Source organism: Phragmites australis, chromosome 12 (genome assembly GCF_958298935.1).
Source record: "Phragmites australis chromosome 12, lpPhrAust1.1, whole genome shotgun sequence".
Classification (NCBI taxonomy): Eukaryota; Viridiplantae; Streptophyta; class Magnoliopsida; order Poales; family Poaceae; genus Phragmites; species Phragmites australis.
In genome coordinates, this window is record NC_084932.1 from 1,104,554 (window position 1) to 1,174,078 (window position 69,525).

Sequence of the window (69,525 nt, forward strand, 5' to 3'; positions counted from 1 at the left end):
AATCAAATTCAAATTTACATAATAAAGTCAAACGCCTCTGCAAACCCTTTTCTATTGTAAACCCTTTCAAGCCAAGGCACAAATATTAGGGAGGTGCAAGCTTTCAACGCTTCCTTCCTAACAGACCGCCGATCTCTCCACATAATCAACAACGCCTATATGTCCTTGTTGCCTAAAAAAACTGAAGTCTCAACACCATCTGATTTCAGGCAAGTCAGTTTGATTTACAGTGCTAGCAAATTGTTTTTGAAGTTTCTTGATCGCCGTTTGGCTCCAGAATTAAAGAATTTGGTAGGCCTCAACCAAAGTGCTTTTGTTAAAGGCCGATACATCCATGATAATTTCAAATTGGTACAAGCCAAAGCCAAGTTGTTCACCCGTTTGTGCAATCCTAAGCTGCTCATGAAACTAGATATAGCAAAGGCCTTTGATATAGTGTCATGGCCTTTCCTTATGCAGCTGCTTCGCCATAGGGGCTTCGATACCAAGTGGTGCGATTGGATTACGGCAATCCTAACCACATCCTCTACAAAGATTATGCTAAATGGGCATCTCGGACAACCCATTTACCATGCTCGCGGCTTAAGGCAAGGTGATCCTCTGTCTCCGATGTTGTTCATCCTTGTGATGGACGTCCTTGATCGGTTAATCCTCAAAGATGGGGAGCAGGGTGTTTTGCTTCCTTTGGGTAACCTGAAAGTTAAACATCGTTGCTCCCTGTATGCTGATGACGCAGTGATGTTTATCTCTCCTATCGTGCAAGACATTCATGCTTCTTTAGCATCCTGGAACTTTTTGGATCCGCAACTGGGCTCAAAACTAACCTTACCAAATGCACTGTTGTCCCAATTGGGTGCTCTGAGGATATCTTGAACTCTACCAGTCAGCTTCTCCCTTGCCAGATCGAGGATTTCCTCATCCCCCATTTGGGACTACCTTTGACAATTGCAAACTTGAGAAATCTCAGCTTTAGCCGCTTGTTGAAAAAGTGGTTAACCGCCTTCCATCCTGGAGTGCTACGCTGCTTACCAAGCCCGGGAGGCTGACCCTCATGAAGGCAGTATGTCAGCTATGCCGATCGATACCCTCATCTCGATTGAAGCCCCTAAGGCTATCTTAAAGGCTATTGATTAGATGAATTTCTTCTAGGCGGGTAAACAAACCTCCGTAGAAGGCAAATGTATGGTGTCCTGGGACATGGTCTGCAAACCGTTTGAATTCGGTGGCTTGGGAGTCATCAACCTCCAGATTGCAGGCTTTGCATTGCGCATGAGATGGTTGTGGTTGAAGCAATCCGGTGTCGAGACGGTGTGGATAGACTTGCCAATTGTGTCAGATTCAAAAGCAGTTGCGATGTTTGACATCTCAGTCTACACTGTGGTTGGGGATGGTCAACAAACTCTTTTCTTGAGTGATTGCTGGTTGGATGGCTCTGCTATAGATCAAAACCTGAACGGTTCAGGATGCCCTCATAGACAATAGGTGGATCGGGGATATTGCTAGCCCTCTGTCAGTGCAAGTATTCTACCAATATCTATTATTGTGGACAAAAATTCAAAGTTTTGGCCTGCAAGAGGGGGTGCCTGATCAGATGGTATGGCGATGGTCTTCCAGAGGTGTCTACTGGGCTAAAACTGCTTACCAGCAGTTCTTCCATGGCCTTACTGCTGAAGTGTGGAAGTCCTGGGCGCTGACTAAAATGAAATTCTTCATGTGGCTCGCTCTCCACCAGCCACTTGGACAACCAACCAACGCTATAGGTGTGACCTCCAGCAAGACAACGCCTGCAGTCTTTGCTACCAAGAGCCAGAAATAGTAGATCATTTGCTTATGAGTTGCTCGGTCACCAAGCAGGTATGGTGGGTGGTTCTAAGCTGGATTCATTTCCCATTTGCCATGCATCAAGCATCATGCTAGCTTGTAGATTGGTGGATTAACAATGGATCTCAGCTATCAATGGGCCATCGCAAGGGATTCAATACTCTGGTCCTTTTGGTATCCTAGATTATTTGGAAGTACCGTAATGCTAAGGTCTTTAACGATTCTATGTTCACGATGCCGGACATCATCATAAATATCAAGTCGGAGATCTCCATTTGGCTGGCGACAGGCACAAAACAGTTGTCCTCGATAGCGAGAAATTTAGCCTTCATTTCCTTTTAAGCTTGCCGTTGTCGGGACACAATGTAACCGATCTGTTGCCGTTAGCTCCACTATAAACGCGGGTGTCACATTCTTCTCTTTGATGTGTTGTAATTTGCCTCTTTTACCCCTTTCTTAATGCAATACACTACTACAAAACCTATTTTCGGAGCAGCGTCGGGTCCACACATTTCGATAGCCAGAGATATCATGTGGATGAAATCACAGAGGCTACCCCTTGCATTCTTCATGTTCCGGTCGGCAAGGGAGACTTCACTGTCGAGGCTGCCACTAGCCAGGCCATTCCAGACCGTGTGTTTCACAGTCAAGATATTCCGGCCGGTTACGCCAAGGTACAAGTGGACTTGATGTAGCCTGTTTTCATGAAATACAAGCTTGAAATCAGCACACCTTAGGGTATTGAGATTCTCGATGAGACTGTTGGAAACTTCATTCTGTGGCCCAAACGGGATATCATATTCAGCTGTCAGAAGTCACAATCGCCAGCGTCACGCCTGTCCTAGCGCCCAGCATCTCTGCCTCAGGCACCTCTGCCCCAGAGCCAACCCACTATGACTCCGGCACCTCTGCCTCAGAGCCAACCCACTCCGCCTCAGGCACCTCAGCCCCAGAGCCAACTCACTCTGACCTCAGGCACCTCAGCCCCCGCGCCAACCCTCTCCGTCTCAGGCACCGTCGCCCCCGCGCCCAGTATCTCCGTCGCAGGCAACTTCGCATCATGCTTCACCGGCTACAACTCAGGCACCTCTGCCTCCAGCGTCTCCGACTCCGACATCTCCGCCTCTAGCACATCCATCACCTGAGCATCGGAGAGTTCCTACAATGATTACCCCATATGAGAAGATTGATCTACCGGATCCGATGAAGAGGTGGCTTCTGTCCTCGTCAAAACCAAAGGCATCATCCGCTCAGGAATCTCCAGCGAAGGGCGATCTCACGAAATAGACCGTCAAAGCATTAAGTACCTCACAGATAGATTTTATGCCTACACTGGATGTTCCCGAGAAATATGAGCATGACAAGCTATTTCTGCCATCGTTTCAACTCCAAGAAGGTTCGTGGAAGATGAGGAAATTCCACGAATGGTACATGAGGGCATGTCGCGCGGGGCTCTCCATAATCACTGCTTCACTCCATAATCCAACACGATACGGACAAACCGGATGTGATGACGGTCCGTACACACTTTCCGGTAATAACACAACTTCTAATTCTTGTATCCCACTATTAATGACGAAGAGTTTTATTGAACTAACGAATACGTTGCGTTTTTATTTGTAGTGCCACAAGCAAGGTTTCAATACTGTTCTTTGTGGATACTATGTTTGTCAATTTCTTAGGATAAACGGGAGGTACACAACGAACCCTGAGGACGTAAGTCATCATTGCGCCTGCACATTCTTATTTGGTTATGTTTCCGTTGTCAGTAGTGTTTTAACTCTTTTAGTTGTGTTTTCAAACCAGGCAAGGATAATCCAGTGTGCCAACCAAGCTCTCACCGACAAAAAAATCTAAAACGTCCAACGTGACATGTGCCGGTTTATTATGCACGAAGTCATCCACAAGAATGGTAGATTCTTTGATCGCGGAGGCGAATTAGCTAGCCATCCGAGACTTTGTGTGTGGGAGAGTGACTCTTAGCTATATAGGCTTGTGATGTTGTAAATATTATTGTACTTGTGTTAAATATTGAAATATGTGATGCCATTCATCTTATTATTGAAACTGTGTGAAATCTGGATGGAATAAAATATATTCTAATTATTATTTTTTGAAATAAATACATACCATAGGCGGTTCTCATACGGAACCGTCTGTGGAAATCTTTATATCTAAGGCGACAACTAATGTGGACCACCTGTGGAAATCGATTTCCACAGGCGGTTCTTTATGTGGACCGCCTGTGGAAATCAATTTTCATAGACGGTCACTTTTGCGCCCGTTGATTTCCACAGGTCTTCGGTCGCAGGCGGGTGCGCTAAACGCCTGTGAAAAGACATTTCCACCCATATATACAGTTTCGTGTACTAGTGATATACGCACCCCTTCCGTGTGTACAAGAAAAGATAAAGAAAAAAAAATTAAGCGTAGCCACGAGCTATCAAGCTATCACATATCATTGGCGCGCTGGATGCATGTCGTCGTCACCATCGTCTTCATTTTCATCTTAGCAAACCATTCATTCTTTTGCTTTCACTACCCCTTGCAAACGGGTGCCTTACGTGGAGCCACGCCGATAACTACGCGCCAAAATTAGGGCAAATTAGTCATTATGCGAGTCCGAAGAATCCATATCCATTAACTTGCTGTAAATACAGTAGTTGATATTGATTAATTTAGGTGTGAAAAGGTTCAGGCCCCGTACCAAGCTGAGTTCTTGAACCTTGACAAATGGTAATCGTCTCTTGTGCCCTTGTACGTCCACCCACTGCTCTGGCTACAAGACGAGGCATTTCATCTATAAATCCATGGCTCAGTCCCTCCATCTCAAAAATTTCAAAACTCATATCTCTCTGCCTAGATATCTCCTTCTTCCTTCCACCTGTACAAGTAGACTCACCATTTCTATCACCATGACGATCAGCAGCAGTAGTCGCATGCCTGCTCTTCCAGCTGGTTTCCGTTTCCACCCAACTGACGAGGAGCTCATCGTTCACTACCTGATGAACCAGGCTGCCTCCATACCTTGCTCTGTGCCTATCATCGCCGAGGTCAACATCTACCAGTGCAACCCATGGGATCTTCCTGGTAATCACCTTATAATAACAGCATCAATATAATTTAGTTTTCAGACGATTTTCTTTACCAAATTCAGACAATTTTCCCCCATGTTCTTTTAGCCAAAGCCATGTTTGGCGAGAACGAGTGGTACTTCTTCAGCCCAAGGGACCGCAAGTACCCGAACGGCGCTCGGCCGAACCGCGCCGCCGGATCGGGCTACTGGAAGGCCACCGGCACCGACAAGGCCATCCTGTCGACTCCGACGAGCGAGAGCATCGGAGTGAAGAAGGTCCTTGTGTTCTACGGGGGAAAGCCTCCCAAGGGTGTCAAGACAGATTGGATCATGCATGAGTACCGCCTCACAGGAGCTAACAAGAGCACAAAGCGAAGAGGATCCTCCATGAGGGTGAGATTAATTATTTCCAGCTGACCTCTGATGTTTGCTGATGGAATTCTTAATTAATTTACCGTGTTAATTTGTTTTCAGTTGGATGACTGGGTGCTGTGCAGAATCCACAAGAAGAGCAACAATTTTCAGTTGTTCTCTGATCAGGAACAGGAGGGCTCAACTGTGGAGGAAGACTCCCTCGTCAGCAACATGAATACTACCGGTGCACCCTCGCCGAAGTCTGAAGCTCGTGGTGAAGATGATGAGTCGTTCCGGCCGACGAGCATGAGCAAGTCGTGCTCGCTGACCGATCTCCTCGACACCATCGACTACTCGGCGCTCTCGCAGCTGCTTCTCGACGGCTCATCATCTGATGCCCCAGTTGATGAGCCACAGCAAAGCCCACTAATCTACCCAACACCTGCATGCCATGCACTTAACTATAACGTGAACAGCAGCAACATCAGTATGCCACCACAAGTAGACGCGTATTCAGATTATATTGCTAATTGCAATGGCGTGAAGAGGAAGAGAATGATGACCATGGATGGTGCTAACTCCTTCGCCTTCGATGATGGCATCAGCTTCACAAAAAAACTGCAGCTGCCAAGTGATTCAAGGAGCGGCCATTTTGGCAGCACAAGCAGCTACTGCAACCAGCAGCTTGTGGAAACAAGTGGTTTTCAGTACAACAGCCTGCTGAGCAATCCATTCCTGGAGATGCAGTAGTGTGCGAACATTAGTGCACCGATATAGAGTGAATTCATACAAGTTAAAACTGAAAGTCTCAAACTATATGGACAAGCTAGCAGAAATGACAGATAATTCAGAATTCCACATATGAGATTTATTAGCTTTTCCTTCTCATTTTCATGTAAATTAGGGGTGTACTGCAAGTCAGGTGGAGATCAATGAATGATGACCACGTTTCTTGTACTATGTTGGTATATTTATTCAGCATGCATGTGCTGTTTGTATCCTTATCCAGTTGGAGAGTGTTGGATGAATATAATCGACTTGGCTCTCTTGGAATATATCCTAGCTGTGCCTGACGTGTAGTAGTCATAGGGCTTGCTTAGTTGAGCCAATGTTTTTTCAAAAACCGCTTTTAAAAGTTGTTTATAGAAAAGCTATTTTTAAATCAACTTTTTATACAAATAAAATATATTATATATATAATACTTCTCGGAACATCATCTCTCAGAAGCTACAAAAGCTCATCTAGATCCGCTTCTGTCTTCTAGTAATAATAACAGTTTTTATTATTTTTCTTTCTCAGAAATCATTTCTAGAAATAAACTGTTTAGTTCAATTTTCTACTTCTGAGTGGCAAAAGCCAGCGAAACAAACTAACCAATCTTTTGCTACTCCATGTGTGTTGTAGTATCTTCAGTTATTCTACATCAAAAGATTCTTGCTCATCTTTGTCACTGCAAACCAAGGTCCAAAAGACAAATAATCGAGAACAAATTAACCAATCTTTATATCTACTAATTAATTGGAAGCTTCTCCAGTAACTCCACGGTGATCCTTGGATTAGACATGCTAAGAAGAAACAGAAATACTAGAAAATCCACACAAAAAAGAACATCTGGCCGTTGATTTTGATGGATCCTTAGTATCCAAATATACTTTAGATTGGCTTAATATTATAAATGACTAAGTCCATTAGCTAACAACTAACTTAAGAAAGGGTTGAAAGAGATACAGACAGCCGAATCAGGCCCATCTACAAGAATCAACTTAAGAAAGGGCACACGCACTATAGATACTCTATTATAACCTATTTACCAAAGGAAAAAAAATTAAATTTGGGCTAACTTACTATTATAGATAACTAAGCCCATTAGCCAACACCAGTAACTTAAGAAAGGGCCAATATGGATACAGACAGCCGAATTAGGCCATCTACAATAATCAACTTAAGAAAGAGCCCAACCATTGCAGATACCTTACTAGAACCTATTTACCAGAGGAAAAAACAAATTCTTGAATCACTAAAATCATAAGTTACATAAAAAGGAACAACTTATATTTAATTGGCAGTGCTATATTATAATTAACTATGTATTGTGTTTGCATAATTGTATGATAGTTATAGTAGCATTTTTAACCATATGAATTAGAACTATATAACTAAACGATCATCTAACCAACCGTTTTAGAAGCGCAATTTTGCGTGGGCTAATTGGCTAGTAATATTTAATCTGTTGCGAGCCCAACCCAGTGACACCGTAATTAACCGGTCGGTTTGATCCATAATTATTCAACGTTTGAAGCATGCATGTTTGGCCATACATATCCTGATATCCATGCATGTTTGCGTCGGTGGACCAATGCAATGGCAAAACGTCATCACCGGAACTACTGATATTCTAATGGCCAGCCGCAAGATTACACCGGAATGACGACGACGGCGCCGGCGCACGTTCCTCAAATACTATACTACCTACCTGATTAATTATATGACATGGTCAGTTAGATAGAGGCCTTAGTTGATCCTCCTCCCCATTTGGTTGAGAAAGCTAGCTACTCTCCTCATTGGAGACAACGATTTGTTTATACTTAATTCTGGTGCTTTCAAACACTCAAATTATAACCATCGTACCATGCCAAGAAGACAATGCATACAATATAACTTTGTTTGAAGCAATCACGCCAATTAATTAAACTAGCCGCAGCATGATGTCACATCACATGTTAAAGAGCCTAACTATGTACGATTGGTGCTAGTCTAAGTGCCGGAGAGGTTATAATCTCTGATTGCAAGCTTAAGTCATGCATGCCCTAAACATATCATAGATTATCTCTCTAGTAAGCATGCTTACGGAAAGCTAATTGGAAGTTTTTGGGGCTTACTAGGATCTTTGTATTGCACCTACTTTAATTTGTCAATAGGTTCAGGGCTAGCTTATCCATGACATACACAAGGTAATTAATTGATTCCTTTTATAGAAGGAGCCCGTGACACTAGCTAGCCATTAACTAATAATTGGTTGCTTACGGAAACATGAACTACCTTGGTCTGATCCTGAATCAGCTTGGCGTAATCATGATGAGTTCCTGATGTTTGGTACCAGTACTGGTGCTTGCCTTGACAATTCACAAGATAAAATGGTGCTTTGCGGAGAAACCTGGGCCAAAACTCATACGGGCCGAAAAGCCCAGCGGCACAGAACTGATCTTCTAGATTTCCAGGCCACAAAATCTTCTTATCTCTTGTCTGTAATCTTTGGAGAGAATTGATGGAATGTAATGTTATTATATTTTTGGTGGGAAATGTTTTTTGGTTTTACCATTACAATATATAAATACAACGAACTTAATGGGCTGTTTGCTGTAAAATCCACGGGATGTTTGAATATATAAATACAACTAACTTAATGAGCTGTTTGCTGTAAAATCCACGGGATGTTTGAATATATAAATACAACTCATGAGCTGTTTGCTGACAGATACTCGAGTTTTGCACTGGCTTTGTTTTATAAGGGACCAGACAAATAGATTCATGTGTATCAGCTATATATTTAAAGAGAACATACATCTGATTATTACTATGTGCAGTACACAGCTAGCTAAGAACTTTTCTTGCCTCTATCTGACGCCATGCTACTGATTAGGTCTTAGATCTCGGATGAGCCAGCTGTTAAGTTTACAGAAAATGTCAAATATTTCAATTAGATAGTCCGAACTAACCGTTTCTTATATGTGCAGTTCAAAGCAGATCAGTAGCTACCAACTATAGCTAGTAGTAACAGAGAGTGCTGCTGCTTGCATGATGTATGAACCGAAATATCACAGAAATCATGTGGAACCCATAGTTTGTAATTTCTCTCAAGCTAGCTTTGCATTTGATTTGATGGCCTGGCAAGGGCAGTAGGGTCTCCAAACTCGTATGTTCTTGGATTTTGCTTAGTTTTCATGCATGTTTTATACATACTCCAGTTCTAGTAGGTCGTCTATTTCTTCTGGACTATTGGCCAAAAAGAAATGGTCTTCTCCTTTTGTCTCCTCATTTCCTTTGGGCACTTGAAGTCAGCAAAAACACTATTGGAGAAGCCGTACGGTTGGCTGAGCTGTTCACTTTGCCTTTTGCCTAGCTAGCTCGCTTGGTCAAGATCGAATTTGAACTCCGGCCGGATGGTCGCCACCGGCAGGCCGGCCGTGGCCAGCCAGATCATATAAGATGGACCGTCCATTGTTCTCTGAAGTTAACATGCTTGAGACGACGTACGTACCTGACCAATCTCGATTGTTCCATCCATGCATTGCATTGTGTGAACAGCCGTCATTCATTCAGAGCTAGCTCTGACCATTCTAGAGATTCAGTCATATGTTTCAGCGGCCAACTAGTTTCTATAATTGTACTGTAAACTACTCAACTTAAATTATATAGGTGTTGTGTCATGTGTGGTCTACTAAACGCAGACTAATTAATAAAACCAGGACGGGGGGCTGAAATCTAGATATATATTTGAAGTCCAGAGAGAAGGGCCGCGGCAAACTCAGCAGTGAAAAAAAGGAATAAAAATGCTATTCATGTTGACAATTGTAAGGGAAATAAACGGGAAAACAAATTTTAGAAGGTGTTGTAAATTGACATGATAGAAAATATATATCCTTTCAGGCGAGGGAAATGATCTGTAAAACAAAGCAAACCAATTAAGCTTGCTAATCAAAGCCAAAATAAATAATCATATGCCTCTAATGACACCTTAATTGTTTTTCGATGGCATTAGCCATAGCCCACGGTCACGTAGGAGAGATAATTAATTAGTAAAACTGAATTGATTTTTTTTTCTCATCAAATAAAATCAAACCGAGTGAAGACCGAGGACTTCCTTGCAAGCTAAGCTTGGCTGGGCTCTTCCTCTTCCAAAGGAAGATCGATCAGGTCCCATAGACCTATAAAACTTGGCTTCCTCCTCTCTGTCCCCTTTCTATTGATTCCCCCATCGATCTCATCTCCCCTTTCTTGTGCTCACAAGCTTCCCCTTGATAGCTTAGCTTAGCTTCTCTCTCTACCTTTCCTTTGAGCTAGCTCCTTGTTTCTCTCCTGTTCATAGAACTCAAGCTCTTCGATCTGCAGTGCAGTCCATAGTGTTTGTACGTAAGAGAGAGAGAGAGAGAGAGAGAGAGAGAGAGAGAGAGAGAGAGAGAGAGAGAGAGAGAGAGAGAGATAGATCATGGTGGATCATGGTGTGAAATCAGCTGAGCAAGGCGACTTGTTCCTGCCTCCCGGGTTCAGGTTCCATCCCACAGATGAGGAGGTCATCACAAGCTACCTCCTGCACAAGTTCTTGAACCCTAGCTTCGCCCCGCGGGCCGTCGGGGAGGTGGACCTCAACAAGTGCGAGCCATGGGATCTCCCAAGTAAGCTAGTCACATGCATGCATATCCCTTTTAATTTGTTCTTGAGTTGCACCACATAATATATATGTAGTATTTTTGCAGAAAGCTAGCTTCCTTTCAATTAAATTGACTTGCACGGCTTAATTAAGCTTGATCTCTTCTCCTTGTGAAATGAATGAACAATTCAACAGGCAAGGCGAAGATGGGGGAGAAGGAGTGGTACTTCTTCTGCCACAAGGACATGAAATACCCGACGGGCATGCGCGCCAACCGCGCCACCAAGGAGGGCTATTGGAAGGCCACCGGCAAGGACAGGGAGATATTCAAGCCTGCAGCCTCATCTTCTGCTCGCGAGCTGGTAGGGATGAAGAAGACGCTCGTGTTCTACACGGGAAGGGCTCCTAGGGGCGCCAAGACCAACTGGGTCATGCACGAGTACCGCCTCGACGGCAAATCCAGACACGACAAAGCAATCGTACGCTTCAATCCCAAGGTATATATATCTGCACACAACTTGATCAACAGTAAATCCCAAGGTTGTGTTGATAATTAATCTGCATCAATTCAAATTTCAAAGTGTGACCGACTTGGATTTTTTGGAATTGTTCTGGATGCATGTTAGGATGAATGGGTCGTGTGCAAGGTGTTCCACAAGAAAGGGGAGGCCAAGAACGCCGCCGCCGTGGAGTACTCTGCCGGAACGCCCAACGTCAGCTCGGTGTCGGTGGACGGCGGCGAGGGCGACGACTTTCTTGACTCCCTGATCGATCCCAGCTTGTACTTCAACTCCGCCGCCGGCAGTTTGACCAGCACGACGACCATCAACGCCGCGGCGCCGTACAACGCGGACTACCCCATTTCCGCCGCCGCGGGAACTACGACCACGAGTAGCTTCGTCGACCTGCCTAACTACAGCTTCAAGGACACAATAACAAGTAGCAACCTGCACCAGGTGCCCGTTCCCAATTCATCAACAGCTCCAAGAAGCAGCAGTAGCAGTTACAGCTCCTCGTGGAACATGCTTCACGCAGAGCACGCAATGGGAATCTACAACCTGCATCATCAGCAGGCAATGATGGTGAAAGCTCTAGGAGGGGCCATTGCTCCAAATTCTGCTGGTCTGTCCAAGTGTTTACAGAGCTCGTCGGCGACTGGAGTTTTGCAGCAGAATAGCTCTAGGGAGCTATGATCATCCTCATGACAGTTATATTAGTGCTACTACTAGTGCTGCTGGTACTGCAACTACTGGACCAGCTGCTAATAATTTGGGTGGTCGGCTACTGATCATGCATGGATACTTGGTTTTTGGTGACTGTTAGTTGCTTTGGTTCATTAGTTCATTGTTTGAGTATCATAATTGTTTTTTTTCAGGTGTTATAGAAAAAACAATGTTTGTTTGTGAGAATTTGTTGCTTGCTGGTGCTGATTTTGTCGAGGCACACAGTTTTGGAACTTGCTATATATAATTCCAAATCTATTTGTTGAGTTGCGTATGTACGTAGTTCTCTTTATATAGTTTGCATAGGAAAAATAGTTCTCTTTATTTAACCAAATACTTGGCCTTCATCTTTATATATGTGTACTGTTCAAAATTTGAATGTTAATTAGGTGCATATATATTATATGAAAGAGACCTGAATTTGTCAATAGCAATTGAAGATGGAAAGACCAAATAGACAGGAAATATAGTCTCAAACCAGATAACGCTCTGGCCAGATCGATAACGACGTTGTAATCTTGGCGCACAAGTCAGGATATATATCGGAATGACCTTGATGTTGATGTACAGCTTGGTGCTGTCAGAGATGGGCACCGGCCGGTTCATCAGAAAATCACGTGTAGCCAGGTCGGTATAGCATCTTGGACGGCGCATGCAGATGCAGTCCACATGCATGCTGAGGGTCACGCTCCATCGATCAACTGCTTAATTAGTTAATTAGCTTTACAGAAATGGAGTAACCGCCACAGAAAGCGCGTAGCTAGCTAGGTGGCGGATACATGCCAGCGTACGTTCAGCATGGATTGATTCATCGTAACTACTCTACTCTGAAGACTGAGGTAGATCTGAACTATTATATTCATGTGAGTTCAGCTGATTATTTGTCAGTTCTCGTCTTCTGGCTACCCTTGACTGCCTGTCTGTGCTGAAATTAACTTAATTTGCTCATTTCCAATCATTTTCTTTGGTAGAGATAGTGTGCATATATAAATGTGTTTCCACGGAAGCAAATCGTGAGAGATCGACAAACTGAAAAACCATGAGGAATCATGTGAAAATTAATTGCACAATATCATTCATCTTATATATCAGACCAGAACTCCTTTGCCTCAGAAACCAGCAATTCCCAGATAAGAAATCTTATTTCCAGCTCCTCTAGTTAGTACTAATCACGCCTGAATAAAGACACCTAATATAAAATATCAGCCCAGAAGTACTGATACCGCTTGAATAAAGAGACCTAATAAAATTTTGAGAGCTGTTGTTACCTGTGATGGCCAGTAAAGCAGTAACTGAAAGTTTTCAAACATGGCGTCCAGCTTTGCATATATATGCTTGTTTGAAAAATGCAAGCTGGTGAAAGATCAACAGGAACCTCCTAGCTTTTGCCTGCACTTGGGCATCTTTCCTGCATCAAAAACCGGTGAATTTGTTTTCACGTGACAGTATGCCACGTAAGGACCACGCACGCAAGCTTTATTGCATCCCCGGCCCTCATCTTGTATCGTAAGAAACTAAGAACAGAATCCTTAATCATCTTATTCTAGGGAAAACACATTCGAGAAGCCCGTTTCCAAAAGAAGAAGAAGAAAACATTCAAGAAGAATTGCAGCCAGTATAAGCTTAGCGCAATTAAGGCCCCCTTCTAGATAGCTTGGACTTATACATAAGCTTAAATTCATCAGTACGTACGTAGTGCATGACCTTTAATGTTTAGCATCACATCTGAGATCGCCAATGGATTTTCTTTACTCCCAAGTGATGGCTATGCAATGCGTACCTTCAATTTTCAGAAGAATTATATGTGTCTGTCCATTATTTTCTTCCGTGATCTTTCTTACAAGTCATGTTTTGCAGGCTACACTTGTGGCATGGTTCCTCAGAACCTAACATGCACTTGTCTGGCGACCTACGTATGGCCAACATGTCGTCGTCACCACCGACAATAGGGAAAATCTAGTGCATGCAAGTTGCCTTGAACAAATTAAATTTGGTTTCATCTATGTCGTCATTTTCAAACCAGTATATATATATATATATATATATATATATATATATATATATATATATATATATATATATATATATATATGGCGTGTGCTAGCTGAGTATTTGTACTCTCTTACGTATTGATTATTGAACAAGCTGGTAAACAAAAGAGCAAGAAAAAGTCGGTGCACAAAAAGAAGCAAAAGTGGTAACAAAAAGAGCAAGGAAAGAAAGGTGGACTTTTTCGTGCTTCGTTTCAGTGCTCCATGTGGTACAGCTGATGTATGCTAAATCATTGGCAGAGTATGCCTGTGAGGCTGTGATCGTCTCATCCTTACCTCGACATCTTTTGCAATGGTAAGATTTCATTTACGCTCGAATTTTCTAGCTCATGAGCATGACTGCACCTCTAGTTAAGTAATTTCCCTACTTTCTAATCAATCATAACTGCAAATGGTTATATATGATCCTTCAGTTTTCTACAGGATACAATTAAGAAAACATAGTAGTAAAATTTGTTGCATTTTCCTTCATTAACGAGGTACAAGACATGAGCATTTTATATACGCAGGGGCCACAAATTTCCAGGTACTTGGGTTCTAACTTCCAAGCCAAGACAGACCAGCATAAAGGACAAATTGACCCAAGAGAAAGACTGGAGTCGAGTCGATTACCTATTTTTAGAAGCAGACTGTCCCGCTCCAATATCAGTCAAGTGATTACTTGCACAATAAGGTTACCCTGACAATAACCTCACACAGTAAAAGCAAGAAAATGACGAATGCTTCCAAAGTGGCTTTGTGTTCCAATCGGCCAAGTTACTGACTGAAATGATATACTACCTGTTGATTCATTAACAAGGAAATGACATTCAGGTGGGGACCGCACACAATCCTGAACAGTGAAGAGCCAGAAGACATCTTGACCTGACATAAGGCAATCTCTAGCTGATACTCTAAAAATTCGTCCTCTATAATACTATTACAGCATTATCTAAACACTATTACAATACTCTCTACTTTTTTCCATCTCCAGTAACTACTCTATTTCTTATCTTCCATTACTCTTCCTTTTCTTCAAGATCCACAGTCATCTTCTGCGAACAGTGATAGAGATAGGTAAGAAAAGCGACAAATATGCGAACGACATCCAGAATCTACAACACTGTTTGGACACTGTAGCACGTGAAAAAGACTCCGCTGGAGCTGTTTGTAGGCACAGGAGTCCGCATCGGACACTATAACGCTGGGAAAAAGGCTCCGCTAAAGACGGCCTAAGGCCAGCTCCAGCAGATACTCTAAAAATTCATCAACTATAATACTATTACAGCATCTCCTAACACTATTACAGTATCCCTTATTTTTTCATCTTCAACAGCTACCTTATTTCCTAACTTACATTACTCTTCTCTTCTCTCTAGACCCATAGTCATACACTGTGAACATGCTCTATTCGATTGGCAAATTTGCCGTTCTTCTGACGCTACAGTGACTCACCCTCATCACTGTAGCACCAGAAACGGCTGCTGCTGTAGAGACGATGCGGCCTCTCGATCGGCAAATCCAACGCTCACAGTGGTTTACCAGTTGGATAGAAGAGCCGCTAGAGTTGGCCTAAGGACCAAAGAGATTATCAGCCTGTGCATTTCACATACAGAGAAACAATGCATTGCAATCCCAGACCATAGATGTTGACAACAGATACTGTACTCCAACATTTTACAGTTTCAGTTGAGGCACAAAATGTAACTAGATGTGACACTTGTTTATTGAAGTAACATCTGATGAAGCAAATACAAGATTTCATTTTATTCCATGAACAGTGACTTCTCTTTGGCTACCTGAGTTCCAGGTTATTCACAGAAAAAGAAAAAAAAAACTGGAAGCAATGCTAGGTCTGGTACAACACAAGCCTTGCACATGTACGCGTTTGCAAAAGCTCAGCTGGAGCTCCGTAGGAAAGAGAAGTAATATTACACCAAAAATTGATCACATTGTAAATACTAGCTGGCCCAGTAAAATACACTTTTGAATAGGAAACTAACTATATCCACAGTGCAGACAAGCAAACATCGACCGTTCATACTCATGCCGCATCAAGCTCCCATATCTGATTTGCGTTAAAGTAAGATCAAGATTCCTGGGGAGCTTCAAACCTCGAGGGAGTATCAATTCCCATCATACACATGAGCCCTGATATCAAGATGATAAGAAGCACTATTCCCTGCATATAGTAGACAAGAGTGAGAAAATAATGCAAGGATACAAGGTACATTGATATACAAACAATCATTTTACAGGTGAGCCCACATTTCAGAATAGAGCTAACTGATAGTGAAACAGAGTACAAGTAACAACTTACAACAAAAGTTCCTTCCAGAAGAGTTGACTTGACTAGGCACTCTCCATCACATTTGCCCAGGCCAGGTTTAGTAGTATTGGTGCCCAGGCCAGGTTTAGTAGTATTGGTCTTCTCTGCAAGATACCTGCCTAAGGGAAGGCTGGAAAGGTTCTCCAGTAAACCAGATGGTTGAGAAGCATAAAGAATGGTAAATTTAGCCCCAGAATTCTTCAGCATGGCAACAAGATCGGAAAGCAACTCTCCTGCAGTAACATAGTAGAAAATTAGCTTTTAGCTGTATAGTTGAAAGTGAAAGAACAATGCTAGTGTGCTTAACCTAACCTTCTGATTTCGCAGGGCCTAAATCCTCAAAACCACCACCACAGAAGACAATTAGATCAGTCTGTCCACTTGGGTTGTTTCCCATCCGTGACATCACCAAGTCCTGCAACATATAAACTGTCAACATATGGAACAAATACAAAATAGAAGTAGAACTAAAAGAATATACTTACATGGATAGAATCCATGCTGCGATGTTTCTTCAGATCTCGATCACTTACAGTACACGTGTCTGTGTAGGTGATATGCTTTCCTTCAAAACCACTGTTACAATTCTCAGCAAATCCGGAGAGCAATGAGTTCTCCAATTTCTCATCATCTGACGTGGCAACATAAGGGAATGCCATGGAAAACTCTGAACTTGTGAAGGAGAGCTGGTAGAAACATAGCAATTATAAGCAATTGAAAACTAAATGCTTCAGTTACACAATAACTGAAAGTTAAAAAAATGAGCACTTGTGACTACCTTCAATGTGTCTGCTAAAGCTTGATCGACTTGCTTATCTTTAGATATGTCTGACGATTGTAGCTAAAGGAAAGAATATAAATCATCGGTCAGTGACAGCTGAAGCAATGAGAAAAGAGATAGTATCTTCAACATTAAATACTATCTTAGTAATAACTTCACAAAATATATAAGGTGGTGGAAAATTTGCTAGTTTCATGCCTTCTTGGAATTGATCAGTACTATTTTATCAGAAATATGAAGAAAAAGGACTTTTAACTTCTGTGAAAGGACTGCTCCAATAAAAAATGCATTTGATTCAAACAATAAATACCCAAACAGATAATTTTGTACCAGCGAAAAAAAGGTGAGTACAAAAAAAGTACCTTCGAGCCAAGAAAAACAACAGCAACATCAACATTCTTATGAGCATCCTCCCTTGAACACTAACAATAAAATCACAACAATAGAAATTGATTAAACTCGTGTCAATGGAACAATTGGTATTTAAATAAAGTTGCATGAGACCTTAAGTTTCACTTTCACCAATGGGAATATGGGATGGGAACTCACCACAAAGTTTGACCAGCCACCTTCCTGAAGAACAGATTTAGCTAAACTCTTTGGAGAGATTGTCTGATAGTGGACTAATTCCTTGGCCTCATCGGAACGGAATCTGGAGGATAAAGGTATATGAAATGTAGTCCAAATTCTAAACCAGTGAAGAGTATTGGACAAGTATTGCATCCATCATCTACATCAGAAACCAGGTCCAACATGTAACCTAGGCAGCGAGTGTTGGGGGGTGCTTTAAGATGCATTACTGCACGGATGTAAAATTCTCTGATTAAAAATTCTGTATTGCTTAGGGACCAGTCATTGTTTTGTTCAATTGAACTCATGGCTTCAAGTTCCATCGCAATTAGAGGCCATATGTGGTCCATAAAATGTAAGAGCCAAAAGCAACCCCAGTTTCATAGTTCAGCTACCAAAATAAGGGCGTTAAATATTCTCGGGCACAAACTATGATATCCCACAATGTCCACTATGCAACATCAAATGCTCATTTAGAGGGAGGGGACATGCATACAGGTGATACAGGCCGTTGAACTGTAGTTCTTCAATACATAAGCGAACTGATGACAACAACACAGTCTCAGCCCTGTTGCTCCATCCTAACTAGCAGGTTTATAACGATATATCACTCTATGTGGACAAAAAGTGCTGGGAGCTAAATTGCATGGGTTTCATCCAGAACTGTCATCAACCCTCCAGTCTTAGCCAAAGCATGCTGAAGTTACATCCAACAAACCTACTCCACCCTTTGCTATCTGAATCCTAATTTGACAAACTAAATAATACATTTTGCAACTTGTGATGAAATGATGTTTTGGCATGTAAGTCCTCAATCAGGTGATCAGCATACGTAGTAACTAACAGCCCACAAAAGATGGAACACCCCAACCAGGTCATGCAGGTTTTGAGATCCCTAAATGAGGCAATTTGCCAATATCCGTATGGTAATATGGACCTAGTAGACTGGATTTGTTGCAGCTATCAAGGCTATGTGCTTAAATTGGTCCAGTATTGAAAAGGATCAAAACCATGAAAGGTATATGAACTTTCAATTTTTCACAAGCACAATCGAACTTATGTAGTTATGTTTGCCCTAGGTCTAAAATCTTAACTTTGGTTTTTCAACAGTATACTGGATGAACATGCATTTAAAAAAAAAATGTGACTGGTCTGATATAACGTGACGATGCACAAATCAATCTTCACTAATCCATTAGTTCTCCCAATAGGATGTGCTCTGCCTCGTCTATAACATAGAAGCTGACAGCAAAAGTCAGCCCTTCAATACACGAGCTAATTTACCCATTGCTTGAACCATCGTCTACCTATTTCACAATGCAGCAACGAAAACAAACTACTTGCAAACTATTTATTTTAGGAAAAAGGAAAAGGGAACGGAAAATACTTGGGCCTCATGAGCCATGAGATTACTTGGTACACTAATTTACAATGGTTTATACTCTCTCAGTGGAGCAGCACTTCCAAAATCTCTCAACATTAACAGAACGCATCATATCTAGGACGAGATCTCAAGCCAGAAACAACAACGAGAAGCGCAAGTTACCAACCCGTAGTTCTTGGGCGCCCAGAGGAAGGCTGGCGCCATCACCGGCGCCGCCGACGCCAACCTCGCTGCGACCAACATCACCGCCAGCGCCGCCCATGCCGCCGCCATCTGATCGAACCGAACCGAATCCGGTCAATCGCCAAAAAACATCCCAAAAAATCGAGGAAAACTGACGACAAAAATCGATCTGGGCTCTAGAGCACGGAGATCTCGGAAAAATCTTACCTTTTCGGCGGAGCAGGGATTCCCGATTGGGGATTTTTGCTGCGTGGCTCGCTCCTCTGGCTCGGTTTCTCTTGGTCGCCGAGGCCGTGATCTGAACCGGTACCGCTACGCTAATTCTGGAGGCCAAGGGGCCCAACATGTCGTTAGTTGCTACCACGCTTACTCCAGAGAAACTGACGTGTGGGCCCGACCTACATCAGAAGCTATCTTATGTGTCCGAGTACGTGTTACCGCATAGAACACAACTCAATCTCGAGAGGTTGTAAATGTACATAAACACGTGTTTTGTATCTGTTATGGAAATCCCCTGCCATGGTAGGTTAGGGTGCATTTGAGAGCAAGAAACTTTCGGTTTCTGATTAGAATTGGTAAATTTCTTGCTAAACGGTGTTTTTTTTTTCCACGTGATTCGAATCCGAAACGGAAGAAATGTTTTCTCCTTTTCACCCTGCGAAAGAGAAACAGATAAAAAAGTGGTTATTCCCGTTTTTGAATCACTCACTTCTCAATTATAACTATCATTCTCTCTCGGAAATCATAATTCATCCTACTAGTCAAATAATTACACAAATTAATTCTGATTTACCATAAAAACATTTCTAACAAGAAACTAGAATCAAAACGTTTTTGAGAAAATTCAAAACCCTAACAAACATAAACTTACTGTCTGGCTATTTGTCGTGCTAGGGTCATGGATCACCAAGCCATTGATCCAAGTGCAAGTAGTCAAGTAGGACATAAAATAGCCAATAATAATGGCCCGCAATGCAGAAATATGGTGATCTATGAGTCAGGTATCGAAAGTAAACATTGAGTGAGTATGGCGTGGTCGACGGTATCGAAAGTAAATATTGAGTGAGTATGGCGTGGTCGACGACAACAGGTGACAATGTACGACGGTGGGGGTCTTGAAGGGTGGTAAAATTGTCCATGGCGACAATAGAAACAGCAAGAAGAGAGGGACCAGAGAGCTGATATGGGGGTTGGGCCGAGTTGGAGGCAACGTTGGGGCAGATGACAGACGGGAATGATTATTTTTATATTTTTTTGAGTTTAAATTTAAATAAATAGATTCCCGGCGAAAAGATTTGCAAAAGTAGACGCCCACCGCCCTCTCAGAGGGCTGCAGCCCTCTGAGAGGGCGGGTACGAGTGCTAACCGCCCCTTGAGAGGGCAGTAGGCCTTCCCGCCTGGGCCCCACATCTTACCGCCCCCTGAGGGGGCGGGTAGAGGTCCTTACCGCCCTCTCAGGGGGCGGTAAGGGCTCCTCTCGCCCACCGCCTCGCGCTGGCCCCCTGCGCCCTGGAGTCTATAAAAACCCCGAAAAATGGAGAAAAAACCATAAAATTCGGAAAAAAAGAAAAGTTGAGAAGAGAGAGGAGAAGAGAGGAGAGGAAAGGGGAGGAAGAGAGATCGGCGAAGCCCTGCTGCATTTGGGCTGCGGATTTGGAAAAAAATTTCAGGTCAATCTTTTTATCCTTTTTATTGTTGTTAATTAGTGCAGTAGTAGTATATGACATAGATTTTAGATATTTAGATCTAGGGTTTAGAAAATTATAAAATTTAGTTAGAAAATTGCACGATAATAGTTGAATATAGAATATTATTTTTAGTATATTATTTTCAATTTGTTACCAGTAGTATATTATTTTTAGTATATTATTTTCAGTATGTTGTTTGTAGTATATAGTTTGTAGTATATTACTTGTACATGCGGACGTATGAGTCAACAGTAGATGATAATTTGCGAACCTAGGGTAGCATTTAAAAACTATTTTATCCGATAATCAGAAATATAGTTTGTTGTCTTAACATGTGTTATGTTTGCGGGTGTTTTCAGGAATGACAGATAAATTAATTTTTCAGATATATTATGGTGATGGTGAAATTATGTACGGTCCTAACGGTGTAGATCTCTCTGGATTTCGCCATGTTATGAAGGGGCTTAGTAAGGCTAATGAGAGGACTATTGTGGGGTGTGCAAATGGCTCATGCGGTTTTTCCAACTGGATCCGCAGCAATATGAGCAGAAGTTGAAAGGTGTTCTGAGTCGTGCTAGTCATGGATACTTTGGTGAGCTTGTTCCCATCGAAGCCACATCAACTTAGAGGCAATATGTAGATATATGCTGTGAACGTGGCATGCCGCTTGTTTTATTAGCTGCGGCGTACCTGAAAGATTAAAATGAAGTGAACTCTGCAGAAGCAGTAGCAGGACCAAGTGAGGCAATGGAAGATGAGTCAGAGGCGGCTAATGTAGGGTCCAGAGAGGAGGTTGGTGATGTTTCAGACCTGCAGCCGATGGGTGTAGCTGATGAAGGGGAGCACATCCCTAGCATCATTGAAGATATGGATTTGGAGGATGAAGAGTTGGAGGAAGGCCTTGTCGATGGGGATTCTTCTGATGAGGAGGGTAATGCTGCAGTTCCTGCAGAGTGGCGGGATCAAAAATTTTCGAAGTTGGTGGTTAGCGAGGCTGACCAGACACCGTGGCCATACCATGAGAATGAGGTGTCACAGGGTGCTATGTACCCTACAAAAGAGGCAGTTATTGATGCTGTGAAATTCTAGTCGCTGTCTCTTCGTAGGCAATTCAAGGTTGTTAAATCAAGTAAAAGAGAGTACGATATGAAGTGCTTGGTTCCTTAGTGCCCTTGGCGGGTGCACGCATTTAGAGGGAAATGGGCAGACTACTGGCAATGCTCAATAGTTAAGGAACATAATTGTCATATTGAGGAAATAGAGTTCGCCCACCGGAACCTGTCTTCTGCTTTCATTGCAAATGTTATGTACGGAGAGATTGTGGACAACCTAAGGTATGAGCCACGATCAATAATCCGTGCTATTGAGCAAAGGTTCCAGTACACAATAAATTATGCGAAGGCATGGAGGGCGAAACAAAAGGCTATTGAGATTAGGTTCGGTACATATGAAGATTCGTATCGCAATCTACCTCGTCAAAGCCACAATTTGTGCAAGAAATCCAGGCAGCTACTATGATATCAAGCATTACCCCTCTACTGATGTGGAGTACAGCGGAAAAAGAGTGTTGCAGCGTGCTTTCTTTGCATTCAGTGCAACTATCAAAGCATTTAGATATTGCCGACCCATCATATGCCTAGATGGAACATTCCTAACTGAGAAGTACAAAGGGCAGATATTGTCTGCAATAGGGGTCGACGGTAACAACCAAGTCCTGCCACTAGGGTTTGCGTTCGTGGAGAGTGAGAATGGGGACAGCTGGTATTGGTTCCTAGAGCGGGTGAAGCACGCAATTGTTCTTGACCGACCAGATATGTGTCTCATTCATGATAGACATGCAGGATTGTTGCAGGCTTTGCTGGATATGCAACACGGTAGCGTGCGATGGGGTGTACCAGTACAGTGGCCAGATCTCAAAAGCAGGTGGTGCATGCGCCATATGGGTGCGAACTTCTACAAACAGTTTAAAAACAAAAAGTTAATGAAGCTCTTCAAGAAGTTGTGCAGTCAGAACCAGCAACGTAAGTTCAATGTATTATGGGCAAGACTTGATGAACTGACTCTTAAACAAACTGCGGAGGGCGCACCTAACCGTGAGGAACCAATAGCTCTCGGTCGGCTCCCAACCGATACTCCGCAGATTGTAAGGAGATCGGGCTCATCTATTAGGAGCTTTTCACAGTGGATACGCAATGAACCGAATGAAAAATGGGCTCTGTTGTACGACAGTGGTGATGCCAGGTATGGAGTAATGACTACAAACCTTGCAGAGGTTTATAACTGGGTCATGCGAGGAATGAGGTCCCTACCACTAGTTGGAATTGTAGAAGGCATTTTGCATGGCACCTGCAAGTACTTCATTGATCGGTTTGCAGCTGCTAAGGTTGTAATGGAGGACAATCGTATGCTTTATGGCCGGATGCTATGTGAGTACATGGAGAAGGTAAATAGGAAGGCCCACATGCATCGCGCAAATCAAGAGGGCACAGCAGAGCACATGTTCAATGTCCTGTGTCGGGATAAGGGTCGGAGGGGGGGTAGACGTGAGCGGCATGTTCAAGAGTGTGTGCTAAGGAGTGGGACATGCATATGCAGTTGTCAGAAGCCACAATTACTCCACAAACCTTGTACACACGTCATAGCTGCGTGCGCGGAGCACCATATGCTTCCAAGGCAATATGTGTCACAATATTTAATGAAAGATCAAGTACTGAACACCTAGAACCAGGAGCTGTATGGTTACGGCATTGTTGACACTTTTACAAGTAACCCAGGGCCTTCAAGAATATATGTGCCTGATTTAGGAAAGATGAAGAACGCACCGGGCCGAAGACAATCTCGGCGGATTCGTAACGACATGGATGAATCCGAGGCTAGCCCTAGGATTAAGCGATGCAGTCAGTGCAATGAAGTAGGTCACACTTACAAATATTGTCCCAAAAGTGCAGGCGGTGATGCACCTGTTGTCTAGGTCAGCTAGTTTTGTACCATTTTAATATGTGTTAATTTTGCATATGGTTAATTTGCATTCGAAGTATGTTGTTCTTGTATTTATTTCTCAATGTATTAATGTACATGTCTTTCAAATGCAGAGATGGCTCAGCCTTCGACCCCGGAGCTTTTGGACCCTGCCGTGGACAAGAAGCTTCGTGATGTGCTCATATGTATTAAGACACGTTCACTTTGTATGGTCGACTTAGCATTTCGTAAATGCATTTCATATTCAGACATGTTCAATGAACAAGTGACCACAGCACTAAACTTTAACCATGACTTGACAATACATGCCTCCTGCCGCAGGCTTTAAACAAGATGTGACAACACTACCCAGCTTTTTCAAATCAGTAAATGACAACACGGGTACCAATAAACGTGGAATCTCTGACCATGGGCAACGACAAAACTGTCACATTCTTCAAGATGAAATCCGATGCTCCTCCCGCCAGCTACGCCCATACCCTAATTCCTTTCTTTAAGAGCGAATCCAATGCTCCTGCCTCCCCCAACTATAAATAGTCAAACCTCCTTACGGAGAAGCATCGCTCATTTTTCTCATATCTCTCAAGTGCAATATCTTCCTCAGCTCCATCGAGCCCACCAAATAAACATTGGGGGACTACCGTACCTGAAGGTCTCGAACCACCAATGTGCTTCTGTGGTGACCTTTGTAAGCTCCGCGAGTCGCAGGACATCTCATACACCTATGGACTACGCTTCTTCATGTGTGCCAACTACGAGTATGACAAGCCTCGCAATGCAACAACTGGTTATCGATCGGTACGGTAACAGATGTCCGCCTCATCTCTTTCGATTACGCACCCTCTTTTACTAACCGCTCATCTTGTTCCATTTGTTCAGTCCCCTCCACCGCTCTGTGATTTTATTCAGTGGCTCGACAATGAGCAAAATGACTCACAGAAGCTGTGGGTCGACATGAACATGACGTGGAGAAGGGAAGCGTACGCACGTCGGGAGTACGAGCAACAGCAAGAGGAACTTCGTCTCAAGCGGGAGGAAGAAGAGCGCATGAGGAAGGCGGCTCACGACCGTTCCGTGGCTCAGGCTCGAGAGGCTGAGAGGGAAAGGAAGCGGGAGAGAGCCTGCCGTGCTAAGGCGGCAGGTCCCGATGCCATCCGAAAGAGAAAGTATCCTAGATGCACGCAATAGAGAGTACCTAATGTAACCCGACATACTTTCCTTCCCTAAGGCATGTTATGATTAGGATCGGCGCACTAATAAGGTCTTAGTGCGAACCGTACATGCCACATTTGTTTCCTCATCGTGTCGTCGCGGTTACAGTGTATTGTAATGTTTTCACAATGTGTTCAATACTATGTTTGTCCTCGTTCGCACTCTATACCCACGTAAAATGCTGCAACTACTAATTACTAATTTTTTCCTCCCGTTATTACATACCCTACTCCAAATTTAATTTCTTAATTTCCTTACACCTCTTTTTTTTCTTCAATTACAAAAATAATACATTTTTATAGGATAAAATAAAAAAAATTAATTTTACATGAAAAAAGCCCTCTAACCGCCCCCTCAGAAGGCGGCAAGAGGGCTAACCGCCCTTGCCGCCCTCTGAGGGGGCGGTTAGGCCTACCGCCCTCTGAGGGGGCGATTAGCACCCGTACCCGCCCTCCCAGAGCGCTGCAGCCTTCTAAGAGGGCGTTGGACGCCTACTTTTGCAAATCTTTTCGCCAAGAATCTATTTATTTAAATTTAAACTAAAAAAATATAAAAATAAAAAAACTCAACGATTGGCTACGAGCTCCGGACCAGGATTGTGCACAGCACAAACAAACAAGGCTAGCTACAGCAACCTCAACTCTATCTCCAACTAATGATATGATCCACAAGAGAAATCGAAAGCAACATGGAAGGAACGGAAGGCCTCTCGAGCCCTTCTTCTCCATTTCCTCCATTGCCCAGCTCCTGACCTGATCTGATGGAAGCAGCAGCGGCCACTACCTCCTCCCTGCTACTCTTCTCCAGCCCCAGGAGGTCCCGGAGCTTTCCTTCCCCCTCGTTGCTTGGGCCTCCTCCTCCTTGCAAGAGCTGCTCCATCTCCATCTCCTCAGCGAAGCAGCAGCACCTGATTTGCCTCGCCGTAGCAAGGCTAGACGGAACCAAGAGTGGCAGAAGCAGCATCCTGAGGTGCTCTTCTAGTGTCACTGACGGCCCATCAACCGCTGTTTCTTCAGAAAGATGGCTTCTTGAGCCTGCAGGTTTGCTACAGCCTACTCCAACTTTATTTTCCCGAAAGCTCTGGAACTATGTGGCGCTTAACTGAGTTCATGCCAGCTGCAATTTATCGCTAGCTACAATTCGTAGATATTCTTCTCGTATCCATTGTTAAAAAATCCTTCCATCAGATTATTGTTCAACAGCATTGTTTGTAGCACTGCAGTTTGCATCCCCATTGTGGTAAGTACTCAGCTAGAATTCTAGTTGGAAAAAATGTGCCTTGTTGCAAAACAGAACTCAGCAGCATTCTGGTTCTTGGATTATCAATTTTCAGGTGACGGCGATTGGCGTCATATCGGCTACAAAGTTACACGCCCCGGCGCGTTTGAGATAGCCTCCGTATGTACTGTCAATATCATCATCATCATCCTCTTTGTGCAGTGTGAACAGCTAACATTAGCAGCTTAGCAGCCACAACAAATGCACACTTCAACCGCAAAATGTTACACTGCTCGACTTGACAAAAAAGAATTGTGGTGTCCACACTGTCCAGGATTCGGTGACCGTTGGCCGGGTTGCAGACAAGGCTGACATCGTCCTCCCTGTTGCAACAGGTCACTCTTGCAAATCCAATCACTTGTGTTACGAAACTGATGATAATCTTATCAGGCATTTCGTGGGCGCATAATCTGATGCAGTTTCTGGCGCGCATGCTCGGCTGGAGAAGAAGGACGGGAGTCTGGTGGTGACGGACCTCGACAGCACCAACGGCACCTACATCAACGAGCGGCGGCTTGTCCCTGGCTTCGCCGTGCCCGTCGACCCCGGCAGCCTACTCATCTTTGGTGACATCCACTTGGCCATGTTTCGTGTCAGGAAGACGATAGTTGAGGTGCCCAGCGAGGAGGCCGAGGGAGACGAACAAGAAAACAAGGAGCTAGTGTCTACTGCAGTTGAAGATACTACAAGTTAGTTAGCAAAAGCTCTGTTGCTATGCGTCGTCTCTCAGGATCCAGGTGTGCGACAGAGTGCAAGCCATCTGTATTCTGTAACCAGGAGAAAAGCCGCAAATTAAAGCAACAGCTACGGATGTAATAAAAATGTATACGGTGGTTATCAGTTTCACCTGGAAATGCAGCACCAACTACAAGTTGCGAAGGCATCACAGCATCAATAAGCACACTGCATTATAGAGTGAAAAAAACCCACAGAAGGTAACAACGATGTATCATAAATGATGAAATAAGAATGTGGGATCATATATATGAAAAACGCCGTTTGTTCTGTAAGAAATGTGTTGAATCTGACAGCACAGGGCTGAGTACTTGAGAGTTGAGATACAACCAAATGGTCCACGGAACATAACAGGGCAATTCAACAAATTCCATCATGGTAAGAAACAGCCAAGAAAATATACAACAACTTGCTTGAGTAAAAGCAAGATGAAAGTAGTAAGTAGTAATGCAACTTCATGCAAATGTCGATGCTGGGAGTCACCTTTTGACTTGCATTCTCACAGCGTATACATCAATAGCAAGGATATTTCTCAACATAGTTGCTACTGCGTAATAAAGAACAGAACCCATAATATCTTATAGCACTCGTCAGTCATCAATCTGAATCAGGTCCAACATACTACTTTCCTCCTTTTTAATCGGTCCGCCTTTCTTCTGGTAGTGGAACGACTGAATGAGCCCAACTGTACTACAGATATTCGTGGCAATTCATGTATATGATTTGACCAAGCAATGTAGTTCGCAAAATAGCACCAAGTAGATGATCCATCTTGCTGTGCACCTCCCCAAGTAAAAATTAATCAAGACAAATCCGCCTGATCTACCTGAAATACAGGTTCAATTCAGACTACATATACATGGATTCTTCATAATTAAGTAGTACAAAATACAATGATGTAACAATGCAATTGATGTAATCAGGAAAACAAAAGCAGAAAGTTGAAACTGGGAAATCACCTTAAAGATGTTTTTTTGCCGCCCACCAGTTGACGCTGCCGTTATGCGTGCTTGACACCAATGGCGCCGGAGGCACGAGCAGGGCATGTACCTTGATGAATATTTATCACGTCACATCCTCAGCACTAATCAATCCCACCGCATACCTATAAGGAGTGAACTTGAATTGATTTCAGGTATGTACATGCCAAGTTGCCACCAGCCAGAGCACGGGGAAGCAAAAGAAGAAGGTCGTGTGTGTATTCACATGCCTAGAGCACAACTGAAGAGTGAACATACATACACAAACCACGAATTAGGGCCAAATAGTTTCCATTCTATGTATGTTCATTCTGTGAAATGTACAGATCAATTTCAACTGAGCATTTTGTCATGACAATCTATTTCACAACCACAATTTCATAATATCAAGCACCTAGAAAAAGATTCAGAAGACCACATGTTGGTGAACTGAAATATAAGATAGTGAAATACAAACAAGCTAGGAGTTGCCATATATGGTTCCATTGTCATTATATCTAATAACAGAACAGTTTATGATTTACTATACGGGGAAAATTCTCGACACACTGTAAGTCAATTTCATCTGGTGAGCTTTGCAAAATCACAAACTAATTGTCATCACAGTATCAGACACTTGTTCAGGTAATTGATCTGCGAAGCTGAGGAAGAGTAACATCACAATATGACTCATATAACCGGTGCCAAAAAATAACCTCGGCGCACAACAAACTTGGTTGTCGGTGTGCATGAAGGAAGGCTTGCCCTCTCCGGCAGCAAGTGGAGGTCCACGCCATGGCAGGAGTGCGGTGGGGATGGGATGGGGCGCAGCAGTGCGGTGGGGAGGATGTGATGAGGCGCGGCGGTGCGGGATTGTAGATGGAGCGCCACCAGGTCAGGCCCCTCCCTCATCCTCATTTATCGAATCCAAAGTTGAGGGATGTGGGAGATGAGGTGCCAGTCCTCCCCCATTCCTCTCTCGCAGCGTCTCTTCAGATCAGGGCAGCCATAGATGCTCAAGAATTGCAGAGCGGTGAGGCCTTTTATCGACTCCGGCAAGGATTTGATGCCAGGGCAGTGAAAGATGTGAAGCTTTCCAAGGCAGGTGAGGCGGCACATGGACTGGGGAAGGCAAGTCACGCCCGGCAAACGGCCAATCCTGAATACGCGTAGAGAGCGGAGCTCACCCAGCCATTCTGGCAACTGATCAAGTGCTTCGCAGTTGCTTATTTCGAGCTCCTGCAGTGACGTGAGGTGACACATTGACTGGGGAAGGCTGCTCAGGCTACGGCAGTCCCCAATGCTCACCTCTCGCAAAGACCGGAGTTGGCCCATTGACTGGGGAAGGCTGCTCAGGCTTTGGCAGACATAGATAATTATCTTTTGCAGAGACGGGAGTTCCCCTAGCCACTCGGGCAGCATGTAAAGATTAGAGCATCCATTAATCCACAGAGTTCGGAGGCACGTGAGGCTCCGCATGCTCTCTGGCAACTCTGTTAGGCCATCTTCGCAGTCAATCTCCAACGACTCAAGTGCCGTCATGTGTCGCAGCAGCTCCCACCCATGCTCAGATCCTAATCCAGGCGATGCTGATGATAGCTTAAGCTTCTTCAGGTGGCTAAAACTTATATAGGTTGGAAAAGTGGAGGAAGAAGAGGACCCTTGGCCTTGGTCTAGCGACTCCATCAGCTGCTCATTGCTCCTCTTCAACGACAAGCGCTCCAGCGAAGACGGGAAGCACGGCTTCACCATCAATTTGGAACATCCCTCAATACTGAGATCAGATAAGTAAGTACCAATTTGCAATTGTCCCTCCTCGTCGTCACCCAAGGTCCTCACTGTTACCATCCACACCTCTCTCAAATTAGGCAAATCCCACATAACTAACTTCACCAGCGAAGTAAATAGACCCCCGCTTATCCTTTCAAGAGCATGCATGGAACGAAGTTCAAACTCCTCCAAACAAAGCAACTCCACAAGACCCTCCAAATGCTTCAAGTTTGGGAAACCTGATAGCCTCATCGTGGTTAAACATGTGAATTGAGGAACTCGCTGCACTCCACCACCAACTTGCTTTAGCATCCACTGTGCGTATCGTCCACCTGCATACCCACCAATGTGTAGCTCTTTAATCGCTGATGGTGGTTCCAGACCATCAAGTATAGTCTGCTCCATTTCAGTATTCACCTCCTCCCAGTCATTTCTCCACCAATTTAACTCCAGCCTCTGAATGTATGTCTTTAGTTTCAGGTGTGCCTTGTGTGCATCATCCGAGTCCATCATGTGTGCAATACATGTGATAGTTAGTTCCTCGCCGATCCCAGCTACATTTGCAAGCTCTGAGATTTGTGCAAATTTTTCGCCCTTGCCAACAACAAATAATCCCAACTTTTGTAGTCGACTGAGTTGACGGATGCCTACCGGCATGCCTCTCAAATTTTTGCATCCTTTTAGGTTCAAAACTTGAAGCTTCTCCAAGTTGCCGATGCCTTCAGGCAACTCTACCAGCTCACGACATTCATGAAGGTCCAGACACTCCAGGTTTCTCACTGCTGTGATACTTGATGGTAGCCTCTCAATTTTGGTCCGACCTAGTCTTAACAGTCTTAGCTCTTCATTTTTGCCGACAGAGTTTGGCAACACTGTAAGCTTCACGCAATTCGAAAGAACAATGTTTGAAATCATTTGACAATCACCAATAGAATCTGGTAAACACTTCAGCTCGCAACAAAATGATAGGTTCAGAACTCTTAACTTCTGCAGCTTACCAATGGATTTAGGCAACTCGAGAAGATCAGAAAATGTTACGTGAAGAGCTTGCAGGCTCCAAATATCTGAAATGGCTTCAGGGAGTGCTTCACATCTCAGTTCTGAAATCTTAAGATATTTCAGATATTTTACCTGAAATAAGGCAGGGGGAACTTCTGCTTCAAAGAAAGATTCGATGGTGATACTGCGCAAATGTCTTGCATCCTTCAATGAGTTGCCAAATATTCTACCACCACCCTTACCAAAATATATAGCACGTGCTTTTTTAAAAGGATTTTTGGTTGGAAGATTTCTTGCCTGTTCAGTTAAAGAAAAGTATCTGTAGCTCTTTGCGGAACTGGTTTCCTCCGCTGGCACAAAAATGTCCGTGATTGACTGAGCGAGATCATGAACCAAATCATGCATCCTGCATATCACTCTCCCATCATATTCATTCACATCTTGTAAAAAAAACACCTGCACAAGAGAATTAAAGTACTTGTGGCCAGTATACTCCAAGTAATCAACACCAACCACCGGAGTGATCATATCATGAGCAATCCATTGGTCAATCAATTGTTCTTTATCAATCCTGTGACCTTTAGGAAACAGTGAACATATTGTTAAGCACTGCTTCAGATGAGGTGGCAAATAGAGATAGCTCAACCTCAAGCATGCAAATACTTTACGTTCTTCATCCATAACATCTAACAAATTGTTGTCTCTCATGGCCTGCCACTCTTCTATCCGTTCCTTACTACGGAGAGCAGCTGCAAGAACTTTAATTGCTAGCGGCACCCCACCACATTTTTTCACAATATCTTTTCCAACCTCTAGGAATTCAGAGTCCAAACCTTTTGCAGCCATTCCAAAGCTTTGCTCAAACACTTGCCAGCTATCAATCTCAGATAAGAATTGCAAGTTGTGTAGATCAGCAGATTCCACTGCCTCTGCAACTCTTCTACTGCGAGTAGTGATTAAAATTCTGCTTCCAGATGTACCGCTCTTCAGATGTACCATGATTTGTTCCCACTGAATTCGGTCCTCCGTCCATACATCATCCAGTACAAGTAGATATCTTTTCCCGATCAACTTATCTAATATTGTTTTGCTCATATGCTGCAAGGGACGACGTTCAGACTTTTCACCAGCTATAGCTTCAAACATTTTTTCGACAAGCTTGGCATCGTCGAGTTCTTGGGACACATGAACCCATAGTCTAACTTCAAAATGCTTCTCTATAATGTTACCATCATTGAAAATCAGTTTAGCCAAGGTAGTTTTTCCAGAGCCACCAAGCCCGATGACGGAAACGATCTTGATTGTTTGTTGGTCATTAGTCTCTACCAGTTTAGATATTATTTGGCGTTTTTCTTGTTCTCTACCGAGTACTGATGCCACATCCACTATGGGCAATGATGGCATGTTCGCAGTAGTCTCGTTCATATCACTAAAAGGATGACCAACTGGTAAGCTATTTGCTATTGCACTGAAGTCAGTTCTTTGCTTCACAATTACAGCAAATCTCCTTTTGATTGCCTCGATCTTTTTGGCCGCATTGCATTGAAATATTAATGATTTTGGTTTTGTGCACAAGTATTTGGACACAATACTACCATCACCACAAGCATCATGTTTCTCAGTCTTCAGCTGGAACTCATCGACAACATCATCAACATCATAAGAAACATCTTTCAACTGCTTAAGCCAATTCAACGACGGTCCACTCCCCATAGCTTTATCTCCTATTGTTTCCAGCCAATAGTTGATCTCCTCAACTAGATCCTGGAGCTCCTGGAGATCTTTTTTCACACCCACCATCGAGCTGTACTTTTTTATTATTAGTGGAGCTAACTTGTTGCCCACAATCTTCAATATTCCAGATACTACAGCAACGTCTACACCAGCCATCTTTTTTTAAAGTGTCTCTTGAGCCAAAATTCCTGCAAAAATAATTTGCAGTGAGCTGCTAATCCCTAAACAAAAAATAGCAAAAATAAGCTGTACTAAAATATGGGCTCTAAAAGTTGCAACTAATTCAACCCTACAGTGCTTTCATGCATGATTATTTCTTTCTTCTTTGGCTGCCTTAATGTATGACTAGTGCCAACAATAATCTGACAGAAGTGCAGGAAACAGTAGCTTGATATCTCACCTGGTTAAACAGGTGCACTGCTAGCTGCAGCCCTTTAGCCTTTTGGTTTTCGAGTTGCTGGAGTGCTTCTTTTGGTCTTTGAGTTTCTGGATTGCTTCTTGCCATAAGATGCGACATATATGTCAGGAAATCAGAGAGCAGGCCATATGAGACAAGTACATGATAGCGAACTAGTTAATGATGTGAAGATTAACATACCACAGCTTCACGGCTTCAAGCACTGAGTGAAGAATAAATAGCGATCTTGTACTGTGATTATGATTTGTGGCTTACGAGTGTTCCCTTCTTCAGTAGCTGATAATATACAGAAAAAAGGCCAACTTTTTGCTGAAAATTTGCGGCGAAAGCAGAAAGTGTACATGTCAGAGAAGAAACAAAATAAATAGGATGCTAAATTATTGCTTACAAATAGCCAAGTGAATACGTACCTGGAGCTGAGATGTACTGCTTTGCCTTATGACAATCTATGCAAAGCAGAGCTTCCGGGGTCTCCCTGGGTTGCACAATGCAGAGCTTGAGCCTGGATCTGGATATGGGAGAAAAGAGCACAAGACACGGATGGTTCACAGACTCTGGGTCTTGGTCAGGACTAAGTAATATAAAAAAATGAAAAGATTGCTGTCAGCTGTCACTTCCCCAACCACTCCTCCATCCACGCCACTAAAGGTGCTCTGTGAGAGCGAAGCTAAAGTGGATGGAATCTTTCTCAAGTTAGGGGTTGTCGGCTCACGACAACAGGATTTTGCCTTTGCCATGATGGTATTCTACTCATTTTGGGTATCACGAATTCCCAATTATCTAATCTGAGACTCCGTTTGGAACATAGAAATTTCACAAGAATTTTACATGATTCATTTCAATTCCCGTAGAAATAGGGAGGAAATACTCCATTCCAAACGAGGCCTGAATCTTTTGTTTGATTTTGGTTTGTGTGCACTGTTTATTATTGGCAATATACACCCGTTTAATATAATCTGTACGATGGTTTAAATCTATAATGTTTAGTATTACCAAAATTTTGAAGTATAAACAAAAGAAAGTAGTATTAAAGATGAATCTGGCTAGTTATTATAACAAGTGAAGTGGCAAGCTAAAGAACAATGGCTACATCTTGCTTTCATGATGCTTTGCCTTAACTTTTTCCCCTCGATGACAAAGCGGGGCAAAGGAAAGCACATCATGAGACCTAGCTGTCTTGCACTCTTGCCTAATGTTTGAACTTTAGTCAGGGATTTTTTGTTTGAGTTTTTTTTTTGGTTATCTGAAAATTTGTGTTTTTGTTTGTCTGAAAAGTTGTTTTTAGAAATAACCTGTTGACTTTTAGCTTCTACCAGTAGCAAAAATAGAATTAAAAGTAGAAAACAAACAGTGCCTCAGTTTGCTTTGCATGCTCACTCGATGGGTACTCATGGTGATGATGATTGATGAGACCACTATTTCTAGCATGTGCCACTACACGATCTCGATTATTTTTTAATCGAATTATGGAAGGCCATAGTTGAGGTCCTAGAGCTTTCTACTTTTGTGGTCTTGTTTTGCAAAATGGAAGGTTTGCGATGAATTCGGTCCCTCTGTAAAAGCTCGTGCCTCTTGAATTTGTGCTTATCGCATCCCGCTTTTGGATAGTGCCTTGTCTGTTCTACTCGTGAGCGAATGATGTTGCCAGATTCTTGCACGAACGTGGTGATTATTGGTGTTCATATCAACTGCAACCCACCCAATCTCCTGTTCTTTTTTTTGCAGCATACAACAATTCTGTAGAGTTTGTTCTGCAGGCGTCATGTTTTGCAGAAGCTTCAACTGATGTAGTAATTTTGAGGCGAACTTTGATATGAGGCTGTTGTGAGGATGCTAGTTCCTAGTTTTTTATTACAGCAAAAGCATGGCATTGTATGGAGACGTACCTAAGGTAGCACCAGCTAAGTATCCCCAGGAAGATAATGCTGGTTTCTACTGCTTCTCTTTGGCCATACAAATTTTAGCTGAAGCTTGCCACTAGCCAGGCTACTGTCAAGCATGTCAACGTGATACTCCGTAACGGCGCCATACACACACAAACAGGGATTTCAATTTCATTTTACAATTTCTTTTTACGGGCAAAAAACCAAAATTTGCAAAATTTTACTAAAATTTCAGTCATTTTTCGTCCTCTACTCCGTGAGTCCTATATATCAACATGATACTCCGTAATCATGCCATACACACAAACAGGGATTTCAATTTCGTTTTACAATTTTTTTTTCACTGGCAAAAAGACCAAAATTATGCCAGGAGCTCAGATGTACTGCTTTGCTTTATGCCATCTCCAAACGGAGGCCTCTCCTCCTAGGCAATCTATGCAAACCAGAGCTTCCTATTTACTACTTCATTTTCAAATAATTGACACCATTAATTTTACGTATTAATGTTTGACCATCAATTTTTTACAAATACACACAAAAATCATTCTAAGTATACAATATACTTAAACTACTTTTGATGGCAAATCTAACGATACTATTTTCATTTTACTTGCTTAAATATTTTAAAAATTATTATTGGTCAAAGTTAAAGTTACAACAGTACCAGTGTCAGTTATTTGAAAACGGAGGTAGTATTTCTCCAAAATGAAATACTGCTCACTTAGCTTGAGCTAGATCTGGATCTCGGAGAAAAGAGCAGAAGACGCGGCTGGTTGACCGACTCTGAGCAGAAACCTGGACAAGAGAAAGAGGCTGCTGTCACGGTTGGTTGGCGAAGCAAATGGGAGGGGGAAAAAAATCTGTAAACTGAGCCAAATTCCCGGAAACTTCCCCCAACCACCCGTAGTCTTTTCGGAAAGAGACTGCTGTTTGTGAATAAATGCAAGAGCTGGATAAGAGAAAGAGACTGTTGTTTGTGAATAAACTTCTCAGAAACACGTCAAGCGAATGTAGGAGAAGCGGAAAATTCAAGAGAAACAAATTAACCTACAAACAACAGGACTTAGCCTTTGCTCATCTTGGGAACAACATGACTTTGTACCCTTTCCTTTCCTTTCCTTTGGTTGTGAATTGTGATAGGTGACAAGAGTCTATATATCTATGTATGTGTTGTGGATTTGCTTTCTACTATTCTGCATCATATCACATCTTTTAACGTGTTGGGTGTCAGAGATGGCAGTAGACGAACAAGAAACCAAGACGGCTTACAGTTATGGCCAAGAACATAGTTATGGCAGCGTCTGACGTGTTCGCTATTAGCGTGACCATCCGGCAGACATTTTACCGATGAAGCGGCGGGAGACGGTTGTAGATCCTATAGCCGAAAGAGGCAGAAGAAAATATGTGCTCACAGCCATCGAGTGTATTTGGCAAAACTTCACTAGCCCAATATATAAACATTCTCAACAATGAGAGGTTACTAAGAATGACAGCTTACTAACAAGCGCCTCAAAAACCGACACGGACACTGAAATTCCACATGCTTACTGAGAAACGGGCATTTGATACAATATTGACAATAGAAACACTGAATTCCACATGCTAAACCTGATAAGAAAGGGCCACAGATATACCAAATCGAGCACTGGCAACAGCATCACCTAAGCAGTCATAATATTGATCCAACGAAGCATAAGCAAACAAAAGATAAATAAAGTGAGCAATTATAGAACAAATAGAGAGAGAACAGTTTATAGCAAAGACCATGACATAAGTAACAAGCAAAACCATTAGCCTGAGAATAATACTACTGAGAATACTTCCTAAACTCTACTATATAAAATAGGAGTTGGTTCGTGTATCACCCCTCGCACCTCCCTTCCCCACTCCACCTAATAAAAACCGTCCTCCCGCCTCCCCTTCCCCCTACCACGCAAAAAACAAAAAAAACCATGCATACTAAAAATCGAGAAAACTGGACCGTCTTAATCGTTGATCCTCCTTCCCCAACCACCCACCCCGACCTCCTCGCCCCCATCTGCGCCTCCACTTTCGTGCACGCATCCCCATCATCCTCCCCTCCCATCGCCCCGGTCTCACTTGACCCGCGGCCGTTGCCCATCCGCAATCAGAACATGAGCCCCTATTTGCCTTGACCACACCATTCTCCGTCACCACTACACCGCCCCTACGACAGCCCCACCCTTTGCCATACATAGCGGACCACCCCTCCTCGACTGAACCTCGTTCTTCTTTGTCACCATCATGCCGCCTCTGTGACACCGCTGACCTTCGCTGTGCAGATCGCACCGCCCCTGCTCGACGTGACCACATGGATGCCGCCCCTCCAACACTATCGGCCTTCACCATCCAGAGCGCATCGCCCCTGCTCGACTCGATCACGTGGCCACCACCCTTCTATTTGTTTATATAGCTTTTGATGAGTAATGTTGGCCTGATCTTCCGATAGGTAGTGATAAGTCGGTGGGTGGAGAACTCGACGTTGATGATCCAAAGGCTTCGACTCGAACAGATCGTCTCCCTTGCAATCACTACACCACAGCTCCGATGTTTATCAACCGTGTCGCGCGGTTGACCTCGCCAAGAAGGCTCAATCCCTGCAAGCGTACCGAGAACACAAGCAAGAACGTAGAAGATGCAATCTGAAATATTACGAATTGAATTCAAGCACTCAAAGTCGGGGTTCCACAAACACTTGCGGCGGCCTAGTCGGTCCGGAACAAGAGCGAAAATCTCACAACTGTGTGTAGATCAATGTCTAAGCAAAATCCAACTCTAATTAGGGTGGCGGCTACTGTATATAAATGATTAGGGTCGGCCAAGAACCCCTGGACGCGTCCCTAATGGACTCCAACACGATACACGGGCCAACGGCCCAAAAGATGGTGGCGCAGCACCCTGACAGATTCTGGACGTCCACTTATTTCGACGATTTCCATTGACTCAGAAAGAATTTGGACATGGGACTAGTCCCGTTGGAAAGCTTATATCCTTAGCTTTCCAACCATGTGTAGAACGTCGGAAACGGAGTCCGTATGCGTCCTGAGCGACGATTTTAGTGCGGACTGGTCCTGGACTCCGAAACGGACTCGAACTGGATTGGACCTCCACCTTGGCTTGGGCGCCCTTGCTGTTCTTCTCCCGTGTTCCTAAGTAGCAATATATCACAATTATTCAGTAGCATCCCATCCTCATCAAAATATAAAGGAACACTAAGGAACGAGCTCACCTCATGATTTAGTTGACGTGCACGAGCTCGTGTCAATGGACCTATTGTTGGGGGAATACTCAGTGTGTGTGTATCCGAAAGAGTGATGTCCTCATCAGCTTTTTATGTTTGCAACGTGATCATAATTTGCACTCTTTCATAGCTTTTATATTTGTTTATATAGCCTTTATGTTTTATTTTGTCTTGAAGGCTGTAATAGAGATTTCAATGCTCTTTCTAGATGGGTTTTGGAGCTCCATATTAGTACTCAAAGGTTTACCAAGGACGGCAATGAATAATTGGATTTGTTGTTCTGCAAGAAGAGATGTACGACTCAAAAGGGACAAGAACTGCTTCTGGTAATCTTCCACTAAGCCTGTATGACACAGTTGAGCCAATTCACTCAAGGAATTTGTACGTATGGGCGGCCCAAATCGCATGTTGACGAAATCAACAAACTTGCACCAAGACAACATACCTTCTTCTCGTTCCAACTGCATATACCATAGCTGGGCATCACCAGTGAGATGATAAGAGGCCAGCCAAACTTGTTCCTCATCCATAGTGCGTTGGCCCTGGAAAAATTGCTCACATCGATTGAGCCAAGGTAGCGGGCCATCTTCTCTGTCATAGGTTGGAAAAGAGAGCTTATGGTAGCGAGGTACCCCTCTTCGATCATCGTCGACATCTATAGCAGACAGGACAACCTTCCCCTTATAGGAACCATCCTTGGAGAAATCAGCGGTGCGCTTGGACCCGTCAATGGTGTCCTGATGAGTTTTGATGGTGGTCATATCGCACTTGAGCTCAATAACATCAGAGGTGAGAGCGGTGAGCTTTTGCAGGATCTCCTCAAGGAGTTTTGAGGTCTCCATGGGCTGGGAAGCAGCAGCGGTGAAGGCTTGCAGGTGGCGGCTGAAGGCAGCGGCTGGAGATGGCTTGGAGCAGAGGGCTGGTGGAGCGATGGCTGTGGTGCTTGCGGCGGCAGGTAGAAGTTTGCAGGTCAGCGGGTTGAAGGTTGCAGGTGGAAGGCGACGGCTTACAGGCAAGGTGGTAGGAGGAAGGCGGCGGTGGCTTTGGGTGCGTGCACGCGGTGGTGGGCAAGGAATAGGAGGCAGGAACAGGGCATGTCTTTGATACCAAATAATACGGTAGATACAAGGCAGATCGCCCCAGGTTGATCAGGACTCTTCCCTGTTCGACTTGGGCTCTGATCACACCAAGGATTTGGTGGAGAAACTCCCTTTTCTTTATTGATTCTTGCTTGCTTCTACAACTCAATCCGACTGCTTTTATATAGGCTCTTACATTATTTATGGAAAGGGAAACTAAGGAAGTTATTAATCTAATTATAGAAGTAATAACTAAAGAAACTATTTATTTCTAAACTTATCTCATGTGGCTGCATCAGCAGAAGATTTCCTTGCCCTGTGCTTATATACAATACCAAATCGCCCTTCCATATCAGTGTCAATTCCTGTAATTTACAAAGACGGGAGAGATTCTCAATCAGTATTACGATGATCTGTGAATTAAAATCTGATTACATGTTTGCCCTTTTGCTCATATTTTTTTTAGATGACAATAGTCATCACTTCAGGTGGTCTCTCTCTAAACTCCAAGGAGATTTTTCTGTCATGTTTTTTGTTTCAGGTGGTATGCAGACGATGGTCATCACTTCAGGTAGCGGCCCTTTGAGCATGCTTTTTCAAGCTATATGCTTAGTCGAAGATATCGAAGCTCGATGATGGTGTTTTTTTTCCATTTAGGTATGTGACATGGCATAGACAAGAATATGCTTGTGTGAAGTGGCAACAACAGTTTATAGTTCCTGTACCTGTACCTACTCTGTGAGTAGAGTTGGGAACTAAAGATGGTAGGGTTGAAGGTAAGGTTCATAACATTGGCTTATTTGGACAGTAGAGGAGCTTAGTTTATTTGATGGCAATTTTGTGGGGTTATTGATAGTTATTTTGTATATGTACCAAATTATAGTTTCTATAATTAGATTAATAACGTTAGGTCTGCAGTCTGTATGCAAACGTAGGTTATATATTACATCTAGATTTTTGCTAAATGCAAGATTGTATCTTTCAACTCGAGCTGAAATGCAAGATGTAATTTCTCTATAATAAAAAAGGTTTTGTTTGCTCTACAAAAGTTGCAGCTGGAATCAATTAGGGAATAGAGACCATTTCAGGTATGCCATTTTACAATTTTTATCATGAAAGATTTTATATACCTAGTACTTTATTTCTTCTTCCTTTCTTGATCGTAGACAAAGGAAATGGATTGTAGATTTGTAGTAGTCGTGAGTAAGCATATTAAATATGACGTCCGCTCCATTTACAGGATCTTCATTGAAGCTACTTGATTAAGTTGGAGGAACATGGTTTTGAAGGTAATTAAGCTTCTTCCAGTTCCACGTAGACAAATGGATTCTTCCTTGTAAATCCCCAATGTCTAAACTAAATGGATTCCTGAATTAACTCTATTCAGTAAAGAGCTATGGCTTGTGGTCTTGCTATGTTTGTCAAGTCTCCTTTGGCTGCCCTGATTTTCCCGGTGTTCAGTTTTGGTCCTCTGAATAGTTTTACATTTCATTCTTCAGAAGTAGCTAATGGTAAAGAACTACATCTGGATTTAAGACATGAAAAGCATTCCAATTTGCCCCTAGGTGAGATTTTAGAGGAAACTGAGCTCTCATGACCTTGACTTTTCGACAGAGACTTATTTCTGCATTGTATCCAAAAGCATGTCATTAGCTAATCACCAGTACTTTTACCCAGTTCTCATTGGTAACCTGAGTAACTCAGCAGTACTGAGAAATTGCCATATGCTATAAAGCAGTTGGTGCAGTCAGATTGATGGCCAATTAGCCATGCATATCCAAAGAAGCAACGCGTTGGAAATAATAAACACTTTATGTTGCACCTACTCCTCACTCCAACTGCTCTACTCCTAGGCAGTATGAGGTTGCACAAGTCATTTGTCAGTTTTTCCGGCTTTTTTGGTTCATTTTTTATTTTTTTGGCAAAGTTTTTTCTTGGGTTTTGAGTATAGTGTCAAATATCTGGCAAAAAATGTTATACGCTATCTTTGTATTCTTCACACGTTTACTCACTTTTCATAAAATAAATGCTTTATGTTTCTATACATTTTATGATGTGTATGTGACATATGTATCTTAGCGGTTGACGATGGATAATTGGGGCTAAGCGGGTGCTTGATGCCGGACGATTGTCAAGATACATCTGTCACATAAACATCATGAGATAAGCAAATATGTATCTCCAACAACATGTGAACACCACTTGCAGTTAGCCCATATTAAAATCCCTGCAGAAATAGTAAGTCGTAATAAAAATATGAACACCAGATGGTTCGAAACTCACACCAGTATAAACATCGGACCATCTAGTGTGTACTCTCCCTCTGGCTCTAGAGTCCCTTAAAAAATGCTCCGGCGATGCTCCAGTGTTCAGTCATACCCATCACTAAACCTTCCAGTGAGTACATCTTCATCAAACCTCCTTTTGTAACATTTATGTTAAATGGTCTGGTGAAGCCTCCGGTGCTTACACAGCTCATCATCGGACTGTCCGGTACGTACAACACCAGTCAAGCTATTTTACAACATCTCTGTTAAATGCTTCGATGTTCAAAGCTTTCGAACACTGGACCTTCCGATGATCACACAATTTTTGACTCTGAGTTGAAAATGCTCCGATACTCATCCTTTTTTAACACCGGACCTTCCGACATGTGTAAAAACTCACACACCAAACCATACGGTGAAGCAAATTTTCCAAAGACAGCAACCTCCAACTCTATTTTTGAGTTAGTCGCAAACATAAACATACTTATACAATCTAAAAATCATCGAGCCAAATCAACACTTTATCAATCATTCATCACAAATAAATCAAACCACATCTCACCTTAGTTTAAAAAAAAACATAACCCAGAATATATTACAGCACTCACAGTCGGCAATCTGAATCAGGTCCGACATACAACTTTCCTCCTTTTCTTCTGGTAGGTGAACGACTGAATGAGTCCCAACTGTACTACAGATGCTCCTGACAATTCATGTATATGATTTGACCAAGCAATGTAGTTCGCAAAATAGCACCGAGTAGATGATCCATCTTGCTGTGCACCTCTCCAAGTAAAAATTAATCAAGGCAAATCTTCCTGATCTATCTGAAATACAGGTTCAATTCAGACTATGTATACCTGAATTATTCATAATTAAGTAGTACAAAATACAATCATGCAATGATGCAATTGATTTAATCAAGAAAACAAAAGAAGAAAGTTTAAACTGGGAAATCACCTTGATTTTTTTTCCTGCCCACCCGTTGACGCTGCCGTTATGCGTGCTTTGACACCAATGGCGCCAGCGGCATGAGCAGGACATGTCACTTGATGAATATTTAGCACGTCACATCCTCAGCACTAATCAATCCCACTGCATACCTATAAGGAGTGAACTTGAATTGATTTCAGGTATGTACATGCCAAGTTGCCAACAGCCAGAGCACGGGGAAGCAAAAAGAAGAAGGTCGTGTGTGTATTCACATGCCTAGAGCAGAACTGAAGAGTGAACATACATATACAAACCACGAATTTGGGCCAAATAGTTTCCATTCTATGTATGTTCATTCTGTGAAATGTACAGATCAATTTCAACTGAGCATTTTGTCATGACAATCTATTTCACAACTACAATTTCATAATATCAAGCACCTAGAAAAAGATTCAGAAGACCACATATTGGTGAACTGAAATATAAGATAGTGAAATACAAGCAAGCTAGGAGTTGCCATATATGGTTCCATTGTCATTATATCTAATAACAGAACAGTTTATGATTTACTATACCGGAAAAATTCTCGACACACTGTAAGTCAATTTCATCTGGTGAACTTTGCAAAATCACAAACTAATTGTCATCACAGTATCAGACACTTGTTCAGGTAATAAATCTGCGAAGCTGAGGAAGAGTAACATCATAATAGGGTAGCTGCTCCTAGACAGCGGCGCCATGGCAGGAGTGTGGTGGGGATGGGATGGGGCGCAGCAGTGTGGTGGGGAGGATGTGATGAGGCGCGGCGGTGCGGGATTGGAGATGAAGCGCCACCAGGTCAAGCCCCTCCCTCATCCTCATTTACCACATCAATAGTTGAGGGATGTGGGAGACGAGGTGCCAGTCCTCCCCCTTTCCTCTCTCGCAACGCCTCAACAGATCAGGGCAGCCACAGATGAGCAAAGCGGTGAGGCCTTTTATCGACCCCGGCAAGGATTTGATGCCAGGGCAGTAAACGATGTGAAGGTGTTCCAGGGAGGTGAGGCGGCACATGGACTGGGGAAGGCAACTCAGCCCCGGCAAATCCATAATAACCAATACGCGTAGAGAGCAGAGCTCACCCAGCCATTCTGGCAACTGGTCAAGTGCTCCGCAGTTGCGTATTTCGAGCTCTTGCAGTGATGTGAGGTGACACATTGACTGGGGAAGACTGCTCAGGCTACGGCAGTCCCCAATTCTCATCTCTCGCAGAGACCGGAGTTGAACCATTGACTGGGGTAGGCTGCTCAGGCTTTTGCAGTGCAAGATAATTATCCTTTGCAGAAACCGGAGTTCCCCTAGCCACTCGGGCAGCATGTAAAGATTAGAGCATAAATCAATCCTCAGAGATCGAAGGGACGTGAGGCTCCGCATGCTCTCTGGCAACTCTGTTAGGCCATCTTCGCAGTCAATCCCCAACGACTCAAGTACCGTCATGTGTCGCAACAACTTCCACCCATACCTAGATCCTAATCCAAGCGGTGCTGATGATAGCTTAAGCTGCTTCAGGTGGCTAAAACTTATATAGGTTGGAAAAGTGGAGGAAGAAGAGGACCCTTGGTCTTGGTCTAGCGACTCCATCAGCTGCTCATTGCTCCTCTTCAACGACAAGCGCTCCAGCGAAGACGGGAAGTACGGCTTCACCATCAATTTGGAACATCCCTCAATACTGAGATCAGATAAGCAAGTACCAATTTGCAATTGTCCCTCGTCGTCACCCAAGGTCCTCACTGTTACCATCCACATCTCTCCCAAATTAGGCAAATCCTGTGTAACTAACTTCACCAGCGAAGGAAATGGGCCCCCACTTATCCTTTCAAGAGCAGGCATCGAACGCAGTTCAAGCTTCTCCAAACAAGGCAACTCCACAAGGCCCTCCAAATGCTTCAAGTTTGGGAAACCTGATAGCATCATCGTTGTTAAACATGTGAATTGAGGAACCCGCTGCACTCCATCACCAACTTGCTTTAGCATCCACCGTGCGTATCGCGCACCTGCATACCAACCAATGTGCAGCTCTTTAATCGCTGATGGTGGTTCCAGACCATCAAATATAGTCTGCTCCATTTCAGTATTCACCTCCTCCCGGTCATTTCTCCACCAATTTAACTCCAGCCTCTGAATGTATGTCTTTAGTTTCAGGTGTGCCTTGTGTGCATCATCTGAGTCCATCATATGTGCAATACATGTGATAGTTAGTTCCTCGCCGATCCCAGCTACATTTGCAAGCTCTGAGATTTGTGCAAATTTTTTGCCCTTACCAACAACAAATAATCCCAACTTTTGTAGTCGACTGAGTTGACCGATGCCTACCGGCATGCCTCTCAAATTTTTGCATCCTTTTAGGTTCAAAACTTGAAGCTTCTCCAAGTTGCTGATGCCTTCAGGCAACTCTACCAGCTCACGACACTCATAAAGGTCCAGACACTCCAGGTTTCTCATTGTTGTGATACTTGATGGTAGCCTCTCAATTTTGGTCCGACCTAGTCTTAACAATCTTAGCTCTTCATTTTTGCCGACAGAGTTTGGCAACACTGTAAGCTTCATGCAATTGAAAAGATCAATGTTTGAAATCATTTGACAATCACCAATAGAATCGGGTAAACACTTCAGCTCGCAACAAAATGATAGGTTCAGAACTCTTAACTTCTGCAGCTTACCAATGGATTTAGGCAATTCGAGAAGATTAGAAAATGTTACGTGAAGAGCTTGCAGGCTCCAAATATCTGAAATGGCTTCAGGGAGTGCTTCACATCTCAGTTCTGAAATCTTAAGATATTTCAGATATTTTACCTGAAATAAGGTAGGGGGAACTTCTGCTTCAAAGAAAGATTCCATGGTGATACTGCGCAAATGTCTTGCATCCTTCAATGAGTTGCCAAATATTCTACCACCACCCTTACCAAAATATATAGCACGTGCTTTTTTAAAAGGATTTTTGGTTGGAAGATTTCTTGCCTGTTCAGTTAAAGAAAAGTATCTGTAGCTCTTTGCGGAACTGGTTTCCTCCGCTGGCACAAAAATGTCCGTGATTGACTGAGCAAGATCATGAACCAAATCATGCATCCTGCATATCACTCTCCCATCATATTCATTCACATCTTGTAAAAAAAACACCTGCACAAGAGAATTAAAGTACTTGTGGCCAGTATACTCCAAGTAATCAACACCAGCCACCGGAGTGATCATATCATGAGCAATCCATTGGTCAATCAATTGTTCTTTATCAATCATGTAACCTTTAGGAAACAGTGAACATATTGTTAAGCACTGCTTCAGATGAGGTGGCAAATAGAGATAGCTCAACCTCAAGCATGCAAATACTTTACGTTCTTCATCCATAACATCTAATAAATTGTTGTCTCTCATGGCCTGCCACTCTTCTATCCGTTCTTTGCCACGGAGAGCAGCTGCAAGAACTTTAATTGCTAGCGGCACCCCACCACATTTTTTCACAATATCTTTTCCAACCTCTAGGAATTCGGAGTCCAAACCTTTTGCAGCCATTCCAAAGCTTTGCTCAAACACTTTCCAGCTGTCAATCTCAGATAAGAATTGCAAGTTGTGTAGGTCAGCAGATTCCACTGCCTCTGCAACTCTTCTACTGCGAGTAGTGATTAAAATTCTGCTTCCAGGTGTGTCGCTCTTCAGATGTACCATGATTTGTTCCCACTGAATTCGGTCCTCCGTCCATACATCATCCAGTACAAGTAGATATCTTTTCCCGATCAACTTATCTAATATTGTTTTGCTCATATGCTGCAAGGGACGACGTTCAGACTTTTCACCAGCTATAGCTTCAAACATTTTTTCGACAAGCTTGGCATCGTCGAGTTCTTGGGACACATGAACCCATAGTCTAACTTCAAAATGCTTCTCTATAATGTTACCATCATTGAAAATCAGTTTAGCCAAGGTAGTTTTTCCAGAGCCACCAAGCCCGATGACGGAAACGATCTTGATTGTTTGTTGGTCATTAGTCTCTACCAGTTTAGATATTATTTGGCGTTTTTCTTGTTCTCTACCGAGTACTGATGCCACATCCACTATGGGCAATGATGGCATGTTCGCAGTAGTCTCGTTCATATCACTAAAAGGATGACCAACTGGTAAGCTATTTGCTATTGCACTGAAGTCAGTTCTTTGCTTCACAATTACAGCAAATCTCCTTTTGATTGCCTCGATCTTTTTGGCCGCATTGCATTGAAATATTAATGATTTTGGTTTTGTGCACAAGTATTTGGACACAATACTACCATCACCACAAGCATCATGTTTCTCAGTCTTCAGCTGGAACTCATCGACAACATCATCAACATCATAAGAAACATCTTTCAACTGCTTAAGCCAATTCAACGACGGTCCACTCCCCATAGCTTTATCTCCTATTGTTTCCAGCCAATAGTTGATCTCCTCAACTAGATCCTGGAGCTCCTGGAGATCCTTTTTCACACCCACCATCGAGCTGTACTTTTTTATTATTAGTGGAGCTAACTTGTTGCCCACAATCTTCAATATTCCAGATACTACAGCAACGTCTACACCAGCCATCTTTTTTTAAAGTGTCTCTTGAGCCAAAATTCCTGCAAAAATAATTTGCAGTGAGCTGCTAATCCCTAAACAAAAAATAGCAAAAATAAGCTGTACTAAAATATGGGCTCTAAAAGTTGCAACTAATTCAACCCTACAGTGCTTTCATGCATGATTATTTCTTTCTTCTTTGGCTGCCTTAATGTATGACTAGTGCCAACAATAATCTGACAGAAGTGCAGGAAACAGTAGCTTGATATCTCACCTGGTTAAACAGGTGCACTGCTAGCTGCAGCCCTTTAGCCTTTTGGTTTTCGAGTTGCTGGAGTGCTTCTTTTGGTCTTTGAGTTTCTGGATTGCTTCTTGCCATAAGATGCGACATATATGTCAGGAAATCAGAGAGCAGGCCATATGAGACAAGTACATGATAGCGAACTAGTTAATGATGTGAAGATTAACATACCACAGCTTCACGGCTTCAAGCACTGAGTGAAGAATAAATAGCGATCTTGTACTGTGATTATGATTTGTGGCTTACGAGTGTTCCCTTCTTCAGTAGCTGATAATATACAGAAAAAAGGCCAACTTTTTGCTGAAAATTTGCGGCGAAAGCAGAAAGTGTACATGCCAGAGAAGAAACAAAATAAATAGGATGCTAAATTATTGCTTACAAATATCCAAGTGAATACGTACCTGGAGCTGAGATGTACTGCTTTGCCTTATGACAATCTATGCAAAGCAGAGCTTCCGGGGTCTCCCTGGGTTGCACAATGCAGAGCTTGAGCCTAGATCTGGATATGGGAGAAAAGAGCACAAGACACGGGTGGTTCACAGACTCTGAGTCTTGGTCAGGACTAAGAAATATAAAAAAATGAAAAGACTGCTGTCAGCCTGTCACTTCCCCCAACTACTCCTCCATCCGTTGTCAGACTTTGCCGTGACGGGATTCTACTCATCTTGGGTATCACGAATTCCCCATTATCTAATCTGTACATTTGGTTTGATTTCAGTTTGTGTACACTGTTTATTAGTGGCAATCTACACCTATTTAATATAATCTGTACGGTGGTTTAAATCTATAATGTTTAGTATTACCAAAAATTTGAAGTATAAACAAAAGAAAGTAGTATTAAAGATGAATCTGACTAGTTATTATAACAAGTAAAGTGACAAGCTAAAGCACAATGACTACATCTTGCTTTCATGATGCTTTGCCTTAACTTTTTCCCTCGTGACAAAGCGGGCCAAGGAAAGCACATCATGAGTAGAGATGGTAACAGGCAGTGGTTACCCGTGTGTCTGTGGATAAAAAATCCTACTGGTGTAGGTTTGGGTTTTAATGTTTGTCCGTGGGTATATGTTCGAGTTTGTTTATAAATTTGATAGGTAAAAGGTCATGGGCAAAAAAAATACATATTTGTGCCAGTGAACCCGTAAACCCCTTCAATCACCTTACATATGAGCCTAAGTCGTCACTAGTTATATAAACCTGCTCTAATTACTAATAAACCTGCTCAAATTACTTATAAATCCACTCCAATTATTCTAACATGCGGATATACAAGTGCACCCGTGGGTATACGATACCCACCGGTGGCGGGCACGGGTAATATTTCTTAGACCGTCTCCAACAGAGGCCGTTTCTGCGTCGCAAAGTACTGTAGCATCAGTTTTACGAAGCGAAGTCGGCTGCAAGCGACTCCAACAGACGCGGTATCGACTGGAACAGAGATGCGGGGTGGCGCGTGGTGTCAGCAAAGATACGGAGCGATGCGGTGTCCTCAACCCTGTGCGCGAGCGGAGTGGAGAAGTGGCAGTTTCTCCCGCGGAGCGGCGGAAGGGGAGCTGGCAAGCCCGTGCGGCGGTGAGTCGGGCGGCTTTGGACTTCGGCGGAAGCGAGAACCATCCGGGTACCCGGGAGACTCCGCATCGTCCCCCGCGGTGGATGACTGGTGCGACGCAGATCCGGCGACGGCGCTTCAATCTTCCCCACCGTCCGTGTGCTCGACGGCAGTACCCGGAGCGAGGTCGTTAGCAAGGTTGTGGTACGTACTCCGGTCTCAGATCCATGGATGGGTGTGGCCAACAGCCGGAGCGTGGGCTACTCGGCGGCGGGACTGATTAAGGGATTGGTTGCTATGTGAGCTGGTCGCCGGCCGGATTGCATATTTAGCGATTTGGCGTCATATATCCATGTAGTTCGTAGTGTATGCCCAAGTGTCTGTTCTGGCTTCAAGAACCAGAGATTGAGATTTTGATTTGATAGGAATCGACCTTATTAATTTGGTAGATCTACCATTATCAGTGCATGATGCTTGTTGAATATGCAATCTTTGAGCTAAAATATAGTTCCTCTGAGTGCAGCTTGTATTAGGGCATGATGCTTGTTGAAAATGCAATCAATGGGTTGTCAAATGGATTGTCAATTAGTGTGGAGTTGGGGTTCGAAGGGATGTGATGAACTAGTTGACAGAATTGTGCCAATGTGATTGTATGAGCTTGTAGTCCATCTGAGTGCAGATTGTAGGTCTGCAAAACATGCAAAAAACTATGACCTTTGTATGGCTGTAATTGAGCTATGGTCCTTGTATGGCCGGTAGGATTGCTTGTCGGCAAAGGTTAGGTCCATAGGAAAGTTGTGTTCCTAGGAGGGAAAATGTGCCAGTTGCTGTAATGTAGATGTGTGTACACGGTTTGGTTCCTCTACATGATAGGAAGCAGTAATGCATTGGAAGATCAATATATTTGCCACATTGTGTTAGGTCATGAACTGGATGCCCTTAATTCTGTACATGTAGAGGAAGCAACATGGTTCCTTCTTCCTAGGATGATAAACTGCCATGTTTACCTGGTACCTATAGTGGGGGCTCGGGTTTTTGCAAATAAAGTCGGCAATTTAGTTGCTCATCACCTTTTCTGATCTTTGACAACGACAAGTACATAACATATCCTTGGTTTGCAGTGAATATTAGTTTATCAGTTTAGGCATCCCTGTCGTTGATTGTAGATGGACGCTGCTTCGCTTGCCGCTCTTGTCTCAAAAATGCAGGACCATGTCCAACAAATGGCAGTCGAGTTGAAGAACGTGGTGAAGGACAATTTGAGTACGGAGAACACCCCCGCTGGTGGGGACCTGAACCGAGCTCTGCTTCAGGTAGACAACATTGCGGGGGACTTGGAGCAGCTCGTCTTCCAAGTTGAAGATGCGTTGCGGACCGGAGGCGAGGGCAAACAAGTCTTGCAAGGCTGTAATGTAGAAGATGAAGGGTCCGGTTCACAGGACGTTGACGATGATGGCGTTGTTCCTGTGGATTGGAGCCCCGATGACTTGCTGTGCGGAGATTCAATGGAGTCCATGTCCGTAGAATCCGATAGGTCTTGGCGGCTTCAGTGAAGTGCATCATGTATTCTTTTGTAGGGTATGTGGTAAAGCATTGTGGAGTGTAGTGGCCGAACTAGTTGGTGGTTTGTACTCCAATAATCGAATCTACTGTTGGTTAACTTTGAATGGGTACTGTCTTTGTCAACTAATGGGTTAGGTTCTTGTATTTCATCGCGTTTGTCACGCATTGCAGGGACACTATGGAGTACGCCCTATTTCTTGGTGGTGATGAAGATGAGATTCCTTGGGATGATGTTGTGCCGCCTACCCAGGACGACATCTTCGGGACCCAACCTCCTTTGGCACAAGAGCAGCAACCGGAAGGACAGGGAGATTTACCAGCTGCAGGTGGTCGTGGAAGCAGTTACACCATCCAGGAGGACCTTCATCTTGTGAAGGCGTGGCTAAACGTGAGTATGGATCCCGGGGTGGGGAGCAACCAGAGTATAGGGGCTTTCTGACAGAGGATCGAGATATTTTTTCACGAGCACAAGGACTTCCATAGCACATGCAACAAGAAGTCTCTGCAGGGAAGGTGGACCTTCATCAACAGCAAGGTGCAGCGGTTCTGCGGCCACTATGCTAAGGCCCTCCGTAATAGGAGGAGTGGGATGACGGAGCCAGATATGGTAAGCAACATTAATGTGCTTCGTGTACGTTCTCTGCAGTGAATGCGTCGAATAACTACGGACTTGTTCCCTTTTCAGATTGCGGCGGCATGTCAGATGTTCCAATCAGTGGAAAAGAAGGAGTTCACGTTGCTGCCTTGCTGGGTGGAGTTACGTCATCATCCGAAATGGCAATCGGAGGCGTCTTGCAAGAAGCAGAAGACGGCGTTAGTGGGAAGCCCGGCATCTACGCAGCACGGGGAGTCTTCTCCCGGCGTCAACAAACGGGACGGGCCTGCTGCCACTCGTACCAGTGCTAGCACCCGGCAGAAGCGGCCAGCAGGCCGCAACAAGGCCAAGGAGCTCACTCGCGGTTCGTCTTTGTCGAACTCGGCCTCAACACCCGTGCTAGAGATGTTTGACAGACAAATTGCAATGAAGGAGAAACTTGAGAAGGAACGAGCTGACCGATTTGCGGAGATGCTTCGAATTGAGCAGCAGAGGTTACCCTTGAGGAGGAGCGTGTGCAGCTGGAAAAGGTCAAGGAGGAGAGGGAAAAGATCAAGGAGGAGAGGGAGATAATGAACATGGACATTTTGCAGATGGATGAGGACCAGCATGCATATTACAAGAGCCTGCGCCAAAGCATTATTGCTGCTCGCCGTGCTGCATCTGCCCCTTGAGGCTTGCCGGCCAATATCAAGACATGTTTCATTAAGTACTTTAATATGCAGGTTCCTGTATTATTTGAGTTCAGAAATTTTTCAGCTATGTGATACATTTTCTTCATTTCCATAGTACCTTTGAACTTCATGTAATTGAACTGCAGTCATGTTTCATACATTTTCTTCATTTTCATAGTACCTTTGAACTTCAAGTAATTGAACTGCAGTCATGTTTCATACATTTTCTTCGGTTCCACTGCATACAGGTGAGTATTGTCAATGTTGTCCTGCTATATAAAGTACACCAAGATATGGTTTCTACAACTATCAGCATTGCTCTTGCCATTTCGGTCTGCATCTGTTTCTGGAACTGGGTGAAGATGCAGCCTTGTGTTCGGCATGCTGTGCAGGGCTGATGCGCCTGGATGTTGTCTGGATGGTTGCTTGTATGATGCCCTGGATGCTTGCGTGGATGATGCCTTGGATGGCTGCCTGGATGTTTCCTTGGATGGTTGCCTCGATGCTGCTGCATTGACATGGTGTGCAGGGCTGCTTGCTTGGATGGTTGCCTGTATGATGTTGTTTTACATGGTGGGCAGATGCGCCTGGATGATGCCATTTCGATTTGATACATGCCATTAGGAATTGAAATATAACATTTTCATTAGGACCACCTATTGTGGATTTTTAATACAACTGATAGAAATTTAGGAACAAGCATCTACGGAAGTACAAAATGCGAAAAGATAACTACGTCCAAACATATTACATTTATTTAGTCAAAGTACTCGAGCTGTGGCCTACTCTCCTCCGTGGAGCTGCCAAAGATGCTCAACTATGTCATCCTGGAGTTGATGATGAGCCGGTCGGCTTCTAATTCGCCCGTACCTTTGCATAAATGCTTCAAGTGGGGGGGGGGGGGTTGGTTCGTGGGACGGCACCGCGTCCTCGCTCGAACCCTCATACACGTATTCGACTTCCCCTTCCAGTCTCTCATCTTCGATTATCATGTTGTGCATGATAATGCAGGCCGTCATTATGTCATTCAGGGTCTCCTGATCCCAGAACCTCGCAGCTCCACGGACTATGGGAAATCGAGATTGCAATACTCCAAATGCCCGTTCAACATCCTTTTGTGCAGCCTCCTACTGCACCACGAAGTGTTGCCGCTTCCTGCCAATTGGAGCTTGTATGGGCTTCACAAAAGTCGCCCACTCCGGATAGATGCCGTCTGCAAGATAGTACCCCATTGTGTAATGGTGTCCATTAATGGAGTAGTGTACCTTGGGTGCTACACCGGCAGCAAGGTTGTCGAGGAGATGTGACTGGTGAAGCACATTGATGTCGTTCAATGAACCTGGCATTCCGAAGAAGGCATGTCAAATCCATAGGTCCTGCGACGCCACAACCTCTAGAATGATAGTCGGTGCATTGACATGGCCCCTGAAAGAACCGGACCACGCCGTGGGACAGTTCTTCCACCTCCAATGCATGCAATCAATGCTTTCAAGCATCCCGGGGAACCCTCAACACTGGTTCATATCCAGCAATCGTGCAGTGTCCTCCTCGTTCGGAGCATGGAGGTACTCATCACCGAACACCTCGACAATAGCACGCACGAACCGCCTCATGCTCTCAATGATGGTGCTCTCCCCTAGCCGGAGGCACTCGTCGAGAGAATCTGCAAGAGCATCGTATGCTAACATACGGAGAGCCGCAGTTACTTTTTGCAAGGATGATAGCCCAAGCTCTCCTGCAGCGTTCCTCCTTTGCTGGAACCACGGGTCATGGTCCTCAACCTCCTTCACAATCTTGCAGTACAGGTCACGTTTCATCCTGAACCTGCACGACAACCAACCATTACTACTTCACACACCGTACGTACGTACCACTTTGAAACGGATACCCCAATGTACAATGTTACCTGCGACAAAAAATGTAGTCAGGGTACACCGAGGAGTCTGCAAAGTAGTCGTTGTACAACCGATTGTGGCCCTCCATTCGATCCCTGTGTATGCGCCGGTGCCCGGGGACGGACCCGCCCCATGGCTCTCTGCGAGAAGCTTTGACGTCCGCATGCCATGCGGTAAGAGTCGCTAGGACTAAATCTTCTTCCTCATCAGAAGAATCATTGGAGAAACATAGCTCTCTCATGTACTGCTTTCAGGCTGCACGAGGCTCCATTTCGTGGCTTGCAAATGAGAGGTCCTCTTCCTCCTATATATAGTGCCTGGCCGAACCTTTCAAGGGAAGACACTGCTTAGCCTTCCCCTACAAGCCACTACTTCAGAGGCTTCAGCCGCAAGATGGTTTCTTCCTTGCTTTGGAAGCTTCCTTCTAGTGCAAGATACCACAATTGCATGTCAGCGTAGGGCTATTTTACGGGTCTAAAATAGTAAACACCGAAAAAATACCAACCACATTTACATGTACACCTTGACTAATTAAATTATTTCATAGCAATAACGTTAGACCGTAGCAGAACCAGTGAAACACGAAGCTGCGACGGCGGTTATGTCGGTTGGACGTAAAATATTAGAATATAGGAAAGAGAAGATAGAGGACGAAATAAGGAGACTCTGTTGGAGATGAAGGGAATAAGAGATGCTGCAATAGTGATAGAGGATGCGATAATAGTAGTTTAGAGGATAAAATTTTAAGGAGTCTGTTAAAGATGGTCTTATCCGTGGCGGATAACAGGCGCTGGCACAAGTTTAAAAATACACTCACGGATACGGATGTGGACATTCTCTATTTGTAGGTATTTTACTCCTTACCATCTAATCATGAGATCTAGCTGTCTTGCGGTCTTGCCTAGTGTTTGAAGTTTAGTCAGTTTGCTTTGCATGCTCACTCGATGGGTACTCATGATGGTGATGATTGATGAGACCAGTATTTCTGGCATGTGCCACTACAGGATCTCGATTATTTTTTAATCGAATTATGGAAGGCCAAAGTTGAGGTCCTAGGAGCTTTGTACTTTTGTGGTCTTGTTTTGCAAAATAGAAGGTTTGCCATGAATTTGGTCCCTCTGTAAAAGCGCTTGCCTCTTGAATTTGTGCTTATCGCATCGCATTCCGCTTTTGGATAGTGCCTTGTCTGTTCTACTCGTGAGCGAATGATGTTGCCAGATTCTTGCACGAACGTGGTGATTATTGGTGTTCATATCAACTGCAACCCACCCATTCTCCTGTTCTTTTTTTTTTTGCAGCATACAACAACTCTATAGAGTTTGTTCTGCAGGTGTCATGTTTTGCAGAAGCTTCAACTGATGTAGTAATTTTGAGGCGAACTTTGATATGAGGCTGTTGTGAGGATGCTAGTTCCTAGTTTTTATTACAGCAAAAGCATGGCATTGTATGGAGACGTACCTAAGGAAGCACCAGCTAAGTATCACCAGGGAGATAATGCTGGTTTTTATTGCTTCTCTTTGACCATACAAATTTTAGCTGAAGCTTGCCACTAGCCAGGCTACTCTCAAGCATGTCAACGTGATACTCCGTAACCGCGTCATACACACACAAACAGGAATTTCAATTTCATTTTACCGGCAAAAAGACCAAAATTTGCAAATTTTTACTAAAATTTCAGTCATTTTTCGTTCTCTACTATGTGGATGTATATGTCAATGTGATACTACGTAACCATGCCATACACACACAAACAGGGATTTTAATTTCATTTTGCAATTTTTTTTACCGGCAAAAAGACCAAAATTATGCCAGGAGCTCAGATGAACTGCTTTGCCTTATGCCATCTCCAAACGGAGGCCTCTCCTCCTCCTAGGTGCGACTGTCTGTCCCCTGTGTCACGCTAAGGGCGCTGGCGCGACTGGAGTCACGCCAACCCTTTTGGCGTGACACAGGCGTATACAGGCCGAGCGCTGGCCCTTCTCTCCCGCACGCAGCCCTTTCTTCCTCAAGCAGCCGCGAGCAGGAGAGTCTTCTAGCGCCGCTCACGCCCTCCTCCACTCCATTCTCCATCGATTTGGGCCCGATTCAAAGGGGATTTGAGGGGAAAGAGTACTAGTAAGGTATCTCCTCCAATCCCTCTAAGTATTTTTGGTTATTTCGGTTTGCATTGCTAGTTTTTTGGTTGTTAGGGTTTAGAATTTGATTCGATTGATCTATGAAATTTCAACATTTCGGTCTAGATCGGTGGTCATATATCGTGCTATGTACGTATACTAGTGCATATGTATCGTGTGAAATTTGTTGCATGCAATCGGTTGAGCGTAGGAAATTGAAATACATATAGTTACTAAATGTATATGAGCAATGCATGTTTTTTGTGCGTACACTAGCGGAGGAGGTTTTGCATTGTAGAGATGAAATTTAGTCGAATTGAAATGTATAATGTGTAGGTTTTTAATGTGCTATAGCGATGATACACGTGTAATATTTGGATGGTTTGTGTAGATGGAATGCATTGTGCGTATATTTTATGGTGGCACGGTTAGTACAAATGGGGAGATCGATAAGATGAGGGAGGAAGTGTTGAAATTTGGGAACCCTCATTGCTTCTATGAAATTGTTGCTCGGGTTAGGGCAGTTTTGAATGTTGATGCGGATGGAAGTTATGTTACCGTACGGGGAAGGTTGGATGCCGGCAAGGGTGGTAGGGCTCACTATGTTGTTATGGAGTTGGCGTCAGAAAATGATTGGAAGCTGTATAAGGAATGTTTGAATGGTTCTCAAGTTTGTTGCGCGGAGTTGGTAGTTGATGTCGGTGTCGGAGGAAGCTCGATGCCATCGGTTCAAGATGTACCGGGCAATAGTAGCCAGGAAGTGGAGCCTGTTGAGCATTTGACCCAGGAAATTCCATGTATTGTCGCAGAGGATTCCGGTACCGTCGTACTCGTGGATGGTACAGTTGCAGAGTTAACTCGGGCATCTATTAAGGAGGTACATGCCGGTGGTTCAAATAAATTTGATCTGGCTGTTGTATGTAATAATTTCGACGATGGTTATTTTGAGGATGAGGAGGCTCAGGGAAATGTCGAGGAAACTGAAATATTTTCCTTGGATAGTGAGGATGACGTCGAAGATGATGAGGCAGAAGAAGTGGAACATGTTAGGCAACGACATGGGGGTGTTGAGGTGGGAGAAGAAGCGGGAGAGGATGAGGAGGCAGCTTGGTGAGACGGAATTTACACGGAGCAGGAGGTAAGGACACTCAAGGCGGTACATGTGGACGTGCCCGAGGTGCCTGGTTACGAGGACATTTCATTGACGAAGAATGCTCTATATGATAATGGCTTAATGTCGACGGAGGAGGAACAAGACAGTGAGAAGGATTTGGTTAAGAAGGGGATGTTATTTGATAGTCTTGATGAAGTGAAGTTCTGGTTCAGGGACTACTCAGTTTGGCACCACCGGCCATACGACGTGGTTCGTTCGAATGCAAAGGAGAGGTACACTTTAAAATGCCGGAAAGGTTGTGGAAGGGGTGTATGGGTCCGTGCAATTGCAGGACCCCGCAATTGCTGCATATCCCATGCTCTCATGTTATCACAGCATGCCGGATGAGAAGAGTTGACCATACATGTCTCGACTACTTGACCCCAATGTACTCTAAAAGGATGGCTCTAAAGACTTGGGAGTCCACCTTCGAGCCTTTACTTGATGCTTCACAGTGGCCTGAGTACAATGGCGATGAATATGTGCCCGATTGTGGTCTATTGAAACAAAAGGCAGGGAGGAGGAAGAGGAAACGTCTTCAGAATGCGATGGATGATAGCAGTAAAGGTTACGGTGAAGACATGTATGGAGCAAGAGACTTTGATGAGGCACCTATTAAAATTCGTTGCTCTATATGCCACCGGTTGGGGCACAGGATGGAACAACACAAGGCGGGCCCGAAGAATAAGTCAAATAGTAGGAAAAAGGGGAATTCTAGTAGCGGGGAAGTAAATCGCAGACAGGTAGAGGTGAACTACTCGCTATCGTTTAGTTGTTCTATTTTTAATGTTTTATATTTGCCATAAATTAATTTTTTTCGTTCTCTAACAAGCCTCTCACTACTTACATTGCAGGGCGATGGCGCACCCCGACTACCCGCTCCTTGAGACATTTTACGACAGGGAGCACCGAGCGCACCTGATGGTCGACGACGGCGAGGTACGATTTATCCTTACTTCTTACATCTAAGTGCTACGTAAGATGCAGGTGTCAGTAACATTTTCAAATTACAATGATCCTTTCAGGTGCTATCACCACTTTGGATTCGCACTCACAACCCTCTCAGGTGGGATGAGAGGTACGCCCATACATTGGGTGTGCAGGATTCCTACCGTTAGCCCGGTTGGTCACGACGGGGTTGCTGATGTTCGACAACGCAGCTCTAACTGCACTAGTTGACCGCTGGAGGCCCGAGACACACACCTTCCACCTCCCTTGCGGGGAGCTCACGGTCACTCTCCAGGATGTGGCCATGATACTCGGGCTTCCAGGGGACGGGCAGCATATATGTGGGAATGTGCAACCCACAGGATGGAGAGACATGATGGAGCTGATTGTTGGTAGTAGGCCACCAGAGCCTGCACAGGACACGAAGGACAAGAATCCTTCTGGCATCAGCTCCGCCTGACTGGCTCAGAATTTCACGGAATGTCCTGACGATGCAGCGGAGCACGTCGTCGAGAGGTACGCCCGCGCATGGTTGTGGCATCTTGTTGGAGGCTACTTGTTCCCGGACGGGAGTGGGAACACATTCTCGTGGATGTACTTGCCGAGACTAAGAGAGGAATGGGAGAATATCGGCCTTTACAGTTGGGGATCGGCCACGCTCGCATGGCTGTACCGGCAGTTATGTGATGCTTGCAGGCGTAGTGGTGACCATGCCAACTGTCGGTGTATTCAGAACCAGGGGTCCCTAAGTCCCGAGGCCAGGCCGGCTATCCACCACATGTCACCACCCTGCGAGGTAAGAAAAAGCTAAATCCCGGGAGAAGGTGCTCGGGGCCGCCGCCTCTGGTTCCCGAGCACCCCAGTTCCCCGATGATCTGCAGGGTCCAAATACTAAGACCAAAGTGCTCGGGAGAGAGTGCTCGGGGCTGCACGTGGCAGCCCCCGAGGACTCGGTGCCCCGAAGGTCCCACCGCAGTACTCGGGAGAGAGTGCTCGGGGCTGCACGTGGCAGCCCCTGAGGACCCGGTGCCCCGAAGGCCCCACCAAAGTGCTCGGGAGAGAGTGCTCGGGGTTGCACGTGGCAGCCCCCGAGGACTCGGTGCCCCGAAGGTACCACCGCAGTGCTCGGGAGAGAGTGCTCGGGGCTGCACGTGGCAGCCCCCGAGGACCCGGTGCCCCGAAGGCCCCACCAAAGTGCTCGGGAGAGAGTGCTCGGGGCTGCACGTGGCAGCCCCCGAGGACCCGGTGCCCCGAAGGCCCCACCAAAGTGCTCGGGAGAGAGTGCTCGGGGCTGCACGTGGCAGCCCCCGAGGACCCGGTGCCCCGAAGGCCCCACCAAAGTGCTCGGGAGAGAGTGCTCGGGGCTGCACGTGGCAGCCCCCGAGGACTCGGTGCCCCGAAGGTCCCACCGCAGTGCTCGGGAGAGAGTGCTCGGGGCTGCACGTGGCAGCCCCCGAGGACTCGGTGCCCCGAAGGTTCGCGCAAGATCATTCAACGACCCGAAGGGTCCCGTCGTCAGGGTGTCATCCAGTCAAAGGCCCAATGCCGCATTTAATAGGCACGCGCGGTCTGACATCCTGACATCCTGACATCCTCAGCTGCCCACGCCCCAGTGTCAGACCCTGCCATGCACTAGCAGGGGGCCGTGGGTCCATTAAATGCACGGGTCCCGTCCCGTTTCATCCAGGTGCCTCGGGATAACGTTGCCAGAATCGAAGCACTCCGCCTGCCACCCTGCCCTGGCAGAAGAACAAGACAGGGTGGGCGCACTGGGCACCTCTGAGGCTGACCGGTGGGCCCCTTTTAGGGCGCCCCGAGGCTTCCGCAGCGGCTGGTGGTCGAATGCGCGCCGCATTTCTCCACCGCCCCTGTCACTTCGCCAAAATGAAATGATTACGCCTTTCTCCGTGGCACCTTGGCATTCGCGTCCCCTCTTTCCCATTCAGGATATGTTGGGGTCGGCGCGCCTATAAAAGGAAAGGATGGAGAACACTAAAAGGGAGGAAAAAAAGGCCTTCGACCACCAGACGACCAACAATCTCCGACGAACCAGGCCAAAGATAGATCGACAGACACTCGAACCAGCTCAAGTTAAGCTAGAACATAAGAGCCTCAAGCTCTTTGTAAACAGCTCTCCCCTTAGAACCAGATACCTCCTTGAAGAATTGCCTTCAAGGATAAATATAGTGTTCATACAGGAGTAGGGTGTTACGCCTCCGTGCGGCCCGAACCTGTCTAAAACCCGGCGTACCCACTTTTTCTTGCATTAGGGTGATCGTCTCCCGCCGGCCATCACATTTATTTCCGTTCCCGCTTATTTCCCAAACAAGTTTTTCCAGGATCATCCCCCCGGCCGAATCTCTAAAAAGGGGTCTCTCGGGATCCCTGCGACAGGAGTTCACTCTCCGACACCAACCTTGGTGGATGCGCGTACCTCCTGCAGGTGTGGATGTGGGAGCGCCTGCCGGTTGGTAGACCCGATCGATTCTCCCCGGGGTACGTATTTTTAGTTTTGTCTCAATTCGTATTGTTTGTGGATATTTTGAAATGTCATATGATGCGTTTGAACTGTAGGTTTGGCTGTTCGAGGATGAGGGCTCGCTCCCGACCGTTGCATTCCTTTGGAGGAACATCTGGGCCGTGACTGGAAACGCAGGCAGACGGTACCTCTTCTACACCAACGAGCTAGACTGCATCATGCAAAGCCACGTGAGTGCAATTGGTTATGAATTACTTATTTCACACACTTGCATGTGTCAATTGACATTTTCGTTAATTTTCAGGTGACATGGGAACCATATGACCGGCACGAGATCCTTTCCATGGGTCTTAGCCCATTGTGCACACGGGACAGTGAGTATTGGCGGTTCGTTCTCCCGCTTATTTGCTTTTACATTGTTGAGATGCACTGTCCAAACCGTGTGATGAGACAGTTCGGGAGGTTACAGCGGACGCCTCTAGACACGACACCCACGTCCATGGCTTTGCACAAGTGAGTACTAATACGTCTTGCATGGTTCAAGGGATCGTTTATGTGAGGTTATATGTGTTTCTGATTTTGCCATCTTGCAGAATTGACAGGAGGAAACAACGGGGCGCTCGAGATTGGCGGGACGTGCACCACAACTACTTGGTGCAGTGGAGCAACCGAGCACAGACAATCGTACACGGTGGAGCCGCCCACCACTCGGGTCCGTACCGCGAGTACTTGAGGTGGTTGCACGACTCCTCCAGGTTGGCAATCAAGCCACCATGAGTTGCAGTTGGAGCGGAGGATTTGTCGGACTTCGATGACGAGGATGACCTCGTAGATGAGTACAATCAGATCACTCGACACAGTCATCAGCCCGAGCGTGCTCCGCTTCACAACTACATGGTATTTGTAATTTGCCATAACAACATTGTATTCATTCATGGTTTGCACCGTACTTTATGGATTGCGTCGGCGTTGTAGGGACAGTAGCTCGGACGCCTTGCTAATGAGGCTGGGCAAGCTTTGCTTGTCCCTCTGGGTTCAGTGGAAGAGGTTGGCCATCTTCGCGCTTTTGTAGAGGTAATAGTTGTCAAATTTTTAATTGTGCAATTTTTCTCCTACTTGTTGAAGTACTCAGAAAATTTGACCTAATTATTTGCAGAGGGTTCGTAGGAGCTGTCGCCGCCTTGCTTACAAGATGAGCTGCATGACGACCCCAGATGTGGAGCTTGCACATGGTGGGCCTTCTTCGGAGCCATCTGCTGGCCACACGGGTGCTTCAACACAGCAGCAGACGCCGGTGCATTACGGTACCCGGACTCGCACGTGCAGTACTAGTGTGGCTCAGACGCAGTCACGCAGTATGACTGGAGCCGCCTCTACTTCCGTTGGGACGGCTGCACGAGGCAAGGCCCCACGGGAGGAAACCTCAGAGAGCGAGGAACAGAGCTCGGACGATGGAGACCCATCGTACGGCGTGGATGTGATGGGGACCTCACAGCTCGCAGGCGCCCCTCCAGCGACCTAGCCTACACAGCCCCCACGGCGTCCCGAGACAGGACAGACATTGTGAGTGGCAATGTCCTTCCGTCCAACACAGCCCGCGAAAGGAGGAAGAAGAAGCCCTACACCCCCGGGATGTGAACGATGACATTGTAGGCTCGGCTAGGTGCGTGTGTTGGTTTGTACGCCGAAAATGTACTGTTCCGATATTGCCACTTCGCATAATGTTAACCTCCAAATTTATAAATTCGCATTCAATAACAAGTCTCCGAATTTGCAATTAGCTAGATGCCTCATATTTGTGCCGTGGTTTGTACACAATGGTTCGTACATGGTCGATCACTAGAATGGAAAAATGGGTAATTGACTGCAAGGCATGTGGCATATCTCTTTTGTTGAATTCAAATCGGACAAAAGTATATGAAATTGGTAAGATAGGTGGGAGAACCCGTTATAGCAATTCTTTTGTTTTGGTGATAGTTAATTTCCAAATATTAGTTACTGCTTAGCTGTTATATACTAAGTATTTCTTCAATAGCATCATCACATATTTCACAAATATTGTCATCCACCTCCTGTCCAGTTTGTCACGCCGAGCACTGTGGTGTGACTCAGTGCTTGGTCACGCCAGGTACCTCGGCGTGACAGAAGAGTGAGTCACGCCGGCCACCTCCCTCCCACCCCGGGCACGGTCGTGTTCTGCATTTTGAAAGGGGTTGGCGCGACTGCATGATGAGTCACGCCAGGGGCCTTGGCGTGACTCATCAGGACTGTGGTGATGCTGGATTTTCCAAACCGATGGCGTGACACCCTAGTTAGTCACGCCAGAGAGCTTGGCGTGACACCCTGTTTGTCACGCCAGAGGGCTTGGCGTGACACAGTACTACGTCACGCCGGACACATTCCCCCCTACAATCCGGGGGGGGGGGGGTCCTACAAATTGTAAAGGCCCGGCGTGACAAGGCTCCTAGTCACGCCAAGGATCTTGGCGTGACTGACTTACAGAGAGAAATAAGGCGCAGGGCAATATCTATGTTTAATGGATGCCACTCCTACGATACAAAATTTCTAATCCCATTTGTGAATTAATCTACACATTTTATGCTACATTATCGCAATATTATGACAATATCGTGGATATTAATGCTACAAAATCCATTAAAACATGTGACCCCAAAAGGAGCAAATTTGTTGGCATATTCTAATTAGGTCAAAATTACAGATATTCATTGCTCATCGACGATGATTACATATCATGTTCACAAATAGTTCTCATAAGACAATTCATTCATCTACCTTTATGCTGCTAGGTCTAATCGTCTGGCCCATCATATAGCACCTCGTCGTCATCGTCGTCTGGGATAACCACAGGCAAATTACCAACTAGTGCCTTCATTGTTTCTATTTCCACCTTCGTAGCCGCAACATCTTGACCCTCCATGGTAGTACTTCTCATGGGGGGGGGGTACAAAGCACGGTAGTAATCACGAGTTTCCTTCTTCCGATGCTCCAAATAGCTTGACAGCACGTTTGGATGACGCTTACTCCGCCATGCAATCTCATGATCAACCGCACCTTTATCGAGGTACTCCTCCCATGAACATTTCCGCGTTCTCTGTTTAAGAAAATACATATGCACAATAATTAACAATACGATAGAGCAACATTGAATATAGATAATACGCGTGAACCAACCATATCATTGCCGACCACATGTCCGCAGTAGTACCCCACTCCAAGTTCGGATGGCACTATCCCGTGTTTCGCATTCACACCACAAGGGCACTTTCTTGGGGCACATGGTTCTATCACCCTTTTCCCCTTCACTTCATCTTTTTCCACATCTTTCCATTGACCATCAGGACCGTACAATGGATCCCGAAAGCCACAAGTAACACCATGGGGCTGCATTACAATTCATGATACATGTTACATGATACATAACTCTTCTGCATTAAAATTGTAAACAAGCACTCATGCCCAATTCTTACCCTTGTCATCCCTTCGCAGCGGAAGTAAGGGGACCCCCAGAAGGTTCACAAAGTACGCTTCGCTTTCCACAATTGCACAACGGAGGATCCGCAACACGTATACTCCTCAAGTGCCAGTTCTCTTTATCCGTCAATTTTTGCGGATTTGGTGGAGGGGGAACCCAACGAACAAACTTGTCATATGGCTTCGGATACTGACTAAACCATTTCACCTTCAGAATCCTCTGGTCATACATTTCGGGCCCATCAATCCATTGGAAGAAGTAGCACATCTCCCACTCATGCAAATTATTAAAATGTCACGTCTGCAAAAGTAATGCCATTTGCTTCTACCCTAATCCTTAACAAAAATACACTCACACGATAGTCCAGGCACAGGTAGTAAGCACGACCAGCCATATCTTCGTGTAGCGACTGAAGAACCACGGCTCGCTTACCACAGTCACAAGTCAGGACGGGGAGGGCGGGGGGAACGGGGGCATCTTTGCAACTGACATCGGGATACTTCTTACCGATATGTGCCCACTTTTGCTTACGCCATAAATTCGAAGTCATACCGAAAAACTGCATGAATACAGAACCTACTCATTATACATTTCAATTCGACTAAAATTCATCTCTGCAATGCAAAAACATGCATTGCTCATATACTTTTAGTATAGCTATATGTATTTCAATTTCCTATGCTCAACCGATTGCATGCAACAAATTTCACACGATACATATGCGTTAGTATACGTACATAGCATGATATATGACCACCGATCTAGACCAAAACGTTGAAATTCCATAGATCAACCGAATCAAATTCTAAACCCTAACAACCCAAAAACTAGCAATGCAAACCGAAATAACTAAAAATACTTAGAGGGATTGGACGAGATACCTTCTGTCGGTGACACAGGAACCAGGGGTCCCCGAGTCCTGAGGCCAGATCAGCAGGTTGCCATGTGGCGCCCTCCGGCAGGGATGACCTCCCCGAAGCGCGAGATGACTAAGTCCCGGGAGAGGGTGCTCGGGACCATGAACAGTGGTCCCTGAGTGCCCGAGTTCCCCGATGACCCGAGAAGACCAAGTGCCAGGAAGAGAGTGCTCGGGGCGGTGAACAGTGGCCCCTGAGCACTCAAGTCCCCCGACGATAAGGAAAGACTGAGTACCGGGAAGGGGGGTGCTTGGGGCTGTGAGCAGTGGCCCCCGAGCACCCGAGTCCCCCGAGGACCCAAGGGAAGTCAGTTCTGAGAGAGAGTGCTCGGGGTCGCGAGCAGTGGCCCCCAAGCACTCGGTTCCCAGAGGACCAGGAACGGGCGTATCCGGGAGAGAGTGCTCGGGGCTGTGAACAGTGGCCCCTGAGCACTCGGTTCCCCGGGGACCTCAGAAGTCCTTCACCGGTGGCCCCCACAGAGGTCCAGCGGTGAGGTGTCAACCAGTGAAAGGCCTGATGCCGCATTTAAGAGGGCGCGTGGCCTGTCGCCTCCAACTGCTCCCCCCACGCTTCCTGACAGCCCCTACCACGTTTTGGCAGTGGGGCATGGAGACATTTAATGCATGGGTCCCATCCCACGACATCCGACGCGCCTCGGGATAACACCGTGAAGCCCAAGGCACCCCGCCTGCCGCCCTGCTGTGGTAGGCGTGCAAGACCAAACGGGCACGCCAGGCTACTCGGTGGCTGCCCGGTCCCCCCCCCCCCCGCGACGCCCGTTGTAGAACGGCATGATAACGAACAAGACTGGACGGGGCGCGTTTTCAACCCTCCCTGTCACCTCGCGCAGCAGCCCATGATGGTTGCTCTCCATTTATGGTGCCTTGGAATTCGTGCCCTCCCTCTCTGGGCACGCTACCGCCGGCGAGTATTTAAGGAAGCGCCGGTCGACACAAAAGAAAGGACGTGGATGAAAAGGATCTCGGGGAGATCAGATTGAAATCTGGACAAGCTGGAGCACAGAAGCTGAGACCATCGAGGAACAAGGAGCTCGAAGCTCTAGGATAGACAAACATTATTGTAACCAGCAAACATATCTGAGAGACATTCTCAGAGCATTTATAGCACACACAGGAGTAGGGTATTACTCTCAGTGCGGCCCGAACCTGTCTAAAAAACCTCCTGCGCATTTACTACTTCTGCATCCGATCGTTCCACACCACCTGCCATCGCATTTACGTCCATTTATTTCACCAGCAAAACAGGTTCAGAATCATCCCCCCGGTCGAATCTCAAAGGGGGTCCCTTCGGATCCCTGCTTGAGGAGTTCACCCTCCGACAGCCGGCGCGCCAGGTAGGGGGGTTGCATCCCTGAATTTGTTTTGTTTTCCTGCAGAAAAAATGGCAGGTGGCCATCGTCTCTGACGCACTGGCTCCAGCTCCAGTGAGGAAATGGAGCCCCTCGCACAGGAGGCCTCAGCCGCTGCTGCTCCTCAGCAGCAGCCACGGTCCACCCGCACGGTGCTCCCCTCTCACGGGGACCATGGCGTTGGGCCCAGCAGGGCCACTGCCGCCGTTGCGGGCGCGCTGCCTAACCCTCAGCAAGCGGCAGATACTCCTGCCGCGAGGTCCGCATTCGGACAGCACCGGGTGCCGCTGCGGCGCAGGCTCTTCTTCGGCGATGCCAGCCCTGGGAGCGTGCTGCTTGCGGCACAAGCGCTCCTCAGGCATCCGCCTGTCCAGGCGGCGGGGGAAACCCCAGAAGGCCGCTGGCTCCAGGAGGTGGCCGCTCTGGTATGCACGGCTCACCGTCAGGTGTTGGCCAAGAGCTCCCGCGCCACCTCCCACCGCGGCGCAACCAAGGCTGGTCCATCCTCGGGTGGCGGTCGAACTGACCGGGGGGCCTCCAGGCGGAGTGCCACCCCCCTGGCCACAACCGGAGCCCAAGACCTCCGCTTGCATCTCAATGAGCGGAGGGCCGTGGAAGATACGCGCGTCACCCTCGAGCGCCACGGGAGTCCCAGCGTGAGGCCGAAGCCAAGGATCAGGCCTCCTCCATGCCGGCCCATGACCGCCGGGGTTCCCCAGCTCACCGGAGTTCACCGCCCAAGGGTGCTGCTCGCGCAGCAGGGTAGGCACAGGCTGCCGCGCCTTCACCACTGAGCTCCGCCGGGTCAACTGGCCCACCAAGTTCCGGCCAGAACTACCGGAGAAGTACGACGAGTCCATCGATCCCGTCGAGTTCCTCCAAATCTACACCACCGCTGTCCAAGCGGCCGGTGGCACTGAAAAGGTGATGGCCAATTATTTTCATGTAGCCTTGAGGGGCTCTGTCCGTTCTTGGCTTATGAACTTACCCTCAGGATCCATCGGCTCCTGGGATGACCTCTGTCATCAGTTTGTGGCTAATTTTCAGGGCACGTTCACGTGCCCCGGCCTGGAGTGCGACCTCCATGCCATAAAATAGCAGGAGGGGGAGACACTGCAGCGCTTTATCCAGCGCTTCAGCCAGGTCCGCAACACCATCCCGCGGATAACTCCCCACGCCATCATTGTCGCGTTCCGGCAGGGGGTTCGCAACGAGCGGATGCTCGAGAAGCTGGGCACACACGAAGTCGAAACCACCGCGGAGATCTTCACGTTGGCCGACAAGTGCGCTAAGGCGGCTCGGGCGTGGTATGTTCCGCGCTCTGAGCAACCCGCTGCCGATCAACCAGATCCTTCCCGCTCTGACAGGCGGGAAAAGAAAATGAGAAGAAGGCGCGAGGCTGTCCCTGTCGTGCCGGCTCAGGGCCCCGCCCGTAGGCTGGCCGAGGAGCATGACCGCCAGCCAGCGCGCCGGGCAGCCGCCGATAGAAGGCCTGCGCCCGCAAGGGCTCTAGCCCGTACGAGGGCTCCGGCTCCCATGAGGGCTCCTGCTCCCGCAAGGGCCCCCGCTCCTGCGAGGCCCGAGCCAGGAAAGTGGTGCCAAATCCACCAGACCGAGTGGCATGACCTCACGGAGTGCTGCACGGTCAAAGGTCTTATCGAGCGGCGCCAGAGGGATCGCGAAGAGCCCCGCAGGGGCGGCGACGACACAGCCGCCCTCGAGAACCAAGAGCTCAGTTTTCAGGAGCCAGAGCACACCGTCGCCTTTATCGACGAAGGTGCGTACACGCCCTCCTCCCGCCGCTGTGTCAAGACCATGCGGCGCGAGGTGTGCAAGGCCCCTGAAGTGGTCGGACTCCCCGATCACGTTCAGCCTGGCCGATCACCCCGCAAGTACTGCAGGCGTGGGGCGGCTACCCTTGGTAGTGTCCCCCACCATCTGCAACGTAAAGGTTAGTAGAGTGCTGATCGATGGGGGTGCAGGCCTAAACCTCCTTTCCCGGGAGGTCTTCGAGAAGCTACAGGTGCCTCCCAGGCGCCTAAAGCCGTCACTCCCCTTCTACGGGGTGACGCCCGGGCACTCCCTCCCCCTCGAACAGGTCGAGTTGCCCGTGACATTCGGGAGCCGGGATAACTTCCGGATGGAGAACGTCATCTTCGATGTCGTGGAACTCCCCCTCCCCTACAACGCCATCCTCGGGCGCCTAGCGCTCGCTCGGTTCATGGTGGTCACACACTATGCGTACCTCACTGTCAAGATGCCGGGCCCAGCGGGCCCCATCTCCGTGCCCGCCGAGACCAGCAGCGCCGCCTCCTGCGCCGAGCAACTATACTCGGCCTTGGTCTCAGCTCGAGCCGAGGTCGAAGGACACCCAGGGGGCCCGGGACCCTCTTCATCCAAACCCCGACTCGCTGCCGACACCTCCGTTCCTATGAAGGAGGTCGTTGTGGGCGAAGACGCTTCCCAGGTCGTCCGAATCGGCGGTGACCTGGGCGGCAAATAGGAAAACGCGCTCGTCACCTTCCTCCGGGCTAACGTCGACGTGTTTGCATGGCAGCCGTCTGATATGCCCGGGATCCCTAGGGAGGTGATAGAGCACCACCTTGTAGTGCGCCCGAACGCACGGCCGGTGAGACAAAAAGTCTGGCGGTAGGCGCCTGAGCGCCAGGAGTTCATCCGGGAGCAAGTGAGTAAGCTCCTTGACGCCGGCTTCATCCGAGATGTCCTTCACCCCGAGTGGCTGGCAAACCCAGTCATCGTCCTGAAGGCCAACGGCAAGCTCCGCATGTGCGTCGACTACACCGACTTAAACAAGGCTTGCCCAAAAGATCCTTTTCCTTTACCCCGCATAGGTTAGATTGTAGATGCAACTGCGGGGTGTAATCTTTTATGTTTTCTAGATGCAAACTCTGGTTATCACCAAATTCGCATGGGCGTAGAGGATGAAGAAAAAACTTCTTTTACCACTCCGGTGGGGACTTATTGTTATGTGTCAATGCCATTTGGTTTGCACAACGCTGGGTCGCCTTTCCAGCGTGCTATGTGCATTACCCTTGATTCGCAGGTTGGCCGCAACGTTGAGGCTTACATCAATGATCTCGTGGTCAAATCCCGAGACCGCGTCACCCTGCTAGAAGATCTGGCCGAGACTTGAAGAAATATCTCACCTCGTCGCCCGTATTGGAGCTAGAAGTAGACCGGTCGCTTCGACTGGACGCCGGAGGCTGAGCAGGCCTTCCGTGACTTGAAGAAATATCTCACCTCGCCGCCCGTACTGGAGGCCCCTTCCGAGGGCGAGCCTTTACTGCTCTACGTCTCGGCCACACCTCAGGTCGTGAGCATGGTACTGGTGGTGGAGCGTGATGAGTGCTCGGGGCAAGGTGCTGGGTCCCAGCTCCCGGCCGCCCCCGAGCAGTCTCCAGTCCTCGCAGCTCCTCTTGAGCAGGGGGTCGAGCCCGAGAACCTGGCTCCTCCCGAGCAGGGGGTCGAGCCCGAGCACCTGGCTCCTCCCGAGCAGGGGGTCAAGCCCGAGCACCTGGCTCCTCCTGACCAGGGAGTCGAGCCCGAGCACCCAGTCGGCCCCGACCACTGCGCCGAGC

General features: G+C 45.7%; 7 protein-coding genes across 19 annotated transcripts; 3 read left to right on the forward strand and 4 right to left on the reverse strand.

Moving 5' to 3' along the window:
• The first annotated feature begins 4,537 nt into the window (after positions 1-4,537).
• Positions 4,538-6,306, forward strand: LOC133887055 (NAC transcription factor 29-like). Its single transcript, XM_062326958.1, has 3 exons — positions 4,538-4,911; positions 5,004-5,290; positions 5,372-6,306. Exons 1-3 carry the CDS (start codon positions 4,632-4,634, stop codon positions 5,999-6,001), a joined length of 1,197 nt encoding a protein of 398 aa, XP_062182942.1. The 5' UTR covers positions 4,538-4,631; the 3' UTR covers positions 6,002-6,306.
• Positions 6,307-10,205: 3,899 nt separating this feature from the next.
• LOC133887056 (NAC domain-containing protein 77-like) lies at positions 10,206-12,109 on the forward strand. The gene is made up of 3 exons (XM_062326959.1): positions 10,206-10,645; positions 10,816-11,117; positions 11,247-12,109. Exons 1-3 carry the CDS (start codon positions 10,459-10,461, stop codon positions 11,811-11,813), a joined length of 1,056 nt encoding a protein of 351 aa, XP_062182943.1. The 5' UTR covers positions 10,206-10,458; the 3' UTR covers positions 11,814-12,109.
• A 3,517-nt stretch (positions 12,110-15,626) lies between these two features.
• On the reverse strand, positions 15,627-19,476 carry LOC133887111 (uncharacterized). Its single transcript, XM_062327031.1, has 9 exons — positions 19,328-19,476; positions 19,104-19,210; positions 17,533-17,635; positions 17,346-17,405; positions 16,981-17,043; positions 16,688-16,888; positions 16,515-16,617; positions 16,194-16,435; positions 15,627-16,055 (listed from the first exon to the last, which is right to left on the reverse strand). The coding sequence occupies exons 2-9, from the start codon at positions 19,208-19,210 to the stop codon at positions 15,963-15,965; spliced, it is 972 nt and encodes a 323-aa protein (XP_062183015.1). The 5' UTR covers positions 19,328-19,476; the 3' UTR covers positions 15,627-15,962.
• Positions 19,477-25,589: 6,113 nt separating this feature from the next.
• Positions 25,590-27,151, forward strand: LOC133886592 (uncharacterized). Its single transcript, XM_062326298.1, has 4 exons — positions 25,590-26,039; positions 26,333-26,397; positions 26,552-26,612; positions 26,697-27,151. The coding sequence occupies exons 1-4, from the start codon at positions 25,760-25,762 to the stop codon at positions 26,969-26,971; spliced, it is 681 nt and encodes a 226-aa protein (XP_062182282.1). The 5' UTR covers positions 25,590-25,759; the 3' UTR covers positions 26,972-27,151.
• A 315-nt stretch (positions 27,152-27,466) lies between these two features.
• On the reverse strand, positions 27,467-33,451 carry LOC133886589 (putative disease resistance protein RGA1). Of its 8 annotated transcripts, none has more exons than XM_062326290.1 (6): positions 33,303-33,451; positions 33,073-33,201; positions 32,875-32,968; positions 31,038-32,662; positions 27,972-30,872; positions 27,467-27,838 (listed from the first exon to the last, which is right to left on the reverse strand). In XM_062326290.1, the coding sequence occupies exons 4-5, from the start codon at positions 32,628-32,630 to the stop codon at positions 28,890-28,892; spliced, it is 3,576 nt and encodes a 1,191-aa protein (XP_062182274.1). In that variant the 5' UTR covers positions 32,631-32,662; positions 32,875-32,968; positions 33,073-33,201; positions 33,303-33,451; the 3' UTR covers positions 27,467-27,838; positions 27,972-28,889. The 8 variants fall into 8 exon arrangements, with proteins under 8 accessions (XP_062182274.1, XP_062182273.1, XP_062182271.1 ...); XM_062326289.1 differs by having other exon boundaries at positions 27,972-30,613; positions 30,740-32,662; XM_062326287.1 differs by having other exon boundaries at positions 27,972-28,117; positions 28,688-32,662.
• Positions 33,452-42,039: 8,588 nt separating this feature from the next.
• On the reverse strand, positions 42,040-47,827 carry LOC133886591 (disease resistance protein RGA2-like). Of its 6 annotated transcripts, none has more exons than XM_062326297.1 (6): positions 47,579-47,827; positions 47,349-47,477; positions 47,151-47,244; positions 45,314-46,938; positions 42,344-45,148; positions 42,040-42,210 (listed from the first exon to the last, which is right to left on the reverse strand). In XM_062326297.1, the coding sequence occupies exons 4-5, from the start codon at positions 46,904-46,906 to the stop codon at positions 43,178-43,180; spliced, it is 3,564 nt and encodes a 1,187-aa protein (XP_062182281.1). In that variant the 5' UTR covers positions 46,907-46,938; positions 47,151-47,244; positions 47,349-47,477; positions 47,579-47,827; the 3' UTR covers positions 42,040-42,210; positions 42,344-43,177. The 6 variants fall into 6 exon arrangements, with proteins under 6 accessions (XP_062182281.1, XP_062182277.1, XP_062182276.1 ...); XM_062326293.1 differs by having other exon boundaries at positions 42,344-42,486; positions 42,892-46,938; XM_062326292.1 differs by having other exon boundaries at positions 42,344-46,938; positions 47,349-47,444.
• Positions 47,828-53,066: 5,239 nt separating this feature from the next.
• Positions 53,067-53,694, reverse strand: LOC133887244 (uncharacterized). Its single transcript, XM_062327189.1, has 2 exons — positions 53,465-53,694; positions 53,067-53,382 (listed from the first exon to the last, which is right to left on the reverse strand). The coding sequence occupies exons 1-2, from the start codon at positions 53,692-53,694 to the stop codon at positions 53,067-53,069; spliced, it is 546 nt and encodes a 181-aa protein (XP_062183173.1).
• Between the last annotated feature and the right edge of the window lie 15,831 nt (positions 53,695-69,525).

What these genes read in the sequence shown, in the direction of transcription:
- LOC133887055 (XM_062326958.1), top strand. Translation starts at nt 4,632, where the DNA reads ATGGCTCAGTCCCTCCATCTCAAAAATTTCAAAACTCATATCTCTCTG. An exon ending in CAACCCATGGGATCTTCCTG is followed by an intron (nt 4,912 to 5,003) that starts GTAATCACCTTA and finishes ATGTTCTTTTAG; the next exon opens with CCAAAGCCATGTTTGGCGAG. An exon ending in GAAGAGGATCCTCCATGAGG is followed by an intron (nt 5,291 to 5,371) that starts GTGAGATTAATT and finishes ATTTGTTTTCAG; the next exon opens with TTGGATGACTGGGTGCTGTG.
- LOC133887056 (XM_062326959.1), top strand. Translation starts at nt 10,459, where the DNA reads ATGGTGGATCATGGTGTGAAATCAGCTGAGCAAGGCGACTTGTTCCTG. An exon ending in CGAGCCATGGGATCTCCCAA is followed by an intron (nt 10,646 to 10,815) that starts GTAAGCTAGTCA and finishes ACAATTCAACAG; the next exon opens with GCAAGGCGAAGATGGGGGAG. An exon ending in TCGTACGCTTCAATCCCAAG is followed by an intron (nt 11,118 to 11,246) that starts GTATATATATCT and finishes GATGCATGTTAG; the next exon opens with GATGAATGGGTCGTGTGCAA.
- LOC133887111 (XM_062327031.1), bottom strand. Translation starts at nt 19,210, where the DNA reads ATGGCGGCGGCATGGGCGGCGCTGGCGGTGATGTTGGTCGCAGCGAGG. An exon ending in TTGTTTTTCTTGGCTCGAAG is followed by an intron (nt 17,044 to 17,345) that starts GTACTTTTTTTG and finishes TCTTTCCTTTAG; the next exon opens with CTACAATCGTCAGACATATC. An exon ending in TTCTGGAAGGAACTTTTGTT is followed by an intron (nt 16,056 to 16,193) that starts GTAAGTTGTTAC and finishes TACTATATGCAG; the next exon opens with GGAATAGTGCTTCTTATCAT.
- LOC133886592 (XM_062326298.1), top strand. Translation starts at nt 25,760, where the DNA reads ATGGAAGCAGCAGCGGCCACTACCTCCTCCCTGCTACTCTTCTCCAGC. An exon ending in GCGCGTTTGAGATAGCCTCC is followed by an intron (nt 26,398 to 26,551) that starts GTATGTACTGTC and finishes CACACTGTCCAG; the next exon opens with GATTCGGTGACCGTTGGCCG. An exon ending in CGTCCTCCCTGTTGCAACAG is followed by an intron (nt 26,613 to 26,696) that starts GTCACTCTTGCA and finishes AATCTGATGCAG; the next exon opens with TTTCTGGCGCGCATGCTCGG.
- LOC133886589 (XM_062326284.1), bottom strand. Translation starts at nt 32,630, where the DNA reads ATGGCTGGTGTAGACGTTGCTGTAGTATCTGGAATATTGAAGATTGTG.
- LOC133886591 (XM_062326292.1), bottom strand. Translation starts at nt 46,906, where the DNA reads ATGGCTGGTGTAGACGTTGCTGTAGTATCTGGAATATTGAAGATTGTG.
- LOC133887244 (XM_062327189.1), bottom strand. Translation starts at nt 53,694, where the DNA reads ATGAGAGAGCTATGTTTCTCCAATGATTCTTCTGATGAGGAAGAAGAT. An exon ending in GACTACATTTTTTGTCGCAG is followed by an intron (nt 53,383 to 53,464) that starts GTAACATTGTAC and finishes GTTGTCGTGCAG; the next exon opens with GTTCAGGATGAAACGTGACC.